We start from the raw sequence: 72089 nt of genomic DNA on the forward strand, positions 1-72089 counted from the left end.
ATGACAGGGGGGTGATCAATGACAGGGGGGTGATCAGGGAGTCTATATGGGGTGATCACCACAGTCATTGATCACGCCCCTGTAAGGCTTCATTCAGACGTCCGGATGCGTTTTGCGGATCCGATCCATCTATCAGTGCATCCGTAAAAATCATGCGGACATCTGAATGGAGCTTTACAGGGGGGTGATCAGGGAGTCTATATGGGGTGATCACCACAGTCATTGATCATGCCCCTGTAAGGCTTCATTCAGACGTCCGGATGCGTTTTGCGGATCCGATCCATCTATCAGTGGATCCGTAAAAATCATGCGGACGTCTGAATGGAGCTTTACAGGGGGGTAATCAATGACAGGGGGGTAATCAATGACAGGGGGGTGATCAGGGAGTCTATATGGGGTGATCACCACAGTCATTGATCACGCCCCTGTAAGGCTTCATTCAGACGTCCGGATGCGTTTTGCGGATCCGATCCATCTATCAGTGGATCCGTAAAAATCATGCGGACGTCTGAATGGAGCTTTACAGGGGGGTAATCAATGACAGGGGGGTAATCAATGACAGGGGGGTGATCAGGGAGTCTATATGGGGTGATCACCACAGTCATTGATCATGCCCCTGTAAGGCTTCATTCAGACGTCCGGATGCGTTTTGCGGATCCGATCCATCTATCAGTGGATCCGTAAAAATCATGCGGACGTCTGAATGGAGCTTTACAGGGGGGTGATCAATGACAGGGTGGTAATCAATGACAGGGGGGTGATCAGGGAGTCTATATGGGGTGATCAGGGGCTAATAAGGGGTTAATAAGTGACGGGGGGGGGGGGGTGTAGTGTAGTGTAGTGGTGCTTGGTGGTACTTTACTGAGCTACCTGTGTCCTCTGGTGGTCGATCCAAACAAAGGGGACCACCAGAGGACCAGGTAGCAGGTATATTAGACGCTGTTATCAAAACAGCGTCTAATATACCTGTTAGGGGTTAAAAAAAACACATCTCCAGCCTGCCAGCGAACGATCGCCGCTGGCAGGCTGGAGATCAACTCTCTTACCTTCCGTTCCTGTGAGCGCGCGCGCCTGTGTGCGCGCGTTCACAGGAAATCTCGGCTCACGCGAGATGACGCCTATTGGCGTTAGCGTAGCCTGGGGGAGCCGCCGCAATGACGCCTTTCGGCGTTACAGTTGCGGGAAGTGGTTAATTAAAAGCTGCAATAATATCATCTACTTTACTACTGACCAAGAAAAATACCTGCGGTCGCAACTAGGAGAAACTGAGGAGCTCGTCCTACAAAGGCTGAATGTCATGTCTCCTGAATAGGAAGCGTTTTGTGCAATAAGTCCACAATAGGGAATGAATCAGCTAATATAACACTAGGGGCTGCACAGGGACAGTGTATACACAGTGTATACAGGACTATACACTGTGTATACAGGACTATACACTGTGTATACAGGACTATACACTGTCCCTACACTAGGGGCTGCACAGGGACACTGTATACAGGACTATACACTGCGTATACAGGACTATACACTGCGTATACAGGACTATACACTGTCCCTACACTAGGGGCTGCCCAGAGACAGTGTATACAGGACTATACACTGCGTATACAGGACTATACACTGTCCCTACACTGTGTATACAGGACTATACACTGTCCCTACACTAGGGGCTGCACAGGGACAGTGTATACAGGACAGTGTATACAGGACTATACACTGTGTATACAGGACTATACACTGTCCCTACACTAGGGGCTGCACAGGGACACTGTATACAGGACTATACACTGCGTATACAGGACTATACACTGCGTATACAGGACTATACACTGTCCCTACACTAGGGGCTGCCCAGGGACAGTGTATACAGGACTATACACTGCGTATACAGGACTATACACTGTCCCTACACTAGGGGCTGCCCAGGGACAGTGTATACAGGACTATACACTGCGTATACAGGACTATACACTGTCCCTACACTGTGTATACAGGACTATACACTGTGTATACAGGACTATACACTGTCCCTACACTAGGGGCTGCACAGGGACAGTGTATACAGGACAGTGTATACAGGACTAATCATACAAATAGTCCCTGCACTGAGGACCGGCTTCCTGTAGAACGTTCTGTATCACTTGTATGCCCCGCCCCCTCAGTGATGTCACTTGCCGGCTCCCGCTCTCTGCTGCCCCCAGTGGCCGTCTCTAACGCACATACACCGGGATGGTGGCACTGGGCACATACAGATTACCGGCTTAAGAGGATACCGGGGCCGCCATGGGCTACGATGACCGGGAAGTTAGTGAAGAGGGGCCGGAGGCCATAGACCTGGAGGGACTCAACCGAATTCCCCCTCCAGATGAAAATGATTGCCTGCAGAAATCCTCGTGGGACGGTGACGAGCAGTGTACTGTCTGTGCAGAGGGGGACAGTGCAGATCCAGGTGACAGCCCCTTCTCCGCTGGATGTCCCCCGGGAGGGGACACAAAGGACAAGCAGCCCTGCTGTCCCTGCACCTCCTGTGTCTGCCTGCTGGTGACAGATGAGGAGACTGGTGAGAGGCTCTTCTATCAGTACATTCATATGACTTCAGTGTACAGTATCCGGGGGTATACGTCTGTACAGATGAGTATACAGTGTATATGCCTGTAGAGATGAGTATACAGTGTATATGTCTGTAGAGATGAGTATACAGTGTATATGCCTGTAGAGATGAGTATACAGGGGTATATGTCTGTAGAGATGAGTATACAGTGTATATGTCTGTAGAGATGAGTATACAGTGTATACGTCTGTAGAGATGAGTATACAGTGTATATGCCTGTAGAGATGAGTATACAGGGGTATATGCCTGTAGAGATGAGTATACAGTGTATATGTCTGTAGAGATGAGTATACAGTGTATATGCCTGTAGAGATGAGTATACAGGGGTATATGCCTGTAGAGATGAGTATACAGGGGTATATGCCTGTAGAGATGAGTATACAGTGTATATGTCTGTAGAGATGAGTATACAGTGTATATGCCTGTAGAGATGAGTATACAGTGTATATGTCTGTAGAGATGAGTATACAGCGTATATGTCTGTAGAGATGAGTATACAGTGTATATGTCTGTAGAGATGAGTATACAGTGTATATGTCTGTAGAGATGAGTATACAGTGTATATGTCTGTAGAGATGAGTATACAGTGTATATACCTGAAGAGATGAGTATACAGCGTATATGCCTGTACAGATGAGTATACAGTGTATATACCTGTAGAGATGAGTATACAGTGTATATGTACAGATGAGTATACAGTGTATATGTACAGATGAGTATACAGTATATATTTCTGTAGAGATGAGTATACAGTGTATATGTACAGATGAGTATACAGCGTATATGCCCGTAGAGATGAGTATACAGTGTATATGCCTGTAGAGATGAGTATACAGTGTATATGCCTGTAGAGATGAGTATACAGTGTATATGCCTGTAGAGATGAGTATACAGTGTATATGTCTGTAGAGATGAGTATACAGTGTATATGTCTGTAGAGATGAGTATACAGTGTATATGTCTGTAGAGATGAGTATACAGTGTATATGTCTAGAGATGAGTATACAGTGTATATGTACAGATGAGTATGCAGTATATATGTTTGTTGAGATGAGTATACAGTGTATATGCCTGTAGAGATGAGTATACAGGGGTATATGTCTGTAGAGATGAGTATATAGAGGTATATGCCTGTAGATATGAGTATACAGTGTATATGCCTGTAGATATGAGTATACAGTGTATATGCCTGTAGAGATGAGTATACAGGGGTATATGCCTGTAGAGATGAGTATACAGTGTATATGTCTGTAGAGATGAGTATACAGTGTATATGCCTGTAGAGATGAGTATACAGGGGTATATGTCTGTAGAGATGAGTATACAGTGTATATGTCTGTAGAGATGAGTATACAGTGTATATGTCTGTAGAGATGAGTATCCAGTGTATATGTCTGTAGAGATGAGTATACAGGGGTATATGTCTGTAGAGATGAGTATACAGTGTATATGTCTATACAGATGAGTATACAGCGTTTATACCTGTAGAGATGAGTATACAGTGTATATGCTGGTGGAGATGAGTATACAGGGTATATAGCTGTAAAGATGAGTATACAGGGGTATATGCATGTAAAGAAGAGTATCTACTGATATGTGTCTGTAAAGATGTGTATGCAATGGTATATGGCTGTAAAGAATAGTATACAGGGGTATATGCCTATAAAGATGAGTAAACAGTTGTATAGTATTGTTCAATATTTGGGTATCTGACTAATATAAAAATATATACATCTTACATGGCCTATACTTACATTATATGTGTACTTGGGGTAAAGCACTGTAACAATGAGTATACAGGATATGTGAGTTTGTAAAGTATCCAGGGTAAACTGACTGCAAATATAAGGGCACCTAACGTATGACTGTGAGGTAAATATACAGAGTGTATGACTGTAAGGTAAATAATATACAGAGTGTGTGACTGTGAGGTAAATATACAGAGGGTATGACTGTGAGGTAAATATACAGAGGGTATGACTGTGAGGTAAATATACAGAGTGTATGACTGTGAGGTAAAATATACAGAGTGTGTGACTGTGAGGTAAATATACAGAGTGTATGACTGTAAGGTAAATAATATACAGAGTGTGTGACTGTGAGGTAAATATACAGAGGGTATGACTGTGAGGTAAATATACAGAGTGTGTGACTGTGAGGTAAATATACAGAGTGTATGACTGTGAGGTAAATATACAGAGTGTGTGACTGTGAGGTAAATATACAGAGTGTGTGACTGTGAGGTAAATATACAGAGTGTGTGACTGTGAGGTAAATATACAGAGTGTGTGACTGTGAGGTAAATATACAGAGTGTGTGACTGTGAGGTAAATATACAGAGTGTGTGACTGTGAGGTAAATATACAGAGTGTGTGACTGTGAGGTAAATATACAGAGTGTGTGACTGTGAGGTAAATATACAGAGTGTGTGACTGTGAGGTAAATATACAGAGTGTATGACTGTGAGGTAAAATATACAGAGTGTGTGACTGTGAGGTAAATATACAGAGTGTGTGACTGTGAGGTAAATATACAGAGGGTATGACTGTGACGTAAAATATACAGAGTGTATGACTGTGAGGTAAATATACAGAGTGTATGACTGTGACGTAAAATATACAGAGTGTATGACTGTGAGGTAAATATACAGAGTGTATGACTGTGAGGTAAATATACAGAGTGTGTGACTGTGAGGTAAATATACAGAGTGTGTGACTGTGAGGTAAATATACAGAGTGTGTGACTGTGAGGTAAATATACAGAGTGTGTGACTGTGAGGTAAATATACAGAGTGTGTGACTGTGAGGTAGAGTACAGGGCCATTTGATGTAATATACAGATGCATACTATACGGTATAACTACATTGTAGTTATGGGTACACACAGTATGATGGAACTTACATGCCCAACAACGCAATTAAATGCCCCCTTATGTGCCCCAAACACATTATAATGCCCCCTTATGTGCCCAAACACAGAATAACGCTTTCTTATGTGCTCCCGAACACATCATGGTGCCCCCTTATGTGCCCCCAACACAATATTGTGCCCTTTATGTGACCCCAGTACAGTATGGTGCCTCTTTACGGAGTGTATATTCACCTTGCCTGGATCACACATTGAACCTAGTAGATCTCTCACTGCAGATCAGCCCTATTCTGCCTGGTGGCTGGGCAGGCGCAATGGCATCACTTCACTGTGCACTGCCCATCATAGGGTGAATGGTAAAGCATGGAACGGCTACCTCCCTGCTTCACTATTGTATTCAGCTGTATGCAGTTAAAATAGGTGCCTCTGCCAGGGGGAAGCAGGGGGCTCACCAATCTCTGGGGCCCCATGGGAAGGTGTGGTTGGCGTAGTGGCCCGTATTGTGGCCCGTAAACAGCAGGTCCGCAATATACAGGCACTGTGTACCATATCAAGTGAATGGGTCCGTGTCCGCAGACGGCGGGCACATGGTCGGTGCCCTGCATTGCGGACTGCAATTTTCGGTCCACGGCACAGGCACGGAGTTCACAAAGTCGTGTGCATGAGGCCTTTGTTTTTCTGTCCGGTTTTCACTACTTTATATATAACTTTTTAGCTTTACTATTGAATAAACAGTCTCTGTTGTGCGGCGCAATTTTATACGTGTATTGTCATTGATGACCTCATGACAGTGTATCGTCATTGATGACCTCATAGCAGTGTATCATCATTGATGACCTCATGACAGTGTATCGTCATTGATGACCTCATAGCAGTGTATCTGTCATTGATGACCTCATGACAGTGTATCGTCATTGATGACCTCATGACAGTGTATCGTCATTGATGACCTCCTGACAGTGTATCGTTATTGATGACCTCATAGCAGTGTATATTTCATTGATGACCTCATGACAGTGTATCGGACCTCATAGCAGTGTATCGTCATTGATGACCTCATAGCAGTGTATAGTCATTGATGACCTCATGACAGTGTATCGTCATTGATGACCTCATGACAGTGTATCGTCATTGATGACCTCATAGCAGTGTATCGTCATTGATGACCTCATAGCAGTGTATCGTCATTGATGACCTCATGACAGTGTATCGTCATTGATGACCTCATGACAGTGTATCATCATTGATGACCTCATGACAGTGTATCGTCATTGATGACCTCATAGCAGTGCATGTCGTTGATGACTTCATAGCAGTGTATAGTTATTGATGACCTCATGACAGTGTATCGTCATTGATGACCTCATGACAGTGTATCGTCATTGATGACCTCATAGCAGTGTATCGTCATTGATGACCTCATAGCAGTGTATCTGTCATTGATGACCTCATGACAGTGTATCGTCATTGATGACCTCATGACAGAGTATCGTCATTGATGACCTCATGACAGTGTATCGTCATTGATGACCTCATAGCAGTGTATCTGTCATTGATGATCTCATAGCAGTGTATAGTTATTGATGACCTCATGACAGTGTATCGTCATTGATGACCTCATGACAGTGTATCGTCATTGATGACCTCATGACAGTGTATCGTCATTGATGACCTCATAGCAGTGTATAGTCATTGATGACCTCATGACAGTGTATCGTCATTGATGACCTCATAGCAGTGTATCGTCATTGATGACCTCATGACAGTGTATCATCATTGATGACCTCATGACAGTGTATCTGTCATTGATGACCTCATAGCAGTGCATGTCGTTGATGACTTCATAGCAGGGAATATGTAATTGGTGACCTCACAACTATGTACCCACCACAGACGCCCTGCGCCTACTGTGTCACAGCTCTTTTTTTAGTGTATATATTGGGATGAGTTTAACATCAATAGGGCCCCATTCAACCAATGGAGGCCAAAAGATTAACCTTTTGTCCTCTGTCAGGTCGGCATACAGTACCTTTTATTTTACCTGTATAGAAAAGTGCAGCATACTGTCCTTTCCTAAACAGAGGACCAATAATGAAAACATGTGCTGTCTATAGTCTATGGAAACTCCTCTGTATCCAGTGACATAGGCTAGAGCCTTCTGTTGGAGATATACCTCCCAATGTATATGGTCACTGAAAAGTGCTGGAACCTCATAGATCACTACTGACACCGGCATATTATTTAGGGACACGTCCTGTTGACAAGGAGAACGTTTACTTGCCGATTTATTCATATTTATTTCTAGGGAGAATTACAGAGCAATGGCAGAATGCAGAGCTCTAAGAAAAGATGCTGTAGAGATGTTATTCATGGGAAATCGAAGTATTTACTAACCAGAGCCGTGTCACAGAGGTGACTCCGCAGCTTCACTCTAGGCCTCATCTACACGACCGTTTCGTTTTTTGCGGTCCGCAAACCGGTCGTGTGCATGAGGCCTAAGGTTAAGAATCCACTGTGACTCTGTGACGCCCACTAGATGCAAAACATTGGTAAACATACACTACTCACAAAAAGTTAAGGATATTCGGGTGAAATTTATGGAAAACGTAAAAAGTTCACTCTACAGTTATATTATATCATGAAAGTAGGGCATTTAAGGCTACTTTCACATTAGCGTTTTTTGCGGATCCATCACGGATCTGCAAAAACGCTTCCGTTACCATAATACAACCGCCTGCATCCGTCATGAACGGATCCGGTTGTATTATGTCGGCAATAGTCACGACTATTGAAGACATAATACAACCGGATCCGTTCATGACGGATGCAGGCGGTTGTATTATGGTGTCAGAGAAAATGGATCCGTCCCCATTGACTTACATTGTGTGCTCTTGCTCTACACCACATTGCGGACAGGAAAACGCTGCTTGCAGCGTTATTCTGTCCGCAATGGGAGCGCAACCAAACGGAAAGGAATGCATTTTGGTGCATTCCGTTTCGTTCAGTTCAGTTTTGTCCCCATTGACAATGAATGGGGACAAAACTGAAGCGTTTTCTTCCGCTATTAAGATCCTATGACGGATTTCAATAGCGGAATTGAAAACGCTAATGTGAAAGTAGCCTAAGAGTCCATTCACACGTCCGCAGAATGGGTCCGCATCCGTTCCGCAAATTGCGGAACGGGTGTGGACCCATTCATTCTCAAGAGGGCAGAAAAAGATGCGGACAGCACACAATGTGCTGTCCGCATCCACATTTCCGGAGCGCGCCCCCGATCTTCTGCTCCACAGCTCCGGAAAAAAACAGAACATGTCCTATTCTTGTCCCCAATTGCGGACAAGAATAGGCAGTTCTATGGGGGTGCCGGCCGGGTGTATTGCGCATCCGCAATACACTACGGACGTGTGAATGGACCCTAAGACCTCATGCACACAATCGTATTTTCTTTCTGTGTCCGTTCAGTTTTTTTTGCGGACCGTATATGGAACCATTCATTTCAATGGGTCCACAAAAAAAACTGAAGTTACTCCGTGTGCATTCCATTTCCGTATTTCCGTTCTGCAAAAACAATAGAACATGTCCTATTATTGTCCGCATTGTGGACAAGGATAGGACTGTTCTATTAGGGGCCAGCTGTTCCGTTCTGCAAAATATGGAATGCACATTGAGGTCCTTCGTATTTTTTGCGGATCCGTTTTTTGCAGACCGCAAAATACATACGATCATGTGCATGAGGCCTAAGTAGAAGCATGCAGTGGTGATCTCAAATAAGTCTGCAGCTATCGACTATTTTTGTAATTGAGTATTCTATCGATTAATCCAATGATTAATTGAGTACTCTAATAACAAAAAAGTAATTAAAATAAAGTTTTTCTTTATAAAAACTCATCAGCCCCCCCGTGCCATCAGCAGCCCCCCGTGCATCAGGCTCCCCCCTAGCGCCATCAGCTGCCCTCTCAGTGCCATCATATGCCCCCCCAGTGCCATCAGCTTCCCCCCCAGTGCCATCAGCTTCCCCCCCAGTGCCATCATCTCCCCCCCCCAGTGCCACCAGCTGTCCCCCCAGTGTCATCAGCTGCCCCGCCAGTGCCACAAGCTGCCCCCTCAGTGCCATCTGTCCCCCCCCCAGTGCCATCAGCTGTCACCCAGTGCCATCAGCTGTCCCCTTCAGTGCCATCAGCTGTCCCCCCCAGTGCCATCAGCTGTCCCCTTCAGTGCCATCAGCTGTCCCCCCACTGCCATCGGCTGTCCCCCCCAGTGCCATCAGCTGTCCCCCCCAGTGCCATCAGCTGTCCCCCCCAGTGCCATCAGCTGTCCCCCGCAGTGCCATCAGCTGTCCCCCGCAGTGCCATCAGCTGTCTGCCATCAGCTGTCCCCCAGTGCCATCAGCAGTCCCCCAGTGCCACCAGCTTGCCCCCCAGTGCCATCAGGTGCTCCCCAGTGCCACCAGTTTCCCCCCCCCCAGTGCCACCAGCTGTCCCCCAGTGCCATCAGCTGTCCCCCAGTGCCATCTGCTGCCCCCAGTACCATCAGCTTGCCCCCCAGTGCCACCATCTGCTCCTCAGTGCCACCAGCTGCCCCCCTAGTGCCATCAGCTGTCTCCCCCAGTGCCTTTATCTTGCCCCCCAGTCCCACCAGCTGCCCCCCAGTGCCACCAGCTTGCCCCCCAGTGCCACCAGCTTGCCCCCCAGTGCCACCAGCTTACCCCTCAGTGCCACCAGATTGCTCCCCAGTGCCACTAGGTGCCCCCCAGTGCCACCAGCTGCCCCTCCTAGCCATGTCCCCAGCGCCAGTGAAATAAAATACTTACCTCTTCTGTAGGGGCGCCGCCCCACAGCTCATCCATCTTCTTCTCCGTCATCCTGACGTCAGACAGCGTCGGGTCATAGTGTGCGCTTACTAGCACTATGTCCTGATGATGTGTCAGGAAGAAAGTGCAGCTTGGTGCGGCCCAGCGGGAACCACAGAGCGGTGAGTAATAGCAAGCACTTCACTCCTGCTCCGAGGTCACATGGCATAAACGAATCCTTAATGCAAAAAATTTGCATTGAGGATTTTTTGTATCGAATTACTCGATTCAATTGAGTAATCGTTTCAGCCCTAAATCACAAACAATTTATAGAAACAAAATCCAACAAAAATGTCAGTGTCTCAATAACTTGTGGCCTTGAGCATCAATTACAGCTTGACAACGACGTCTCCTGCTGTTCACAAGTCGTTATTGTCTGCTGAGGCATGGCACCCCATTCTTCTTGAAGGGCGGCCCTCAGGTCATTGAGGTTCTGGGGTACAAAGTTACGAGCCTCTACACGGCGAATCAGCTGATCCTATAGGTTTTCAATGGGATTCTGGTCTAGAGGAAGTTGAGGTACCCCAGTCTCCAGCAATGATGTGACCTTGATGAGCTGGCACATTGTCATCCATGAAGATGAAATTAGGCCTGTGTTGTTCACGCAGAGACACAATGACCGGATTAATGATGTTATTCAAGTAGTATGGGCTTGTCACTGTACCATTCACAAAGTGTAGGGCAGTTCTGTATTGACTAGACACACCTGTCCACACTGTAACACCACCACCAAAGGCTCCTCTGGGGACAACAGTTAGTGCTCTCCTTGACGCAGGGGCGGATTGGGAACTCCAAATGGCCCTAAAAAAAAAGAAGAAGAGGCCCCATGTTTTTGGTGGGGCCTAACTGGTAAAAGATGTGGCCAAACCAAGTAGACCGGGTCACTTTATATGTTGTAAATTTTGTGACCTTCATTTTGCAGCAAAAGTGACATAACTTTGCTCTCCAGGTCAGTACGAGTAAAACCACACCAAATACATATTTTAAGTTTTACTACTTTTACACTATAAAAAAACTTTTAATTTTTTTGTGTTTTTGCTTCGCCGCATCTGACGACTTATAACTTTTTTTTATTTTTCTCTCTACGGAGCTGTGTGAGGGTTTGATTATTTTTGTGGGACAAGAGAATTTTTTTTTTAAACATTTCGGCGTACATATTTGGTGGAAGATAAGAACAAAACGGCAAATCTGGCACATGGTCACTTGACACCAACCTGAAGGAGCATTCACACCTTAAACATTTAAATGATATCCAGAGAATGTAAACAGCCGATACCTAAGGGTCCCAGAGGTGGACCACCTTTTGGGACAATGAGGTCCTGTGACTCCCATTCATGCCGACCTCTAGTACATAGCCCTCTCCACTGAAGTCTTTGGCAACTATTAAAGACCCTTTTCTTTTATAAATGCCATTTGTATTGGGCCTATGGTATTATGGAGGTAAACCTTACAGAGCATGACCTTTTCATGCATAATATCATAGACAACATGACCTGAGAAGTCTCAGTGACAAATAACAACTGTCTTCATGCCTCTATTTCTGTATATTGGCAAGATGGTAGAAGTTTTTCTGCTGTGATCTCACCCCTCATTAAAGGTCCAGCTACACGGCGACACTGGTCGTTCGACAATTGTCGTGGCCAGAATCGCAGAATAGCAATGATCCCCTAGAAATGTATGGGATTGCAGCAAGAATCACAAAAAAATCCAGTTATGTTGAGTTTTTTGCAACTCACGCTGCAATCCCATTCATTTCTCTGCGGAGATCCGTGTCGTGACAGCTGTCCCGTGACCAGTGGTCTAAATAGAGAAGTAAGGGCCCCATAGCAAGGATCAAACCAGGCCCCCCACACAGGACAGAAGGGTTTCTGTCTAAACCCTTTTCAATGACTCTTGGGCCATTTCTCCACTGCCTCATTTGCTAAAAGTTGTTCCTTTAGAGGGTAAAGTTCTGACCAAGTTTTCACCTCCAGTAGAAGAGGAGATCATCCCAACTAAGACTGGGCCCCCTCTTGCCCTGGGCCCCATAGCAGTCGCATGGTCTGCCGCTATGGTAGTTATGCCCCTACCCGTGACCAGTGCCTCCGTGTAGTCTTACCCTAACATAAAGAAACCATCCACAAAGCAAAGAAAAGGCTCTGTAATGCAGATGTCAAAATCAAGGACCTGACTGGTAGTAGTAAATGACCCCAAGTCATGGCCATCATGTCCCCACTGTTGTAACACTTGTTTTGTTGTGTTAAAGGGGTTGGCCAGTTTCCTATATTGATGATCTATCCTCAAGATGGGTCATCAATACCAGATTTTGGGGGTCTGACGTGTAATACACACATGTCTGATGTAGCAGAGCTGAGCATAGCTAATCAAACTGCTGGTAAACTTATCCTCACTCACAACCCAAATGGCAAACTCAGCTTTACTATATTAGGTAGATAAAGAAAGTAATGTGTGCCCCGAGCCAGCAGCGATCACTCCCTGGTGCCAGGTTGCCTTGGCTTCTGGCTGAGCCTACCCTTTTTCATCAGGAGTATCTTCTACGAGAATTTTGCTTTTGTTCAGATTCGACATGGTCCAGGGACAATACAATTCCACCGACAGTCAGCACTTTACAGGGCACAGCAGTAACTCCATATAAACCCTAAGCACGTGCTCTGCTTCTTATCATCCAAAGGAGGAGGGGAGAGGATGGCAGGGAGACAAGACACGCGGCGGTATATGTCAGGAACAATGAAGGGGGAGGCGGGATATCACGGTCAGGGGATCCGCAAACTTGAAGTCAGCACTTCCTCCAGCTGCTGTGTCATTTCTACCTCACTAGTGCTGGGGACATGGCGTCTGTGCGAGATTGCAATCTGTAATGAGAGCATGTAAACAGCATCTGTCTAAAAGGCATTCATGAACAAGGTCACTGGCCCACTGCCTTGTAAAAGGCAATCGGCCCACCGAGAAGTTTCCCGGTGGAGTACATTGCCAATCCGCCCCTGCCTTGACGTCGCCAGCATAGTTGGCAGCCATCATTTCTGCTCAGCGTGAATCGACTTTCATCAGTGAACAGCACTGAGGCCCACTGGGCCCTCGTCCAGCGTAGATGCTCCCTGCCCATGAAAGACATTGAAACCTGTGCCTGGTGGTGTGGTCAGGTCATCTAGCACACAGACCTCCTCTCAGGATGCAGGACCTTACCTCCTTTAAATGTGCCAGGAGTTGTGTGTCATTCATCATCCGGTTCCACAGGGCATTGTTCTGAATGAAGCAGTAATCAGTGTGGGATGTGGCCAAAGGATGCCCACTTCTATGCCTTTCTGTGACTCTTCAAGTCTCTGTAGCAACCTGCTGATGACTCTGTGACACTCTAAGCTCAGTGGCCACTTCCATCTGAGAACATCCTGCTTGAAGCATCGCAATGGCGAGGTACTGTTGATCAATTGTTAGGTGTCGTCTTGGTCTCATGATGTCTAAATGTGAACAGCATGATGAGGAGGACTGTTTAAATAACAATTCTAATTGAACCAGGAAATGTATTGGGCGATTCATGGATCAAACACCTGTTGTGAATTTTGCCGCTAAGCTACTTGTTAAGAACAGCAAGTTGTGCAAAAAGTACTGAAACACTGGACAGTTGGACACGTGCATTCAAAAGTTTAGAGTAGGTCACATTAAGTTCACCTGTAAAGGTTAGAGGGCATTTTAGGTTCATTCTGAAATTTCACCCACAGGCCAAATATCCCTAACTTTTTGTGAGCAGTGCTAGGGAATTTCAGAAATAGTAATTCTCTAATATGATAATATAGAAATCACTTCATATACTGAACAGACTGGGGGCATATTGATAATATACTCAGAGAGTTAAATGGGTGTTCCTGGACAAATAATTTATTTTACTCACCTCCGCTAATCCATTGCTCTCCACTTTCTATTGCTGCTTGATGCGCCAGAAAAGGCTCGCTCAGCCGATCACTGAGGCGGGTCACAACTGCGGCCTGTGAATGGCTAGCTAAGCATTCCAAGCCATTTCCTGAGGGTGAAACAGGGAAGTATAGACCAGCGGGACTGAATCTGAATACTTTTATAATTGCATGTAATTTAAAATGTAGTGCAGCCACCGAGCTATTCAATAAAATGGATCTCTATAGCAGATACATTGGTCAGGATAAGTCGTCATTATCAGATCGGCGGGGGTACGAGTCCAGGCACCCCTGCCGATCAGCTGTTTCACGGAGCTGCCGCGATCCCCTAATATGGCACAGAGGCTGTGCTTGGTATTGCAGCTCAGCCCCATTCACTTGAATGGGTCAGAACTGCAACTAGTCCATGTGACCGATGTAATCGTCGGGCGTCCAAGGATAGGTGATCAATCCATATTAGCAGATACCCCCTTTTTGTGATAACTCCCATTTCAGTAGGAGGCCCCGTTTGGAACTTCTTCCTGCATGAAAAGTTCTCCACTAAAAAAATCCTTCTCCCTAACGGAAACCGAACAGATTGTGTTATAGTCAATGGGATCTCTTTGGATCCATTCATATCAGTTATGTGATGTCACTTCTGTTATTTTTGTTTATTTTTATTTATTTATTTATTTTTATAAATGGAAATTTATAACGTTGGTGTGATAGAGCCCTTAAGGCTAAATACACACGATCAGGATTGCATGCGGATTTTCAGCGCGGATTTGCGCGCGGAAAATCCACACCGTAGGTCATGTACATTGTATTCTATGAGAATTTGAAATTCTCAATGCACACGATGCAGATTTTTTCCGCGTGGATCTTGACCTGTTGTGCGTATTTTAAAATCCGCAGCATGTCAATTTATAAAATTTTTCCTGACCGGATTTTCTTTCATTCACTTAGTAAAATCCGCATGTGGAAAATCCGCACCAAATCTACACCAAATCCGCACCAACTGATGCGGATTAACCGCATTGCATTTGCCTGCGAACACCTGCGGATTTGAGTGCGGATTCTCCGCACATGAATCCTGAACGTGTGCATGTACCCTAAATGTGGCCACATAATTCAGCGCAGGTATTGTCTCATTAAGCCTCATGTGCTTGACCTGAAATGCCTTTGTACTGGGGAGATAGACGACTGTAGGCAGCAGCGAGAAATGGAAAGATGAGCATCAGAATGACTGTGCATGAAACTATACTTGCATAATAATACAGTAATTCATGTGGAAGGTGCATTGCCAAAGCTTGTCTATTCTTCCCTTGTACAATGACCTCTGCACAGGTCAGGAACAGCTCAGGGAAGATGGCCGCCCACATAATCACGTTCGGGAAATAGAATAATTAAATCTACAGTGAGAAAATAAAAACAGATTAGAAAAAAGGAAATGTGCTGCTCTCTGGTTTTAAATAGCAGATACAAATTTTTAGTGACGCATTTCCTTTAAAGGGCCCCTAAACTTTCAGCTGACATGACTATACAGTGTTCCTGGGGTTTCTCAGAACTCAAGGCTCTCACTGATGAGATTTTTCTGGACTTCTGCCATCCCGTTGAAGGACATTACAATCAGCCGCTGCCCAGCCTGACATTTCTCACTGCTGATAACAGTAAAATTGCAATTATCTGCTCAAGAAAATGAAGGCGGCCATGCACATTACACAAGCGTTTATTGATGGCTGAACTGCAATTGAACAGGTGACCATCTGGTGAATGATAGATTCGCAGACATGGCCATACACAGCTTAGGCTACCTTCACACTAGCGTTTTAGTTTTCCGGTATTGAGATCCGTCATAGGGGCTCAATACCGGAAAAAAAAACGCTTCCGTTTTGTCCCCATTCATTGTCAATGCAGACAAACCTGAACTGAACGGAATGCTCTAAAATGCATTCTGTTCCGTTTAGTTGCGTTCCCATAACGGTGAGCAAACCGCAACATGTTGTAGTTTTCCTTCCGTCCTGGAATGCGGAGCAAGACGGATCCGGCATGACCCCCAATACAAGTCAATGGGGACGGATCAGTTTTCTCTGCCACAATCTGCCACAATAGAAAACGGATCCGTCCTCCATTGATTTTCAATGGTGTTTATGACGGATCCGTCTTGGCTATGTTAAAGATAATACAACCGGATCCGTTCATAACGGATGCAGACGGTTGTATTATCAGTAACGGAAGCGTTTTTGCTGAACCCTGCCTGATCCAGCAAAAACCCTAGTATGAAAGTAGCCTTAGTCCATAATGCCTGTTACGTATTTTTTTATTTATTTTTTATACATTTATATAGTGCTACTATAGCATCGGGGTGTCCCCAATGAGGCTCACAATCTAAGTTGAAACTCGCCATATGCAGTGGCCGAGTCAGGTGGATAATATATCCTGTATTTTGTCGTGACGCCAATTGCATTGTGCGCAGGGTACTATCCCAGGGCCCTTCCAAGGTGTTATAACGCACGTCCCAGACTAGGAATGCCAGAGAGGTGTAATGGCCTATAATGTCTCTGTAGGATAATTGTGTCATGGTGTCTCCTACCTGGGTACGGCCGTACTCCTGGCTCACTTGCAGTAATAGAGGACTCACTTCAGCAAATGGCATTTATCATGTAGACAAAGTTAATACAAGGCACTTACTAATGTATTGTAATTGTCCATATTGCCTCCTTTGCTGGCTTGATTCATTTTCCATCACATTATACACGAGTGGCCATACACTTTTGATTAAAGGGGTTGTCTTCTGTTTTTATATTGATGACCTATCCTCACAATAGGTCATCAATATCAGATCAGTGAAGGTCCAACTCCAGGCACCCCCATCGATCAGCTGTTTGAAGAGTAGGCCTTCTCTGCTCTGTTTACCTGCTCGCCGCAGCAATTGCAATGGTCGGCAGGTGTAATTACAAGTATGGCGTCCCCATTAACTTCTATGGGATGGCTCTGTAGTATTCACTTGAACAGACAGACCCATTCAATAGAAGTGAATGGGCTCGCCATACTTGTAATAAACCTGCTCACCATTGCAATTGCTGCGGCGAGCAGGTAAACAGAGCAGAGAAGGCCTACTCTTCAAACAGCTGATCGACGGGGGTGCCTGGAGTTGGACCTCCACTGATCTGATATTGATGACCTATTGTGAGGATAGGTCATCAATATAAAAACAGAGGACAACCCCTTTAATCGAATGTGTATGGCCACTCGTATATAATGTGATGGAAAATGAAGCAAGCCAGCAAAGGAGGCAATATGGACAATTACAATACATTAGTAAGTGCCTTATATTAACTTTGTCTACATGATAAATACCATTTGCTGAAGTGAGACAAACCCTTTAATCTGGAATCCAGATGTCTGAAAATTTCGACAAAAGGTATTTTGAGAAGGCACCGGTGCTCCTTCTCTCAGCTCACCAAGCACAGCGCCATACATTGTATGGTGGCCGTACTTGGTACTGTACTCAGCCCTATTCACTTTAATAGGGCTTAGCTGTTCCTAGGCCACATGACACATGAAGGTGTTGTCACTGGCCTAGGAAAAGCAGAGAGAAGGCTGCAGCACTCACAGGAGCTAATCAGCGGGGATCCAGGCGATAACTCATCAGTTAGAAACTCTTGGAAAACCCCTTTAAAGGGAACCTGTCATCAACGTTATGCTGCCCATACTAACAGCAGTATAAAGTAGAGACAGGTGAGTTGATTTCAGCGGTCTGTCACTTAAAAGTAAGTGGTTGCTGAGAACCAACATCACAATCCTTTCAGACTGGGCCTGGAAAAGAGTCACGGCCGCCTGAGAAGAGTCCTGGTTATTCATGAATTCCCGCTCTCCCTGCCCACCTGCTGATGACTGACAGTCTAAGGCCGAATGCACGCGGTCCGTGGTATGCCGGGCTGGATTCCTGTTCAGAGCAGGAGCGCACGGCGTCATTGGTTGCTATGACGCCGTGCGCTTCATGCCGCTGCTGCTGTACAGTAATACACTCGTGTAGATCATACGAGTGTATTACTGTAGTGCAGCGGCAGCATGAAACGCACGGCGTCATAGCAACCAATGACGCCGTGCGCTCCTGCACTGAACAGGAATCCAGCCTGGCATACCGCGGAACACGGCCGTGTGCATTCGGCCTAATACCGAGTTTTCTCCCTTCCAGAGATGAGCGAACTTCTGTTTTAAGTTCGGCGTCTAAAGTTCGGCTTCCGGTTAGCGGAGGATCCCGATATGGATTCCGAATTCCGTTGTGGTCCGTGGTAGCGGAATCAATAATAACCATTATTGATTCTGCTACCACGGACCACAACGGAATTCGGAATCCATATCGGGATCCTCCGCTAACCGGAAGCCGAACTTTAGACGCCGAACTTAAAACAGAAGTTCGCTCATCTCTACTCCCTTCCTCTCTAGGAGAGAACTGCCAATCATCAGCAGATGGACGGGAGAGCAGGAGATTAGGAATAACCAGGACTCTTCTCAGGTGGATTTGACTCTTTTCTAGGCCTGGGCTGCAATGATTAATGATGTTGGTTCTTAGCAACCACTTACTTTTAGCTGATGAGTGACACACCGCTGAGATCAGCATTTCTGTCACTATTTTATGCTGCCCTCAGTGGTGAGATCAGCAAATAGTGACAGGTTCCCTTTAAGGCCTTATGCACACGACCGTTGTTGTGTTCCGTGTCCGTTGTTCCGTTTTCCATGATTTTCTGCCGACCCATTGTCTTTCAATGGGTCCGTTGAAAACTCAGATAATGCACCGTTTGTCATCCGCGTCCGTGTTTCCAGTCCGTCAAAAAAATATGTCCTGTCCTATTTTTTTGACGGACAACGGTTCGCGGACCCATTCAAGTCAATGGGTCCGTGAAAAAACACGGAGGCACACAAAATTGTCGTCCGCGTCCGTTTTTTTCCTATAATTTGCAAGGCAAACTTGATTTTTTTCTCACTTTTCATGTCTGGTGATCCTCCAAAAATCAAGGAAGACACACGGAATCAAAAACGGAAACGGATCACGGAACAACGGAACAGCTTTTTGCGGACCGCAAAAAAATACTCAGATTGCCTATCTTATTTCACAGTATATAGTGAGTCATTATGACAATTGATATCACCAACTTCCTAGTACAGGGCTGTAATCAGGACCTGTAACAAAGTCCACACGAAGGTAATTTCTTTGAAAGGAGAACGACCACACGCAGCAGACTGTACTGTAATCAGAAAACCCGGTTACCCGCTGCCTTAAAGTGATATTCCTGGCAAAAACTTCCCATAATCACAATCCGCCTGACAGTCTGCACAGGAATTTCCTTTCTGTGTGGAATGTCAGTTTAATTTCACAATTTTTGGCTTTCACGGATACTGGGTTCCAGGTACTCCTCCTCACTGCACCGACCCTTCTTGGAATACCTGGAATATGCTTTCTGCACAATCTAATGTTCAACCTGGAGACAAGGGCTACGTAATGACCACTTTTAGGGGAAAATGTAACATAATTATAGTTACAGGCCACAATGTCCTATGAAATGTCATATATACCCGCCCCCCTCTATTGTATTATTTTCATTGGTGGCACAGTGTGCGGCCCCCCCGCCCCCCTCCCTCTATTGTATTATCATTGGTGGCCAGTGTGCGCCCCCCCCGGCCCCCCCTCTATTGTATTAATATCATTGGTGGCCAGTGTGCGCCCTCCCCCCCCCCCCCCCCCCATCATTGGTACCCTGTTTCCCCGAAAATAAGACAGTGTCTTATATTAATTTTTTCTCCCAAAGATGCGCTAGGTCTTATTTTCAGGGGATGTCTTATTTTTCCATGACACAGGGGGATCAGAGGGGAGAATCAAAATGACACAGGAGAATCTGAGGGAAGATTACAATTTTAGTACCCTTTCTTATCCTCCTGTGTCATTTTGATTCCCCCCTCTGATCCCCCTGTGTCATTTTAAGTGATCCCCCTCCCCTGTGCCAGCGGACAGTGGATTATTTAGTCTCTCCCCCCTCCCACCTTCACCAGACATCCCCCACCACTTTATCAGACATTCCCCCCCCCTCCATACCTCAGTCACCCCTGTATGTCCGTGCCGGCCAGATTCCACACAATGTGCCCGATTCCTGCCCTGCGCAACTCACTCACATTTAGACAGTGAGTCAGCCAGACTCCGTCAGGGCAGACCGAGCAGCAGGCGGCAGCTTGTCCTGGCAGTGGCGCGGGCTCTCTGATTTAAAGAGACCTCGCACCGCCTGAACAGCTCTGGCTGTGCTGCGGCCAATCAGTGAGCTGCTACGATCGGGAGGAGTCAGATGCCTTGCAGTAACTTCTGGGACCTTATATTCCGGGGGGCCTTATTATCGGGGAGGCCTTATTTTCGGGGGGATGCCTTATATTTCAGCAAGAGGCAAAACTAGAGGTAGGTCTTATTTTCGGGGGATGTCTTATTTTCGGGGAAAGACGGTAGCAGAGAGTTCCGATCGGATTCCCAGTTTAATCGCTGGGGCTCCGATCGGTAACCATGGCAACCAGGACGCTATTGCAGACCTGGTTGCCATGGTTACTTAGCAATATTAGAAGCATCATACTTACCTGCTGCGCTGTCTGTGACCGGCTGGGAGCTCCTCCTACTGGTAAGTGACAGATCATTAAGCAATGCGCCGCACAGACCTGTCACTTACCAGTAGGAGGAGCTCCCGGCCGGTCACAGACAGCGCAGCAGGTAAGTATGATGCTTCTAATATTGCTAAGTAACCATGGCAACCAGGTCTGCAATAGCGTCCTGGTTGCCATGGTTACCGATCGGAGCCCCAGCAATTAAACTGGGACTCCGATCGGAACTCTCTGCTACCAATGATAGGGGGGGGGGAGAGGGGAGGGGAGGCCGCACACTGGCCACCAATGATATTAATACAATAGAGGGGGGGCCGGGGGGCGCACACTGGCCACCAATGATAATACAATGGAGGGAGGGGGCGGGGGGGCCGCACACTGTGCCACCAATGAAAATAATACAATAGAGGGAGGAAGCGGGGGGGGCCACACTGGCCACCAATGAAATTAAAACTGGGGAGGGAGGGGGGTCTGCCCCCTGCTGCCTGGCAGCCCCTGATCTCTTATAGGGGGCTATGATATGCACAATTAACCCCTTCAGGTGCAGCACCTGAGGGGTTAATTGTGCGGATCACAGCCCCCTGTAAGAGATCGGGTGCTGCCAGGCAGCAGGGGGCAGTCATGTACACAGTTCTCAGTATATTCTAACTTGAAGTGTCCCCATCACCATGGGAACGCCTCTGTGTTAGAATATACTGTCGGATCTGAGTTTCACGATCTAACTCAAATCCGATGGTATATTCTAACATAGAGGTGTTCCCATGGTGATGGGGACGCTTCAAGTTAAAATATACCATCTGATTGGAGAAAACTCAGATCCTCTGGTATATTAACTCCTGACTTTACATTGAAAGTCAATGGGGGACGGATCCGTTTGAAATTACACCATATTGTGTCAACATCAAACGGATCCGTCCCCATTGACTTGCATTGTAATTCAGGACGGATCCGTTTGGCTCCGCACGGCCAGGCGGACACCAAAACGACTTTTTTTCATGTCCGTGGATCCTCCAAAAATCAAGGAAGACCCACGGACGAAAAAACGGTCATGGATCACGGACCAACGGAACCCCGTTTTGCGGACCGTGAAAAAATACGGTCGTGTGCATGAGGCCTTAAAGTGCTGTTCTCACATCAGCAAGTGGCATTTATCACGTAGACAAAGTTAATACAAGCCATATTGTCCATATTGCTTCCTTGGCTGGCTGGATTCATTTTTCCATCGCATTATACACTGATCGTTTCCAGGGGTTACGACCACCCTGCAATCCATCAGTGGTGGTCGTGATTGAACACTATATGAAAAAGCAGCGGCCTATGCACACGAGAGAGGCCATTGCCTTTTCCTATAGTGTTCAAGCACGGCCACCACTGCTGGATTGCAGGGTGGTCATCATAACTAGGGATGGGCGAATCGACTTCGGATGAAATATCCGAAGTCGATTTGCATAAAACTTTGTTTCAATACTGTGCGGAGTGAGCGCTCCGTACAGTATTAGAATTAAGTGTTGGCAATTGTCATTGATAGAAGGTGACAGGTGGATTGTTGTGACATAAACAAGAGATGACGGGGACAGGATTGTTGTCACTTTCTACAGGTAAACGGTCTTTTCTGTATTGAGCTTTACCAGTGATAAATTGCCTTGGGAGACTGAGGAAATCGCTGACCAGTCAGTTTAGAGGTGATAAAATAAATGGAAAAATAATACAAGGAATGTATGAGATTTCACTGTGCACTGACTGTAGGTGCTCCTGGCATATACTGTCGATGGCCGCAGTGTTGTGCGGTCCGCAAATTGCGGATCCACAAAACACGGATACAGGCCCATGTGTGTTCCACATTTTGTGGACCGGACATGTCCGGCACCATGATAGAAAATGTCTATCCTTGTCCGCAATTATGGAAAAGAATAGGACATGCTCTATCTTTTTTGCGGGGCTGCGGAATGGAACTACGGATGGGAACAGCATGCGGTTTGCTGTCTGCATCTTTTGCATTCCCATTGAAATGAATGGGTCCGCACCCGTTCCACAAAATTGCGAAACAGATGCGGACCCATTCACACTGTCGTCTTAATAAGCCCTAAGAAGCATGTTCATTTGTCCCTGCACTAAGTCTATGCAGAAATAACCGACAACACTGTATATATCAGGTTATGTAAAAGTATAAAAAAAAAGACATTTTTAAATATCTGTAGTGCCCTGGAGCAGGAGTTCTTTGAAGTCTGGACATTTGTGGACATCTGTCCCTGTTTCCCCTATGCAAAGTCATCAACTCCTTACATAATTTCACTTTAAAGAGTTAACTTGCATTGACTTATACTATGTGATATATAGTCTGTTCATTTGCACTAAGTTTGCATGGCACTGTGGGAAGGGTTAATGAATGCTGAGAGCCTTTTGCAGCTTTGAATGAGAAGCTGGTCATTTTCCACAGCTGCCATAAGGTTTAAAGAAGAGCATGTTTTGGAGGGGGAAAAAAGCCAGACCTGTTTACCACCAAAACCAGACAGACTGACCTTTTGGATGTCTGATTTAGCTCTGTTGTTATGTCTGAAAACCTGTTTTGTCTGGAAAAACTGATGTCCCATTGCCATTGAGTATCATTGAAGCTCTAATGCAAATCTATGACAGACGGGAGTTGTAACATTGTATTTGTTTGTGCTGAGTTTCTCCACTCCTCCCATTAGAAGGTTCCTGTCTAGCTAGAAACTGTATATAAGGAGAGCAGTCAGAGCCCCTAGTGTTCTGCAGTGAGGGAACAGTGCTTAGAAGAGGAGACTCTGCCAGACTACTGAGTGACCAGAAGAAGACGCTGAGACGAGGATACTCTGCCACAGAACCTGGATCACCAGCCTTGGACAAGGATACTAGCCTTCTGAGAGCGAGAGAGAGAGAGAGAGACAGCTAGCTCAGGCATTTACTCAGCAACAAACCCAATGCCTCGCCCTGGTTTACTGCAGACCCTGACTCTCTGGACTTATTTTCTATTGGGGTGCACTACGCCTTACCATCCCTTCCGGAGAGCAGCAACATGTGGTGGCACCATAACGGTGTCCGGGGGTCCCAGCATAACGCTGGGGCCACCCCAAACCCGGCCACCGCATATCCTTTAACAGCATTTCAAGTCCCTCATTGTGGACCTGCAGAGTAAGCAAGCAGAATGGGGCAAATTTGCCACAAATATTACTATTCCTCAAATGAATTACTCTTCCAGGACATGTTAGTAAGGGATAATAAAACCTTAGGCTGTCCCTATAAGTGTGGTAAAATAACGAAAAAATCAATTCTCTCTCCTTCTTCCTGTGCTGCACCGAAAGTTGTGGAGCAACGGTTTAAAAAGCTGCAGCAAGAATGGACATGTTCCTTTCTGGCGCTGCCGCAATTCTCAGCTTTACCTCCCATTAATGAGCCTCTAGGAGCAACAGGGGCGTTGCTGTTACACCTAGAGGCTCTGCTCTCTCTGCAACTGCTGAACCCTCTGCATTCTGATTGAGAGGGCCAGGCAGGGAAAACATCATCATACCTGCCCCTGACTTGTCCTAAAGTCAATCAAAGTGCACAGGGCGCGGCAGAGACTTTAAGTGTAACGACAACGCCCCTGTTGCTCCTAGAGGCTCATTTGCATATATTGCGGGCACATATAAACATGGGACCGAGAAAAAGGCGTTTTCAGCTGCCAAGTGCATATGTAACAGGTCAGCCAGTTTCATAGGTACAAATCTGCTGACAGATGCCCTTTTTGGCTTCATGCACACGGCTGTAGTTATGGTCCGCATCCGAGCCAACAGTTTTTGCGGCTCGGGTGCAGACCAATTCACTTCAGTGGGGCCACAAAAGATGCGGACAGCACTCCGTGTGCTGTCCGCATCCGTTGCTTCGTTTCGAGGCCTCGCAAAAAAATATAACATGTCCTATTCTTATCCGTTTTGCGGACAAGAATAGGCGTGTCTACAATAGGCCGCCCATTCCGTTCCGCAAATTGCGGAAGGCACACGGGCGGCTTCCGTTTTTTGCGGATCCGCGGTTTGGGGACCTCAAAAAACGGCACGGTCGTGTGCATGTAGCCTAAGTGTGACTTTTTTTTAACGTTCTCTCTTTACTTTGTGTGTAGCATGGATTGAATAATCTGACGTTCATCAAGCAAATACATAGATTCATACAGTAGATTGTAAGCTCTTGCAACCGGGGCCCTCATTCCTCTTGTTTTAATTGTTGACCTGTTTGCTGCTATGTTATTTATGACTCTGTACTTGAACCCCCTGATTGTAAAGAGCTGCGGAACATGTTGGCGCTATACATGTGATAAACCTGACTATAAGGTATAGATGGAAAGAATGAATACGTATACTGCATAAAATGTTGCTGGTAGGTTTAATCTTCGGAGGACATCGGACATTGTATTTACACTGTAGCTTTAGTAAATGAAGGTGAGGTTAATGACATTATAGAGAAATGCTGAACTAGGGAAAGTCACTGGTTTATGGTTTATAAGTCATGCATTCTGCCAAGTAGGAGATCTATTGGTCAGTACAGAACCTCCTGCCTTATCAGCGGTATAAATAACTAGCAGAAGGATCCGGCTTCACACGGGTATATTTCATCTATTTCATTTTATGTTTCCGAGGGTCGTAAAAAGATATTGACAGTTTCCCCCAAAACAGTGACCTCTACAGTACCTGCCCCTTTAACAATGACCTCCACAGTGCCCGCCCCTTTAACATTGACCTCCACTGTGGCCGCCCCTTTAACATTGACTTCCACAGTGCCCGCCCCTTTAACAATGACCTTCAACAGTGCCCGCCCCTTTAACAGTGCCTGCCCCTTTAACAGTGTCCTCCACAGTGCCCGCCCCTTTAACAGTGACTGTCCCTTTAGCATTGACCACCCCTTTAACAATGACCTTCATAGAGGCTGCCCCTTTAACAGTGACCTTCACAGTGCCTGCCCCTTTAACAGTGACTTCCACAGTGCCCGCCCCTTTAACAAAGACCTCCACAGTGCCCGCCCCTTTAACCACTTAAGGACCACAGGTTTATACCCCCCTAAAGACCAGGCCCTTTTTTACAAATCGGCACTACACTACTTTCACCGTTTATTGCTCGGTCATGCAACTTACCACCCAAATGAATTTTACCTCCTTTTCTTCTCACTAATAGAGCTTTCATTTGGTGGTATTTCATTGCTGCTGACATTTTTACTTTTTTTGTTATTAATCGAAATTTAACGATTTTTTTGCAAAAAAATGACATTTTTCACTTTCAGTTGTAAAATTTTGCAAAAAAAACGAGATCCATATAGAAATTTTGCTCTAAATTTATAGTTCTACATGTCTTTGATAAAAAAAAAATGTTTGGGTAAAAAAAAAATGGTTTGGGTAAAAGTTATAGCGTTTACAAACTATGGTACAAAAATGTGAATTTCCGCTTTTTGAAGCAGCTCTGACTTTCTGAGCACCTGTCATGTTTCCTGAGGTTCTACAATGGCCAGACAGTACAAACACCCCACAAATGACCCCATTTCGGAAAGTACACACCCTAAGGTATTCGCTGATGGGCATAGTGAGTTCATAGAACTTTTTATTTTTTGTCACAAGTTAGCGGAAAATGATGATTTTTTTTTTTTTTTTTTCTTACAAAGTCTCATATTCCACTAACTTGTGACAAAAAATAAAAACTTCTATGAACTCACTATGCCCATCACGAAATACCTTGGGGTCTCTTCTTTCCAAAATGGGGTCACTTGTGGGGTAGTTATACTGCCCTGGCATTCTAGGGGCCCAAATGTGTGGTAAGGAGTTTGAAATCAAATTCTGTAAAAAATGACCTGTGAAATCCGAAAGGTGCTCTTTGGAATATGGGCCCCTTTGCCCACCTAGGCTGCAAAAAAGTGTCACACATCTGGTATCTCTGTATTCAGGAGAAGTTGAGGAATGTGTTTTGGGGTGTCTTTTTACATATACCCATGCTGGGTGGGATAAATATCTTGGTCAAATGCCAACTTTGTATAAAAAAAATGGGAAAAGTTGTCTTTTGCCAAGATATTTCTCTCACCCAGCATGGGAATATGTAAAATGACACCCCAAAACACATTCCCCAACTTCTCCTGAGTACGGAGATACCAGATGTGTGACACTTTTTTGCAGCCTAGGTGGGCAAAGGGGCCCATATTCCAAAGAGCACCTTTCGGATTTCACCGGTCATTTGTTACAGAATTTGATTTCAAACTCCTTACCACACATTCGGGCCCCTAGAATGCCAGGGCAGTATAACTACCCCACAAGTGACCCCATTTTGGAAAGAAGACACCCCAAGGTATTCCGTGAGGGGCATGGCAAGTTCCTAGAATTTTTTATTTTTTGTCACAAGTTAGTGGAAAATGATGATTTTTTTTTTTTTTTCATACAAAGTCTCATATTCCACTAACTTGTGACAAAAAATAAAAACTTCCATGAACTCACTATGCCCATCAGCGAATACCTTGGGGTCTCTTCTTTCCAAAATGGGGTCACTTGTGGGGTAGTTATACTGCCCTGGCATTCTAGGGGCCCGAATGTGTGGTAAGGAGTTTGAAATCAAATTCTGCAAAAAATGACCAGTGAAATCCGAAAGGTGCTCTTTGGAATATGGGCCCCTTTGCCCACCTAGGCTGCAAAAACGTGTCACACATCTGGTATCTCTGTATTCAGGAGAAGTTGAGGAATGTGTTTTGGGGTATCTTTTTACATATACCCATGCTGGGTGAGATAAATATCTTGGTCAAATGCCAACTTTGTATAAAAAAAATGGGAAAAGTTGTCTTTTGCCAAGATATTTCTCTCACCCAGCATGGGTATATGTAAAATGACACCCCAAAACACATTCCCCACCTTCTCCTGAGTACGGGGATACCAGATGTGTGACACGTTTTTGCAGCCTAGGTGGGCAAAGGGGCCCATATTCCAAAGAGCACCTTTCGGATTTCACAGGTCATTTTTTACAGAATTTGATTTCAAACTCCTTACCACACATTTGGGCCCCTAGAATGCCAGGGCAGTATAACTACCCCACAAGTGACCCCATTTTGGAAAGAAGAGACCCAAAGGTATTCGCTGATGGGCATAGTGAGTTCATGGAAGTTTTTATTTTTTGTCACAAGTTAGTGGAATATGAGACTTTGTATGAAAAAAAAAAAAAAAAAAAATAAAAAATTTTCCACTAACTTGTGACAAAAAATAAAAAATTCTAGGAACTCGCCATGCCCCTCACGGAATACCTTGGGGTGTCTTCTTTCCAAAATGGGGTCACTTGTTGGGTAGTTATACTGCCCTGGCATTTTCCAGGGGCCCTAATGTGTGGTAAGTAGGTAAATGACCTGTGAAATCCTAAAGGTGCTCTTTGGAATGTGGGCCCCTTTGCCCACCTAGGCTGCAAAAAAGTGTCACACATCTGGTATCTCCGTATTCAGGAGAAGTTGGGGAATGTGTTTTGGGGTGTCATTTTACATATACCCATGCTGGGTGAGAGAAATATCTTGGCAAAAGACAACTTTTCCCATTTTTTTTATACAAAGTTGGCATTTGACCAAGATATTTCTCTCACCCAGCATGGGTATATGTAAAATGACACCCCAAAACACATTCCCCAACTTCTCCTGAGTACGGCGATACCAGATGTGTGACACTTTTTTGCAGCCTAGATGCGCAAAGGTGCCCAAATTCCTTTTAGGAGGGCATTTTTAGACATTTGGATACCAGACTTCTTCTCACGCTTTGGGGCCCCTAGAATGCCAGGGCAGTATAAATACCCCACATGTGACCCCATTTTGGAAAGAAGACACCCCAAGGTATTCAATGAGGGGCATGGCGAGTTCATAGAAATTTTTTTTTTTTGGCACAAGTTAGCGGAAATTGATATTTTTAATTTTTTTCTCACAAAGTCTCCCGTTCCGCTAACTTGGGACAAAAATTTCAATCTTTCATGGACTCAATATGCCCCTCACGGAATACCTGGGGGTGTCTTCTTTCCGAAATGGGGTCACATGTGGGGTATTTATACTGCCCTGGCATTCTAGGGGCCCTAAAGCGTGAGAAGAAGTCTGGAATATAAATGTCTAAAAATTTTTACGCATTTGGTTTCCGTGAGGGGTATGGTGAGTTCATGTGAGATTTTATTTTTTGACACAAGTTAGTGGAATATGAGACTTTGTAAGAAAAAAATAATAATAATTCCGCTAACTTGGGCCAAAAAAATGTCTGAATGGAGCCTTACAGGGGGATGATCAATGACAGGGGGGTGATCAATGACAGGGGGGGTGATCAATGACAGGGGGGTGATCAATGACAGGGGGGGTGATCAATGACAGGGGGGTGATCAGGGAGTCTATATGGGGTGATCACCACAGTCATTGATCACGCCCCTGTAAGGCTTCATTCAGACGTCCGGATGCGTTTTGCGGATCCGATCCATCTATCAGTGCATCCGTAAAAATCATGCGGACATCTGAATGGAGCTTTACAGGGGGGTAATCAATGACAGGGGTGTAATCAATGACAGGGGGGTGATCAGGGAGTCTATATGGGGTGATCACCACAGTCATTGATCACGCCCCTGTAAGGCTTCATTCAGACGTCCGGATGCGTTTTGCGGATCCGATCCATCTATCAGTGGATCCGTAAAAATCATGCGGACATCTGAATGGAGCTTTACAGGGGGGTAATCAATGACAGGGGGGGTGATCAATGACAGGGGGGTAATCAATGACAGGGGGGTGATCAGGGAGTCTATATGGGGTGATCACCACAGTCATTGATCACGCCCCTGTAAGGCTTCATTCAGACGTCCGGATGCGTTTTGCGGATCGGATCCATCTATCAGTGCATCCGTAAAAATCATGCGGACATCTGAATGGAGCTTTACAGGGGGGTAATCACCACAGTCATTGATCATGCCCCTGTAAGGCTTCATTCAGACGTCCGGATGCGTTTTGCGGATCCGATCCATCTATCAGTGCATCCGTAAAAATCATGCGGACATCTGAATGGAGCTTTACAGGGGGGTGATCAGGGAGTCTATATGGGGTGATCACCACAGTCATTGATCACGCCCCTGTAAGGCTTCATTCAGACGTCCGGATGCGTTTTGCGGATCCGATCCATCTATCAGTGGATCCGTAAAAATCATGCGGACGTCTGAATGGAGCTTTACAGGGGGGTAATCAATGACAGGGGGGTAATCAATGACAGGGGGGTAATCAGGGAGTCTATATGGGGTGATCAGGGGCTAATAAGGGGTTAATAAGTGACGGGGGGGGGGTGTAGTGTAGTGTAGTGGTGCTTGGTGCTACTTTACTGAGCTACCTGTGTCCTCTGGTGGTCGATCCAAACAAAGGGGACCACCAGAGGACCAGGTAGCAGGTATATTAGACGCTGTTATCAAAACAGCGTCTAATATACCTGTTAGGGGTTAAAAAAAACACATCTCCAGCCTGCCAGCGAACGATCGCCGCTGGCAGGCTGGAGATCAACTCTCTTACCTTCCGTTCCTGTGTGCGCGCGTTCACAGGAAATCTCGGCTCACGCGAGATGACGCCTATTGGCGTTAGTGTGACCTGGGAGCGCCGCAGAAATGACGCCTTTCGGCGTTAGCGTGGCGGGAAGTGGTTAAAAGTGACTTTCACAATGACCGCCCCTTAAACAGTGACTTTTACAGTGACCGCCTCTTTAACAGTGACTTTTACAGACCCGCCCTTTTAACAGTGACCGCCCCTTTAACAGTGACTTTCACAGTGACCGCCCCTTTAACCCCTTAAGGACCGGGCTCATTTTCACCTTAAGGACCAGGCCATTTTTTGCAAATCTGACCAGTGTAATTTTATGTGGTGATAACTTTAAAACGCTTTGACTTATCCAAGCCATTCTGTCATCAGTATCTGATTGGTGGGGTCTGGCCCTCGAAACCCCCGCCGGTCGGCTATTTGAGAAAGATCTGGTGCTCGCAGTAGCGCCTCGGCCTTCTCGCAGCTCACTAAGCACAGTGCTGGCCCGTACATTGTATAGCGGCTATGCTTGGTATCGTAGTTCAGCCCCATTCAGTCGGGCTAAGTGTGATACCAAGCCTTCTCAAACAGCTGATTGGCGGCGGTACCGGGTGTCTGACCCCCACCGATCAGATACTGATGACCTATCATAGGTTATCAGTATCAAAACCTCTGAAAACCCCTTTAAATGTAGGAGCAAGTAACCTTAAAATTCACAGCTTATACCTTTTTTCAGGGCTTCCTTTACACATTGTTTTTTGTGGCTTTTTTGACTTGTAAAATAAAAGCAATCTTTTTATGCCTATTTTACAAGTGTTTTTTGGGTGCCTTTATATACAAATTTTTTATTTTTTTATGTTTTTTTTCTCCAGTTCTATAGACAAGCCTGTGTGAAAACACATTTAAAAAAAGCTACATAGCACATACTGCATTTTATAAATTGCACTGACCTGCAAAATAAAGGTATAAATTGTCATTTCTACTGCACAGTGAATTCTGTAAAAACGAAACCCATAAAACAGTGATGTCATTGCGTTTTTCCAATTCCACTCCAATAATAATTTTATTTCTAGCTACAATAATGATTTTATTTTTATTTCTAGCTACAATACAATGTATGGAAAATTAAATGTTGCCACTACAAGTACAACTTGTTCCACAAGTACAACACCCAACTTACCCTCATACGGCTTGTGAATGGAAAAATAAAAAAAGTTATGGCTTTTGGAAGGCAGGGAGTAAAAATTTTTTAGACCGTTTTAAAGCTTCCATTTAAGGAGGACCTCGAGTCTCACCTCTCCTAACATTGTGTTTTAGTAACTATTTGCATTCCCCATGTAATAATTCTGGAGCATCTTTTAATACATTGTGCTATTCCTCTGCTATTCCTGCTAGAAGTTGAATGAATTGCCAACTGAGCTTTACCAGTTGGGGGGGGGGGGGGTCCCTACACGGTCGGACTTTGCGCTATCACAATGCTCTGCCCTTTTTCAGCCTTCTTAGGATAGAGGCTTTAGCAGCTGATTGGCTGATCATGTCACCTGACATACTCCGCTGAATCTGTTTGGTCAGAGCCTTCACTGTAGCTCCAGACTTTAGACTCCTTTAAACACAAGCCATCCCTCTAGACTCATCTCCTTGAAAGTGAAAATTAGTGAAAATGGAACAAAGAGACATTAATAAAGTAACAGATGTAAGTGAATGTGAACAAGGAAACAGATCACCAACGAACACTGGTTACACCCCAATATTGGGTGACAGTTACACTTCTGCAGGACCATTGATGGCTGTACTTGTAGGCTAAAACCAGAAATCTGTGAACACCTTCAGAATGGTGACTGAACAGAGGACTTGGCGGCCTCCATGACCAGGCCGGGGTATGTGTCCTTCCTATCACCTTCCTCAGACAGCAACTTTGCCGCTGTCTACCTGATGTGTGTAGTAATCTTACGGTTTGGAGAGTAGCATGTGACATGTACAGCCGGGTATACTCCATAATCAGCTGCTATCTGTAGATATAAAAATGTGGGACAAAGTAACGCAGCATACCCAGTGGTTCCCCTGCAGCGGAGTCCAGATTGATTTATAGGTAATAAAAGGTGAAGACCAGGGGGCTGCCAGGATAACACTCTCTTAGGAGGAGCGCAATGGAGATCAATTCAGTGGCACAGTGGATCCACATCTATGGATCTGTTGAGTCAGGGGCTCTGTGGTCATAGGTTACTGAGTCAGTGGCACTATAGTTGTAGGTTACTGATTCAGTGGTGCAATGGTCATGTGAGTCAGGGGAGCTGTGGTCGTAGGTTACTGAGTCAGTGGCACTATGGTCGTAGGTTACTGAGTCAGTGGCACTATGGTCGTAGGTTACTGAGTCAGTGGAGCAATGGTCATAGGTTACTGAGTCAGTGGCGCAATGGTCATAGGTTACTGAGTCAGGGGAGCTATGGTCGTAGGTTACTGAGTCAGTGGCACTATGGTCGTAGGTTACTGAGTCAGTGGCACTATGGTCGTAGGTTACTTAGTCAGTGGCACTATGGTCGTAGATTACTGAGTCAGTGGCACAATTGTCATAGGTTACTGAGTCAGTGGCACTATAGTCGTAGGTTACTGAGTCAGTGGCACTATGGTCGTAGGTTACTGAGTCAGTGGCTCTATAGTCGTAGGTTACTGAGTCAGTGGCACTATGGTCGTAGAATACTGAGTCAGTGGCACAATGGTCATAGGTTACTGAGTCAGTGGCACTATGGTCATAGGTTACTGAGTCAGTGGCACTATGGTCATAGGTTACTGAGTCAGTGGCTCTATAGTCGTAGGTTACTGAGTCAGTGGCACTATGGTCGTAGGTTACTGAGTCAGTGGCACTATGGTCGTAGAATACTGAGTCAGTGGCTCTATAGTCGTAGGTTACTGAGTCAGTGGCGCAATGGTCATAGGTTACTGAGTCAGTGGCGCAATGGTCATAGGTTACTGAGTCAGTGGCGCAATGGTCATAGGTTACTGAGTCAGTGGCACTATGGTCATAGGTTACTGAGTCGGGAGATATGGTCGTAGGTTACTGAGTCAGTTGCTCTATAGTCGTAGGTTACTGAGTCAGTGGCACTATGGTCGTAGGGAGCTGTGGTCGTAGATTACTGAGTCAGGGAAGCTATAGTCGTGTAGAACTCAGTGGTATCCCCTTTAAAGGCGTATTCTTGTTGTGACGAGTTGTCCCCTATGCACAGGATAGGTGATTAATAATGGATTTTTGGGGGTCCTGTTGCAGGGATCCCCACCTATTACAAGAACTGGGAACCTGTAACTCTTGGGACCCCATGAAATGAACAGAGCGACAGGTCTCCTTGCCTTCCATTCATCTCTATGGAAGTTCCAGAGACAGCTGAGTACGGTGCTTGGATATTTGCAGTGTGCGTGCCCGACTTGCTGCTCGTTTTATTTCTGAGGGGTATGGAGTCATCTTTCTTAGGGATATTTTTCTGTTAGTTCTTATTCCAATGCCATTTAAATTCCTGGTTAATCATGAATGATTGCTTGGCTCTCTGTCTGTATTGACAATTACTTGCTTATTTTTTACATCCCTAAATCATCTTTAGTTTTAAATCTGTTATATCATTTCAGCTTATTGTCCGCTCCAGTCTCATTGTGTTTATGCTGGTTACGGTTCTTACTGTTTACTGGAAACAACTGCAGACAACCGCCAATTCAAACTGACCTCAAAATAGGATAAGGACATTAAAGGGCATCTGTCAGCAGATTTGTACCTATGACACCGGCTGACCTGTTACATGTGCACTTGGCAGCAGAAAGGATCTGTGTTGGTCCCATGTTCATATGTGTCCGCATTGCTGGGAAAAATGATGTTTTAATATATGCAAATGATCCTCTAAGAGCAACGGGGGCGTTGCTGTTACACCTAAAGGCTCCTCTCTCTCTTCAACTGCTGCGCCCCCTCTGCACTCTCATTGACCGGGCAAGGTGTGATCACGTTTTTACTGCCTGGCTCCGCAATGAAAATGCAGAAGACATGGCAGTTGCAGAGAGAGTAGAGCTTTTAGGTGTAACGGCAACGCCCCCGTTGCTCTTAGAGGATCATTTGCATATAATAAAACGTAATTTTTCTCAGCAATGCAGGCAGATATGAACATGGGACCAACACAGACGCCTTCAGCTGCCAAGTGCACATGTAACAGGTCAGACAGTGTCATAGGTACAAAACTGCTGACAGATGCCCTTTAAGGAGACTGGGTGATAACCCATTGAGACCTGTAATAGCGGCAGTAACTGGTATTACTAATTCGATATTTTTGTAAGTTGATAGGACCACAGGATGACTAAAGCTGGCCATACACCTTCCGTAGCCACCTGCTATTCATCCCGACTCTTCCGTACACATGAACACTGAGTTTATCCCGAGATACCTGTTTTCTAAATGGGGGGAGTACTATCTCTCCTTGGGGAGAGAGCACCTCAATCAGCGTAATCCCTTTCTTCTACATGGAGAGAAGGAAATAAGCAGTTACCAGACAGAATTGGTGGCAGCTTACCTCCCACGTGAACAAGGGCTCGGACATGTTGAGATTCAGCATGTCTCCTTCTCTTTTCCTCTGAGATCTCCTGCTGGCACCCAAAATCGACTTTGCTGTTATGTGTATAACCCCCTTTATACAGGGTGGCCCTTGAAAAAGTAGCCCACCTCCAGCGATAGTGTGACAAGATGAACGAGCAAGTGGATTGTTTTTTTTTTTAATTTTTATTTTAATTACCCACCAGTCACAGAAGATGCTGAAAGTGGTCCCCGTTCAGGTCTCTGCACCTTTGGGCAGGTCGGATTGTGTTTACTGCTTGTGATGCTGCGGATGGTGTGTGTGATGTTTTCCTTGAGTTCCTCCAGGGGATGTGGATTGTTAGCGGACACTTTCTGGTTTAAATGTCCCCACAGATAAAAATCGCACGTGGACAAGTCTGGGGAACGTGGTGGCCATAACCCCTTTGCTCACAGTTCGCTCCTCTGTAAACAGTTCATGAACCCGTCCAGTAAGTCCCGTGAGGTGCGGCATGTCGTCCCATCTTGTTGGAAAAAGCAGGACGTTTTTTTCTTCTGCTCCTTCTTCTCGTCATACTATCGCTAGAGGCGGGATACGTTTTTCGTGGGCTACCCAGTATTTACTGGAGAGTGACCGATTTTAGGGGACGCTCTCCCAGTTGCTATGAGTGCACCTCTATTCTCTTACCTTTCTCACAAGTATTCTTTTTGTCTTTACAGGGAAAAAGAAATGTAAGTGCCCGGGTCTTGGGATCTACTACACCATTTTGTCCGCTCTGTTCTTCTCCTTAAGCTCCTTGTTGGTTAAGAAGATTGAAGATATGCATTCTGTGGAAATTAGCGCCATTCGCTGTGTTTTTCAGATGATTTTTGTGCTTCCGGGTTTAATTTATTACAAGTAAGTCACAGGATAACATATGAAATCTGATACGTAAAATTGTGATTACACTGAGTAGTGACAGGGCAGGGAACATATTAGATATCAATTCCTTAAAGAGGCTGTCCAGTCTTTTTTTAAATGATGGCATATCCTCTGGATGGACTATCACTGGCTGGTGGGGGTCCGGCAGTCCACGTCCCCGCTGATCAGCTGTTCAGTGTAGCTCTGTCACTGGAAGTCGGCACTGCAGTTACGATGCGATGTTAACATTGTAGTGGACAGTGCTTGTCACTGCAGCGCTGCTCACTGTTGTTAAGACGAATTATGATGTGGGCCTGATAATCGGAATAAAGCTTCATCTCTGGAAAAGAACCGAGGATTGCTGCCATCATCATTCAGCATTTTTCATCATAATTCGTCTTAACAATACTCAAATTGATCACTTAAAAAAAGCTGGACGACCACACTGAAGGAGTAGCCGTCCCCTCTCCTGACACGTCTGTTTTTATAATATTTATAATTACTTGCATACCCCATATAATAACGATTCTGGAGCATCTATTCTTATGGCTCTATGTTGTGACATTCCTCTATTATTGCTACTAGAAGTTTATGAATGAAACGCCAGCTGTCTGCAATAAAGGCCCAATTGGATGTTACCAGTTGGGGGGGGGGGGGGGGAGAACGGGTCCCCGCACAGTCTGATATTATCCAATCAGTGCAGCCAGTGTCAGACTGTGCAGGGACACTCCCTAGTTGGCAATTCATTTTTAAACTTCTAGCAGGAATAACAGAGGAATGGCACAGGCTATGTACCCATCTGTGTGGGAGTCTCCATTACAGGTTCCATCATATTTGACATAAAAAATAGTGCTGAATGCAGTGCTTTCCCTCCATTATAAGTCAGCGGGGTCTGCTGGGTGCCGTTACATCACACGATAGATCCACCGAAATATGAATACTGCCTTTTTAGGATACTCCTGAAAGTGGACCTGTCACCGCTCCTGACATGTCTGTTTGATAAAGGTTGTATTCATCAAGAAATAACAATTCTGAAGCATCTTTTCTCATAAGTGTTATTCCTCCTGAATATTTTTGAATAAATTGACCCCTGGGTGTTAACATTCCCTCTTGTGAAAGGGGTGCATCCCTAAATACTGCCAGCACTGTTTGGACAGGGTCAGACTGGGTCACACCCCCAACTGATAACATCCAGTTGTCATTTCTGCATGTATTTTATAGGAGGAATAAAAGGGGAACTGTAAAATGCAGAGTTATAAGAAAAAATGTCCCAGAATTATTATCACATGGGGAATACAAGTAGTTACTAAAACAGACATGTCAGGAGCCATCGTCCAGTTATCGCTCAGTGGTCTGCTCTACGTAGCGGAGCCATCGTCCAGTTATTGCTCAGCGGTCTGCTCTACGTAGCAGAGCCATCGTCCAGTTATCGCTCAGCGGTCTGCTCTACGTAGCGGAGCCATCGTCCAGTTATCGCTCAGCGGTCTGCTCTACGTAGCGGAGCCATCGTCCAGTTATCGCTCAGCGGTCTGCTCTACGTAGCGGAGCCATCGTCCAGTTATCGCTCAGCGGTCTGCTCTACGTAGCAGAGCCATCGTCCAGTTATCGCTCAGCGGTCTGCTCTACGTAGCGGAGCCATCGTCCAGTTATCGCTCAGCGGTCTGCTCTACGTAGCGGAGCCATCGTCCAGTTATCGCTCAGCGGTCTGCTCTACGTAGCGGAGCCATCGTCCAGTTATCGCTCAGCGGTCTGCTCTACGTAGCGGAGCCATCGTCCAGTTATCGCTCAGCGGTCTGCTCTACGTAGCGGAGCCATCGTCCAGTTATCGCTCAGCGGTCTGCTCTACGTAGCGGAGCCATCGTCCAGTTATCGCTCAGCGGTCTGCTCTACGTAGCGGAGCCATCGTCCAGTTATCGCTCAGCGGTCTGCTCTACGTAGCGGAGCCATCGTCCAGTTATCGCTCAGCGGTCTGCTCTACGTAGCGGAGCCATCGTCCAGTTATCGCTCAGCGGTCTGCTCTACGTAGCGGAGCCATCGTCCAGTTATCGCTCAGCGGTCTGCTCTACGTAGCGGAGCCATCGTCCAGTTATCGCTCAGCGGTCTGCTCTACATAGTGGAGCCATCGTCCAGTTATCGCTCAGCGGTCTGCTCTACGCAGCGGAGCCATCGTCCAGTTATCTCTCAGCGGTCTGCTCTACGTAGAGGAGCCATCGTCCAGTTATCGTTCAGTGGTCTGCTCTACGTAGCGGAGCCATCGTCCAGTTATCGCTCAGTGGTATGCTCTACGTAGCGGAGACATCGTCCAGTTATCTCTCAGTGGTCTGCTCTACGTAGCGGAGCCATCGTCCAGTTATCGCTCAGTGGTATGCTCTACGTAGCGGAGACATCGTCCAGTTATCGCTCAGCGGTCTGCTCTATGTAGCGGAGCCATCGTCCAGTTATCGCTCAGCGGTCTGCTCTAAGTAGCGGAGCCATCTTCCAGTTATTGCTCAGCGGTCTGCTCTACGTAGCGGAGCCATCGTCCAGTTATCGCTCAGCGGTCTGCTCTAAGTAGCGGAGCCATCTTCCAGTTATTGCTCAGCGGTCTGCTCTACGTAGCGGAACCATCGTCCAGTTATTGCTCAGCGGTCTGCTCTACGTAGCGGAGCCATCGTCCAGTTATCGCTCAGCGGTCTGCTCTAAGTAGCGGAGCCATCTTCCAGTTATCGCTCAGCGGTCTGCTCTACGTAGCGGAGCCATCATCCAGTTATCGCTCAGTGGTCTGCTCTTGATGAAGCATCGTTCAAATTTTGTATTTTTGTGGCTAATCATTTCTCTTTTATTATTTACAGGACTGGGTTTTTAGGACCCAAGGATCAAAGGATTTTCCTTTGCCTCAGAGGGCTCCTTGGCTCCACGGCCATGATACTGCTATATTATGCCGTCCAGTCCATGCCCTTGGCAGACGCCACTGTTATCACCTTCAGCAGCCCAGCCTTTACTTGCATATTTGCCTGTATATGCCTCAAGGAGAAGTGCACCGTCTGGGACATTGTGTTCATGCTCTTCACCATCACTGGAGTCGTTCTCGTAGCTCGACCTCCATTTTTGTTTGGACCCAACAATGACAGCCTTGAGGATGATTATTCCAACCACATGAACGGAACTATCGCCGCCGTGTTTTGTGCGATCGGTGCTTCATTAACTTTTGTGCTGCTGAGAAAAATGGGCAAGTCCGTGCATTACCTGCTGTCCATCTGGTACTATGCTGTCATTGGCCTCATTGAGTGTGTCATTGTCCTGTTTGTCATAGGTGCCTGGACCCTGCCTTACTGTGGGCTAAACAGATGGCTTCTGGTACTTATTGGTCTCCTGGGCCTGGGAGGCCAAATCTTTCTGGTTAAAGCTTTACAGATTGAGAAAGCCGGGCCGGTGTCTGTCATGAGGACCATGGACGTGGTTTTTGCTTTTATTTTTCAGACCCTTTTCCTCCACCACATTCCCACATGGCTGACAATCGGCGGGGCTCTATGCATTGTCGCCAGCACGGCTGGTACTGCCATCCTCAAGTGGTACACGAGCTCAAGGAAAGCGAAGCAGATCGAATTGTAAATCATACATGGGAAAGAGTGTCTAAGGGGTCATGCACACGGCCGTGGCCCCATTGAGTCCTGCATACGGCGGGTCCGCAATACACGGGCACTGGCCGTGTGCATCACAGATTGCGGACCCATTCACTTCAATGGGTCCGCAATCTGGGAGATGCAGAACGGAGGCACGGATCAGAAGCCCATGGAAGCACTACGGAGTGCTTCCATGGGTTTACTGTACGTGCCTCCGCACCACAAAAAAATAGTGCATGCACTACTTTTTTGCGGTGCAGACTCGATTCAAGTGAATGGGTCCGCGATCCGCATGCGGCTGCCCCACGGTCGGTTCCCGTGCGTTGCGGACCGCAATTTGCAGTCCACAGCACGGGCACGGAGCCCTTACAGTCGTGGGCATGAGCCCTAAATCTGGGCTGAAGTAATACTACTGTAAGGTTACATGCACACGAAAAATGGACATGTGATGGACGTCTTTTTAACGGCCATTTACACGTCCGTTTTAAGACCAATGATAGTCTATGGGGTTATTCACACAGCACTTATTTTGACGGCCAGTGAATAATGGACTTCAAAAAATAAAACATGTTCTATCTTGTCCGTTTTTCCGACAGCTCCCATACAATTGAATGGGTGCGTTTTAACGTCCATTTCTCAGAAAGGCATCAATGAAAAAAACGTCCTTTAAAAATGGACAGTTTATCCGTTTTTAACTGACGTTTTTTTTTCGCTGTCATGTGCATGTAGCCTAAGACCGTATGTGTTTTGCGGTCTGCAAATTGCGGATCCGCAAACAAAAAAAGCAGATGACATCCGTATGCCATCCGTTTTTTTTGCGGATCCATTGTAACAATGCCCAAGAATAGGACACGTTCTATATTTTCTTGCAGGGCTACGGAACGGACATACTGATGCGGCTAGCACACAGTGTGCTGTCTACATTTTTTGAGGACCCATTGAAATGAATGGGTCCGCATCCTATCCGCAAAAAAAACGGACACAAAAACAAAATACGTTCGTGTGCATGAGGCCTAACACTGCAAAGAAAATGTGTGCTATAGACTCAAAAAACAATACAGTTTCAAAAAAATGTAAGTGAACCCTTTGGCATTGCCAGGATTTCTGCTCTGATTACTATTAAAATGTGATCTTGTTGTTATTTAAGTCACAATAATGGACAAACATAATCTAACTAAACAACGAGCACACCGCGGTTGTACCGGTCACATGTTTTATGAAATGTATTGAGTAAAATCCACAGTGCAGGGACAAAAAGTAAGAGAACCCTTGAATTCAATACCTTTAGATCCTTCTTTAGCAGCAATCACTCCCTCCAAACATCAGCTGTAGCTGCAAAGAAGATTTAGACTAATGTTGGGGAGGAATTTTGGACTATTCTTCCCTGTAAATGTGTTTTTCAGTTTTAGTATTTCTGGGACGTCTAGCATGCACAATATCTCGATAGGGTTAAGACCAGGATTATGACTTCTTATTTAAAGGGGTTATCCAAAGTCTACAACATGCCCCTCATATAGATTATACTTACGACGGGACCCGCGTCGCTCCTCAACCCCGCACAGCAGCCGCTGCATCTCCCTGTCACGCGGATCAAAACATCTGGCGACGGGGGGAGGTGCCAATAGCAGGCCACAACGGGGACGTCACCTGAGATTCTAGGGAGGCTCGTCCCCGTCACGGCCTGCTCTTGGCTGCTCCACCCAATGCCAGATGATTTGAACACTGTGATGGGGAGATGCAGCGGTGACCGTGCAGGGATCAGAAGCGATGCGGGTGCTGGGGATGGGGGTAAGTATAATGTATATGAGTGGCCCGGGCATTGGGGGGGGGGTGGCATATTTTAGACTTTGGATAACCCCTTTAAAATTGCCCATAATGCTCCTGGAGTGAACTTACAGTGACATTAACCCATAGAGAGAGTAGTCTTGATATGTAGAACATTTTTTAAACTGGATTGATGTATACTCAGCTCTTTAGCTATGCTTTTCCAGCCTCCTTTGGCTCTATAACATGTCTTCTGAGTGTTATGTTCATCAAGGCATGGTTGGCACTGCGGCTCCGGATCTCCCAACCGGGCTCTACTTCCCCCGCTGCAGTGATGACCAGTGATGGTCAGTTCGCGAGTGTTCGCTGCTATCTTTAGTAAGGTAGACTCACCCGTCCGGCGATGCACAGGTAAGCCCTTACCTGTGCCTGTGCCGCGAGCCGGTCTGAAATCAAATGCGGTCACCGGGAGCAGGCAATTCCGAGAACAGCCCGATGAAGGCCCCCGGTGGCTGTTCTCGGAACTGCCGGCTCCCGCTGACCGCATTGGATTTCAGACTGGCTCGCGGCACAGGCACAGGTAAGGGCTTACCTGTGCATCGCCGGACGGGTGAGTCAAGATGGCAGCCCGCATGTGTTCGCTGCGAACTGGCCATCACTGGTGGGGACATCATGTTGACAACTTGTGATCGTTGCAGCTAATCACTAGCCTTAGTGGTGCGCCACTGGGGCCAGTGATTGCCTGCAGCGGTCACATGCTTTTAATGTGACGTCACCATTGCAGCCGGGTAAACAGAGCTTGGCTGGGAGAACTGGAGCGAAGGCACGGGATCTGCTAGGTAAGTGATCATCTATTCTTTATTGCAGACACATGTCAAGGGCTTTAATAATTATCCCTCACCATGTTCAATAACATGACTGGTACTTGTGTTTGTGTGTTTTCGTTTAGTTACATTGTATTTGTCTATAATTGTGACTTGTGTAGTAATCAGACCACATTTTACTAGGATCAATGCATGGATCCAGGTCGGCGTCGGACCACCCCACCAGAGGATCCTACGTTGAGTCCAGGCTCTGATACCATAATGGGCCCCAAAGGTCCAAGAGAAACTACTAGCGTCTATTAATTTGAGTCAAAATCTATTAGACTTTATTGATGGTATGAGGGTTGGGTCCTGAGAACAATTTCCTCTGGTGGGCACAAGGAACCCCGGTCTGACCTTGACGATTCCTTAATTTTTCTTGAAATTGTATTTAAGCTGTGATGAAGCGGAGTTCAGATGTGTCTATACGGGGATTTATAGTACATAAGCCAGGGGATATTTTTTACGCACTTATATATCTCTACTGTATTCCACAGCACTTTACAGACATTACCATCAAGCTGTCCTGAGTGGCGCTCACAATCTAAGTTCCCTATCAGTATGTCTTTGGAGTGCGGGAGGAAACCTGGGGAGAACATACAAACTCCATGCAGATGTTGTCCTTGGTCAGATTCAAACCCAGGACCCCAGCGCTGTAAGGCACCAGTGCTAACCACTGAGCCACCATGCTGCCCTTCTACATAACTGCAAACATTCAGTTGTGTAACCTGCAATTAGGAAAGTGCCATTGGCTTTCATCTAAGATATATATATATTCATAATAACATCTTCACTTTCTGATATAATTCACAGGAAGGGAGTAGGTTATTCCTTTTGATACACACACTTCAAGTGATAGTGATACACCAGACTTAGGCCTCATGCACACAATCGTATGTATTTTGCGGTCCGCAAAAAACAGATCCGCAATAAATACAGACGACGTCTCTGTGCATTCCGCATTTTGCAGAATGGAACAGCTGGTCCCTAATAGAACAGTCCTATCCTTGTCCGTGCGGACAAAATTAGGACATGTTCTATTTTGTTGCCGAACGGAAATACGGAAACGGAATGTGCACGGAGTAACTTCTTTTTTTTTTTTAAATGAATGGTTCCGTATATGGTGCGCAAAAGGAACGGACACAGAAATAAAATATGTTCGTGTGCATGAGGCCTTAATCAAATGGAAGCATCTAAACCAGGGGTGCACAACCTGCGGCCCGGGGGCCACATGAAGCCCTTGATAATATTCTGTGCGGCCCCCAACCATCTGGTAACAGACATGTATGTCTCTGTCTTGTGGCTGCTCACATATATTTTTCATGTATTCTCCCATTAGATGGGAGTCCTGCACCTGTAACTAGACATTATGGTATTGGTATACGCTGTATGTTCAATATGCCATAAATACAGTATGGCAGTTGTTAATACACCTTTAAATTTTTATTTTTGGCCCTTGATGTTGTTTCAGTTTGACAATGTGGCCCCCACTTGGAAAACGTTGTGCACCCCTGATCTAAACCATAATAGCCTGCAGTTACATCAGGAATAGACAGATTTACATCCAAAGCTATGTTTATACGAAGACTAATGCCTTGTGGGTGCTCCGTTGACTGGGCGAAGCTATTAGGTCTCACGTCCTTTTGAATGGAGAAGCTACCTGATTTCAGACTCTTGCCATGGCTGACATTGTCCGCTTGTTCTGGACCCATTTTAAAATGAATAACGATGGATCCCTGAATATTTTTAGAGATGACTGTTTTAGTCTCATATTGTTTTTGTTAAAAAAAAATTATATAATTTATTTCCTAAAATATTTGTGGCTGTCGAAATGAGAATCTATTTTTTGTGAAAGCAGATATCAACAAATCATTAGTGTAGGACCCCGATATATACATTTCCATAAATATTCAGAGTGTGGTTGGCTCTTACCATTGCTGTAGTGAAACGTCTCCAGAAGACCACCTCTTAGAGAAGACCACCCCCATCTGGACTGGATTTGTCTCTATTTTGTAGCCTGCTGTTTGAGAAGGCCACCACCTCCCTTGAAGATCATTTTCACTGTAATTAATGATTTAGTTATTATTCATTGGGTTCTTAGATAAAACACGCTGCGGCAACTCGAAGGAATCGGCTGCCCCAGAGGTTTGAAGGGTCCTTCTGCGACAGCTGAGGCCAGTGACTGGACGCTGCGGTCACTGGACCCCGCTGCTTCCTGGTCCTGCGGAGATGGGAAGCAGCTGGGAACAGAGCAAAAGCAGGACCTAGGACAGGTGGGTGGCATTTTTTACTTTCAGGGGGCAGGGGAGGACACAATGGGTTGTCTACTCCAAAGCTGGACAAACCCTTTAAACTAAAACTCGCTATAGATGTCTCAATACTTCAGCTACATTAGTAGAGAACTACAACCCCCTCCTAGAACCCTTGCCGAGTGTCCCTTCTCTACCCCTAAGGAAGATTCAAGGGAAAGAAGGATCTGGCATGTTGGATTTCAACATGTACAATCTGAGGCCTAGCTAAAGGCTCATGGGCCCTGGTGCAAGAGTTCAGCTTGGGCCCCCCTTCGCTTCGTAATGAATTACTTCGTCACGAAGCACATTTCTTTGTAAGTAGTGGGTGCAATGACAGGGAGCAGCGATTGCTAATCATTAATATTAAGGTCTATAATAATAATAATAAAATCATGCTCGCCTCATCCATTTGATCGCAAAGAGCCCGCCGCCACCATCTTGATTGAAGATCCAGCGCAAAATCTCGTGCGGCGTGTGATGCCATCATCACGTCAGCCGGCGTGGTTACATCATACCTCAACGCGCGCAAGATTTTGCGCGGGATCTTCCAAGATGGCGGCGGCTGGCTCTTTGCGCTAAAACAGATGAGGTGAGTATTTATTTTTTACCCCATTACAGGGAAAATTGATTCGTCACCGCGAAGCACAAGGAAATTCGGCTTTGCGGCGAATCGAATTTTTCCTGAAATTCAGATCGAAGTCCACTTTGGACAGTTCGCTCAACACGAGTCACAATGATTGAGGTATAGTCAGAGGTCCACATTAAAGCTCCTGGGACCCAACCCGTGGTCTGTACCAGGCTCCTCAGTTGTCATTCATAGCAGAAAGTCATTTGGGTCTTGGAGACCCGACCCAGAGTCGTCTCAGCCTTTGGCACCACTTACAGCCATACCACTCGACCTGGGAAATCTGTAATAGATATTTGAATTTTTTGACTTGGAGTTTGATTTGAAGGGCTCCTGATACTTGTAGTTCAACCCATGGAGCCTAGTAGTGAATGGTGATCACATTGTAGTCACATGTGGGTTTTTTATCTGAACAATATATGGACTTGCACCCACTGTTACAGTATGGTGTCTACATTGTAGCAACCATGCCTGTTCGTTTCAGACTTCAGCTCCTATGTTCTTGTAGGTGGCTACTCAAAGTTGTGTGACTACTAAGCACCTCAGCAGCGTTGAAGAACCCCCCTAAAACTAAAAAAACTGGGTATAGATAGATTTTTCATTGTGTGCTTTGTCTTCGTTGCAGGGGTTCTCAATGCTATGAGTGGAGCTCTCCTTTAATATTTATTTTAATGATTGGACAGGAGATGATTTGTGGTATATGATGTCACAACCTAGACTCTAAAGATATGACCACTGTGTAGCGCTATATACATGATGCAAATCGTCGACTATCATGACTGGAGGGGGATGTCGCCATACCCTGACTCCTCCGCCAGGCACCTTTCCTCAACACTACATTCTAGTTCCCGCTGTAGTGTACCAGCTGGCCTGTACTACACACATTAGATTCTTCCTAGGAAAACTCTACATTTTCTCTCTATGAGAGTAAATTTTGTTGCTTTTTATGCAATTGACTCTCCTATTGTATACTTTATTAGGCTATTTTTTTGAACCAGAACACTATTTCTTCATTTCATTTAAACAGATGTTTATTTAAGAAAATGAAACGGTTCATTGTTGTATTTTGCTTTATGTTTTTGTGTTTCCTTTATATTGTAATGCATAAATTACTATATTTTTTTTCTAATTACTATTCTCTTATCAGATCTGTTACTAGTTATAATAAAATAAAAAAAAAGTTCAAACCTGCTCCAGCTTCATTAGTGATTATTGGCCACTTGATATGACGGTAATGTCCAGTTTTGTGGGGTTGATCCTGGTCTGTATGTATGAGGGTGAACGAGTTAGCTGAAGATTGCACTGTCATGACAATTTAAAGGGGTTGTCCAGGAATTAGAAAAACATGGTTGCTTTCTTTAAAAACAACATCTCCCCTGTCCAAGGGTTTGTAGCCTGGTATGGCAGCTCATCTCCATTGGAATCAGTGGGGTGGAGCTTGCAGTACTGCACATTACCTATGGACAGGAGTGGTGCTGTTTTTGGAGAAAGCAGCCATTTTCTTTCTAATTCGGGACAACCCCTTTAAGGCTCCAGTTCACACATCCGCAATTCCAATTTGCAGAACGGAATTGCGGACCCATACATTTCCATGGGCCGCACGTCGTGCGGCCCCGATCCGGAATTGCGGACCCGCACTTACGGGTCCGCTATTCCGATCCTGAAAAAAATAGAACATGACCTATTCTTGTCCGCAATAGAGGTTTAAGAGTAGGCATATTCTCTTAGTGCCGGTAATGTGCGGTCCGCAAAATGCGGAACACACATTGCCGCTGTCCATGTATTTGCGGATCCGCAAAACACACACGGATGTGTGAATGGACCCTAAGGCTGTGATCACAGTTGTACTTTTTTTATTTATTTTTTATTCTGAGTTTTTGTACTGTAAGTAGTCTAAGCATTTAAAACCAAAGACAAAATTGCTATCAGTTTGCATCATTTTTCCAGTTTGTCAGCTGATGACCTCAAAGATGAAAAAAAACAGCACAGACAACCCATTGAACTGTGTTTTTTTTTTTGCTTTGTTTTGCATACAATAGTGACCTCTTCAGGAAATCAGGTGGTACTACAACTAGGAGCGTTACAAATGTGGTGCACAGTTTACAGAATCTCAAAATTGCATATTATTGCACAAGAACTGTAAATAACTCCATAAATGAATTACATTTTTACAGTCACACTTTTTTGATTTTTATCTCTATGATCTAATCCGGTATATAGATCTTTGACTTCCTACCCTACCCCTCTAGAAAAATCACATTGAAAGAATTCAAATAGTATTAAGAGCAATTGGGGAATTTATCATTCCTTTGTGCCATCATTTGTATGGGAAAAATTGCAACTTTTTGTCTTTTTAACTTTGGAAAAGTTTGTGGGAAATCGGCCGTGGTTAGCTGGGCGAGTAGCCACACACTAGCTATTTTTTAAAGTTACGAAAAAAATGGCACAATCTCACTGCAGTAAGGGGTGTCGAAAAATGTGGAATAACATCTCTAGAAAAAAGTTTTTGTACCAATGTGCGACATTTGATCAATTTGGCACAAATTACAGCAACGCAGACTCAAGCAAAACTGACTTCAAATTGTCTCCTCATGATAAGGCTTGGGGCTACACGACCGTACTTCCAATGTTTTAGTTGATAAATTTGGGCCATCTAGGCCCTGTTCGAATTCGGCTTACGTCTGAATAAACTCTTAAAGACATTTTTTTTTAATAAAAACAATAGAGCAGGGTACAGAGTTGACTGAAGATAAAACTTGGATCTCATCATTACTAAAATCATGTATTGGTTATAAATAGGGTTGAGCGTAACCCGAACAGTAAAGTTCGAGTTCGTACCGAACTTTAGGATTTTTGGACCCCGGACCCAAACCCGAACATTTCCGTAAAAGTTCGGGTTCGGTGTTCGGTCTCTTTCTGGCGCTTTTTGAAAGGCTGCAGAGCGGCCAATCAACAAGCGGTTAACTGTCTGACCTTAGAAGCCATCACAGCCATGCCTACTAATGGCATGGCTGTGATAGGCCAGAGCAGCATGTGACCCCAGCCTCTATTTAGCTTGGGTCACGTAGCGCTGCACGTCACTCCTGCAGTTACAAGTGTAAGGGAGAGGATGCAGCTGGACTTTGTGATTTCAGGGGAGAGAATAGGAGAGAATCTAACACGCGATCTACAGAGAAATAGTTGTGTGGGTGCAGGACACTATCGTTTTATATAACCCTGCCCTGAGCCCATTGACAAAAATATTTTTTTTTTATAATTCTGTCAGTTAGGTGGTGGTGGCGGGCGGCCATTTTATGCAAGCTCAGTGCACCAGCACAGCATCTGAGCTTTTGTGACATTGCAAATCACAATTTTATTTGGTCAAACTACAACATCTTTGATTAGTCAGTGTGCAATTTAAGCTATAAATACACCCATCATTTTCTGGCTTTTGAAAAACACACTTTTTTTTTCTTCAAAAAACAGTATTTTCCAGATCTGCAAGTGTTAAATTCAAGTTTAATATATACAGCTTTCATATTCTGTTACCAAAAAAACACTTTTTGGCGATCTGCAACATCTTGATTAGTCAGGTGTGCAATTATAAGCTAGAAATACACCCATCATTTTCTGGGGTTTGAAAAACACACTTTTTGACAAAAAAAAACACTATTTTCAGGCCTTGCAGCATCAGCACGTGTGAAATTACAGGCTTATATACTGCTGTCAAATTCAGTTGTTAAACAAACACTCGTTTGGGCACAAAAAATTTAGTTGGCAGCCTTTGATGCAGATGTCATTGTGAGATACACCATTAATACATTTGGGTTACATTCAGAGATTTAAATACCGCCATTGGTGCACCAATATTGAATTCAGGCCTACACTGGTTCAGGCCGTGTGAGATACACCCTCTACATACAGGGGTTTAATTCAGGCATTTGAAATACAGCCATATTTAATTTAGGGCCTACACTGGTCCATGCCCTGTGAGATACTCCTCTACATACAGGGGTTTGATTCAGGCATTTGAAATACCGCCATTTGGTGCACCAATATTGAATTCAGGCCTAGTCTGGTTCAGGCCGTGTGAGATACACCCTCTACATACAGGGGTTGGATTCAGGCATTTGAAATACAGCCATTGAAATACAGCCATTTTGTGCAAAGAAATATTTAATTTAGGCCTACACTGGTTCAGGCCCTGTGAGAGACGAGATTTTTCAAGATGAGTACGAGAGGACCATCGCAGCACGTCTCGGATGATGACGAAACACAGGTGCCAACTGCTGGGGCTTTTGAAAGTGTGCAGACCGACAAGGAAGGCAGGGGTGAAGACTGGGTGGAAGATGATGTGGAGGACGATGAGGTCCTCGACCCCACATGGAATCAAGGTCATGCGAGTGACTTATGTAGTTCGGAGGAAGTGGTCGCACAGAGCCACCACACAGCACAAGAGGGAGCAGGGTGCAAAAGTGGAGCGGCCGTCCTCTAGACAGTAGCCTCCTACTGCCCACCGCAGCAAGGGACCGAGCACACCAAAGCCAGCTCCAAGGAGTTCCCTGGCGTGGCAGTTCTTCAGACAATGTGCTGACGACAAGACACAAGTGGTTTGCACGCTGTGCAATCAGAGCCTGAAGCGAGGCATAAACGTTTTCAACCTGAGCACAACCTGCATGACCAGCATCTAAGTGCAAAGCACGAGCTGCAGTGGAGTAGACACCTCAAAAACCAAGAAAGGTCTCTGGCTCCTCCTGCTTCTTCTGCTGCAGTCTCAGCCTCTTCATCCACCTCTGGAGTGACAGTGCCACCTGGCACCCCGCAAACAGAGGATCTGCAGCAACACCAACACCTGGGTCACCAAGCATCTCCACAATGTCCCACGGAAGCGTTCAGCTCTCCATCTCCCAAATGCTGGAGAGGAAGAGGAAGTACCCCTCTACCCACTCCGCGATCCCTAGCCCTGAATGCCAGCATTTCTAAATTGAAATGCTTGTCATTCCGTCTGGTGGAGACGGATAGTTTTAAAGGCCTTATAGCGGTGGCTGTCCCACAGTACGACTTGCCCAGCCGCCACTACTTTTTAAGGCAAGCCATCCCTTCCCTGCACAACCAGTAGGGGACAAAATCAGTGTTCACTGCGCAACGCCATCTGTGGCAAGGTGCACCAGACTACGGATACGTGGACCATAAGCACGGTCAGGCCGTTATAATCTCCAAAACAGCACACTGTGTAAATGCACTGGGCCTGAGGGCGGATAGCATTTTGGCACATGTCCTTCCACCACCCGAAGATTGCAGGGCGCTTCAGTTGGCCTCCTATTGCTTCCCCTCCTCCTACTCCGCTTCCTCATCCTCTACCAGCTCCTCATCCGGTCAGCGTAACACCTTCACCACCAACTTCAGCACAGCCAGGGGTAAACGACAGCAGGCAGTTTAAAACTTATCTGTTGGGGACAAACCCCACACCGCGCAGGAGCTGTGGACGGGCCTTGAACAACAGACCAATTGAGTGTTTGTGCCAATCAGCCTCAAGCCCGGCCTGTGTGTGCGATAATGGGCAAAATCTCTGTAGCTGCTCTGGGACTTGCCGGTTTGACGCACATCCCTTGCCTGCGCATGTGCTGAATTTGGTGGTGCAGAGATTCCTTAAAAATTACCCCGATATGTCAGAGCTGCTACATAAAGTGCGGGCCGTCTGTCCGCGCTTTCGGCTTTTCTCGACCCTGCTGCTGCTCGCCTGTCAGCGCTGCAGCGTAACATCGGCCTTCCCGCTCACTTCGCCTCATATGCGACGTGCCCACAAGTGGACCACCACCTTGCACATGCTGGCCAGACTGTGCGAACAGCATCAGGCGATAGTGGAGTTTCAGCTGCAGCACGAACGGGTGAGTCGCTCGGCGGAACAGCACCACTTCACCACCAATGACTGGCTCCATGCGAGACCTGTATTCCTTGTTGCGCTGTTTCGAGTACTCCACCAACATGGCCAGTGCCGATAACGCCGTTCTCAGCGTTCTATGCCACTTCTATGCCTCCTTGAAAAAATGCTCCTGTCGATGATGAAAGAGGATGTGGCACAGGAGGAGGAGGAAGAGGAAGAGGGATCATTTCGTAGGGTTCCGACAGTCATTCCCAAGTGGTTCCGAGGGTGGTTCCTGCAACCCACAAACCCAAGGTACACAATTGTCCAGCCAGGGCACAGTTCTGAGGATGAGGAGGAGGAGATGCAGAGGAGGAACCATTTTCACAGCAGGGTTGCACCCAGACCAGCTCATGGCCATCACTGGTGGCGTGGATGGGGGTATACAGAGGATACAGACGATACACCTCCCACAGAGGACAGCTTTTCGTTGCCTCTGGGCAGCCTGGCACACATGAGCGATTACATTATGCAGTGTCCTCCATAACGACCGCCGAGTTGCCACATTCTAACTTATGCTGATTACTGGGGTGGCCACGCTGCAGGATCCCCGTTACAAGGACAACGTACCGTCCTTAAATCCGTCACTGGAGCGTGATTCGTAAGAATGTACAAACGCATGCTGGTAGACGCGCCGCTGGTGGCATTCCCACCTGACAGCGGGGCATAGTGGAAGCACAAGGCGAAGGCAGAGGACGAGGTCGCCAACGCAGCTGGGCACCGCCAGCACCTCAGAAGGCAGGGTTAGCATGGCCGAAATGTGAAAAGCGTACTCAATGACGGTTCTGCCCCTTTTGACTTCTGGGTCACCAAATTGGGCACATGGCCTGAGCTTGCCGTTTATGCCTTGGAGGTGCTGGCCTGCCTGCAGCCAGTGTATTATCTGAACGTGTGTTTAGCACGGCAGGGGGCTTCATCACAGACAAGCGCAGCCGCCTGTCCACAGCCAATGTGGACAAGCTTACGTTCAACGCAGCTGGGGCAAAACCGCCAGCACTTTAAGAAGGCAGGGTTAGCATGGCCGAAATGTGGAAAAGCTTTGTCAGCACGCCACAACAACCAGAACCACCAGCTGATAAGGGAACGTCTAGCTGGAGGCAGCATTTTCACCAACATGGTGGAGCAGTATGTGTGCACACCCTACACGTACTGAATCACGGTTCTGCCCCCTTCAAATTCTGGGTCTACAAATTGGGACATGGCCTAAACTTGCCCTTTACGCCTTGGAGTTGCTGGCCTGCCCTGCAGCCATGTATTATCTGAACGTGTGTTTAGCACGGCAGGGGGCGTCATCACAGACAAGCGCAGCCGCCTGTCCACAGCCAATGTGGACAAGCTCACGTTCATTAAAATGAACCAGGCATGGATCCCTCAGGACTTATCCTTTACCTTGTGCAGAATAGACATGTATACCGCCACTAAGCAGCCATTGTTATACTGCAGCGCAATTGTATTTTGGATATTTCACACTCTTTTGGAGTGTACTTTAATTTTAAAAAATTAAATTAAAACCAAAAACCTGTGTTGGCTATCTCGTCCTCCTCCACCGCCGCTTCTACCTACTCCGCTACGTCCACCGCCTCCTCAAACTCCTACTCCATATGGAACTCCACCTCATAAATCAATTTTTTTTTTTGTACGTGTTTTATTTTATATAATTTCACTACTTTGTCATTTACATTTTCTGGTGAAATTCACCAATTTTTGCATGTATAGTACCACTGCTATACGGAGTAGGCCGGTTAAAAAAAAAAATTGTCATTAACATTTTCGGGTGAAATTAACCAATTTTTGGGTGTATAGTACCACTGCTATACCTAGTAGGCCGGTTAAAAAAATAAATTGTCATTAACATTTTCTGGTGAAATTCACCAATTTTTGGATGTATAGTACCACTGCTATACCTAGTAGGCCGGTTAAAAAAACAAATAAAAAATTGTCAGTTACATTTTCGGGTGAAATTAACCAATTTTTGGGTGTATAGTACCACTGCCATACCTAGTAGGCCGGTTAACAAAAAAAAATAAAAAATTGTCAGTTACATTTTCTGGTGAAATTCAGCAGTTTTTTGGTGTGATGTACCACTGCTATACCTAGTAGACCGGTAAAAAAAAAAAAAAACATTTGTCAGTTACATTTTATGGTCAAATTCACCAGTTTTTGGGTGTAATATACCTCTCCTCTACCTACTTGACAGCTTAATAAATTTCAATAATTTTTATTTTACATTTTCGGGAGACAATAAGCAATTGTTTTCTGTCATAGACCCCTGCTCTACCAAATAGACAGGTTAATTAATTTCTGTAATTTTTCTGTTACATTCTTGGGTTGACATTATACACTTTTAGACGTGAATAATCCCCTGCTCTGCATAGGTGACAGGGAATAAAATTTCTGAAATGCTTATTTAATTGATGTGCACCACCTCCTTTGATTCAATGCTTAAACTTAACCACCTCCCGACCGCCTAACGCAGGGATGCGTCCTGCGGGCGGCCGGGTTATTCCTTCTGGACGCATCGGCGCATCATCTCGCGAGTCGCGAGATTTCCTGTGAACGCGCGCACACAGGAGCGCGCGTTCAAAGGATCGGGAGGTAAACTAGTGGATCTACAGTCTGCCAGCGGCGATCATTCGCTGGCAGGCTGTAGATGCGATTTTTTAACCTCAAAAAGGTATATTAGACGCTGTATTGTTAACAGCGTCTAATATACCTGCTACCTGGTCCTCTGGTGGTCCCTTTTGCTTGGATCGACCACCAGAGGACACAGGCAGCTCTGTAAGTAGCACCAAACACCACTACACTACACCCCCCCTGTCACTTATTAACCCCTTATTAACCCCTGATCACCCCATATTAGACTCCCTGATCACCCCCCTGTCATTGATCACCCCCTGTAAGGCTCCATTCAGACGTCCGTATGTGTTTTGCAGATCCGCGGATCCGCAAAACACATACGGACATCTGAATGGAGCCTTACAGGGGGGTGATCACCCCATATAGACTCCCTTATCACCCCCCTGTCATTGATCACCCCCCTGTAAGGCTCCATTCAGACGTCCGTATGTGTTTTGCGCATCCACGGATCCACGGATCCGCAAAACACATACGGACGTCTGAATGGAGCCTTACAGGGGGGTGATAAATGACAGGGGGGTGATCACCCCATATAGACTCCTTGATCACCCCCCTGTCATTGGTCACCCCCCTGTCATTGATCACCCCCCTGTAAGGCTTCATTCAGACGTCCGCATGTGTTTTGCGGATCCGCGGATCCACAAAACACATACGGACGTCCGAATGGAGCCTTACAGGGGGGTGATCACCCCATATAGACTCCCTGATCACCCCCCTGTCATTGATCACCCCCCTGTAAGGCTCCATTCAGACGTCCGTATGTGTTTTGCGGATCCACGGATCCGCAGATCCGCAAAACACGGACACCGCGGATCCGCAAAAAACGGACACCGGCAATGTGCTTTCCGCATTTTGCGGATCCGCACATTGCCAGAACTATATAGAAAATGCCTTTTCTTGTCCGCAATTGCGGACAAGAATAGGACATGTTCTATAGGCTCTACAAAAAACGCAGTGCTCGCCCGATCAGGCCTGATCTTGTGCGCACTTGCGTTCAGTCCGCCCCACCGCAGTGACAAATTATATATTTTTTCTAATCACTACAAAAACACCGTAAAATCGCAGCGGCGCTATAAAGATCACTTTTGAGGGGTATGGTGAGTTCATGTGAGATTTTATTTTTTGACACAAGTTAGCGGAATTATTATTTTTTTTTTCTTACAAAGTCTCATATTCCACTAACTTGTGTCAAAAAAATAAAATCTCACATGAACTCACCATACCCCTCACGGAATCCAAATGCGTAAAAATTTTTAGACATTTATATTCCAGACTTCTTCTCACGCTTTAGGGCCCCTAAAATGCCAGGGCAGTATAAATACCCCACATGTCACCCCATTTTGGAAAGAAGACACCCCAAGGTATTTCGTGATGGGCATAGTGAGTTCATAGAATTTTTTATTTTTTGTCACAAGTTAGTGGAAAATGATGATTTTTTTTTTTTTTTTTTTTTCATACAAAGTTAGTGGAATATGAGACTTTGTAATAAAAAAATAAATAAAAAATAAATAAATAATTTTCCGCTAACTTGTGACAAAAAATAAAAACTTCCATGAACTCACTATGCCCATCAGCGAATACCTAAGGGTGTCTACTTTCCGAAATGGGATCATTTGTGGGGTGTTTCTACTGTCTGGGCATTGTAGAACCTCAGGAAACATGACAGGTGCTCAGAAAGTCAGAGCTGCTTCAAAATGCGGAAATTCACATTTTTGTACCATAGTTTGTAAATAACTTTTGCGCAAACCAATAAATATACACTTATTGCATTTTTTTATCAAAGACATGTAGAACAATAAATTTAGAGAAAAATTTATATAGAAATGTAGTTTTGTTTAAAAAAAATTACAACAGAAAGTGAAAAATTTCATTTTTTTGCAAAAAGTTCGGTCAATTTCAATTAATAACAAAAAAACTAAAAATGTCAGCAGCAATGAAATACCACCAAATGAAAGCTCTATTAGTGAGAAGAAAAGGAGGTAAAATTCATTTGGGTGGTAAGTTGTATGACTGAGCAATAAACCGTGAAAATAGTGTAGTGCAGAATTGTAAAAAGTGGTCTGGTCATTAAGGGTGTTTAAGCTAGGGGGGCTGAAGTGGTTAAACAAGTTGTACCACATTTAAGCTTCAATACTTTGTCCCACAATTCCGCTTGACTCTTTTGGCCCACATTTGGGCTTCTGTAATTTGTCCCACATTTGCGCCTCAATAGCTTTTCCCACATTTCTTCTCGATCCCAATTTTTTTAAAATATATTTATCTCCCTTAAATTTGGTCTCTTTTTCTCACACTCCCTCTCCGGCCTGGAACCCTGATTCCCCGCCACCCGTAATCACAATGGTAGGCGCATAAAAGAACATCGAAAGTTGATAGAGCAGATATCAAATTGGATCTTGAACATCACGGGGACGTGCGACATGGTGGGGCAGTAAGTATGCACACGCCTACACAAACTAACTGACAGGCATCAGCCCCTGCAACTCCTGGGTCTCCAAATTGGGCATACGGCCTGAGCTTGCCCTTTACGTCTTGGAGGTGCTGGCCTGCCCTGCAGCCGGTGTATTGTCTGAATGTGTGTTTAGCACGACTGGAGGGTTATATTTCCCAATGTTTTGGGGTGTACCCTAATTTAATTTTTTTTAAAAAAAATATAAAACAAAAAGCAGTGTAGGCTACCTCCTCCACCGCCATTTCCACCTACACCGCCACATCCACCGCCTCTTCAACCTCCTACTCCATATGGGCCTGGTCCTCCTAGATTAAGATTATTATTTTTTATTTTTACGTATTTTATGTTTTTTAAAGTCATTTCCCTATCCACATTTGTTTGCAGGGCACTTGCCATGCTCTTAAACACATTTTGATGACATTTGCAGCCCTCTAGCCCTTTCCATGACATTTTTACAGCCATTTTAGTGCTCAAAAGTTCAGGTCCCCATTGACTTCAATTGGGTTCGGGTTCGTGGGTCAAGTTCGGATCAAGTTCGGCCAAACCCGAACATCCAGGTGTCCGCTCAACTCTAGTTATAAACTACAAAAGTTTGCTAAGCTAATGTAGGGCATTATTCTAACTAGTGGGCACTAATGGTAGCATTATTCTTCCTGGGGGGCACTAATGAGGGTATTATTGTTCCTGGGGGGCACAAATAGGGGCATTATTCTTCCTGGGGGGCACTAATGGGGCAGCATTAATTCTGGGGTGCACTAATGGGCCCATTACTCTTACTGTGGGGCATTAATTCTGGGGTGCACTAATGGGGGCATTAATATTATTGGGAGCCACAGTATGATAGCGACTTAGCACCCCGTGTTAAGCCACTTGGCCGGTATTTTTTGTTGGGAAAGGTGGCAATCCTACATGGAGGTGATTTGCCTGGTCACATGACCCTCCATCCGCAGCCATTTTATGGACAGCACAAAAGACTTGGTCTACAAGGGGCCATACCTTATGAAATATAGAAAATGGTGCAGAATGTCAACAAAGGCTATTAGTAATTGCCATATATAATCATCTTACATACGCAATGATCAACAGTAATCAGAAGGTGACAGAAAAAACTAAGATAAAAACATCCTGCACGATATGATATACAAATCTGCGGATGTCACTGGCCATATTATTGAAGAAAATCACAGAAATAAGATAATAATGCACTTAGTAAAGTAGATGCAAACATTATATATGGACAAAGTCCTCACTCTGATATGATAAAATCTGAGACACTTAGCCAATATATTTTGATCAAAACACATCTGAGCCCGCCTACCAAGCGCCAAGGTGGTCTCGGGTCAGGCGGGTCCTACGCTAAACCTACCTAAGCCATTGGGCTTCTATGTTCAGGAGCGCAGACGCCGCACATATGGTGTGCTGCTCCTAGTCACCTCCATGTGCGTCAAGCAACCAATGGGAGGAGGAGTCAGCACACCTATATGTACCACCTAATCAAGGCGCTCTATTGGATAGGAAGGGCAAAAGTGCAGAGGAATGCTACTCCCAAGATAAAATAGGTGCGCATTCACACTTGAAAAGTGCTATTCCCTCAAGCAAATACTACATAGACCAAAAAATCACAGAAAAAACTAAGATAAAAACATCCTGCACGGTATGATATACAAATCTGCGGATGTCACTGGCCATATTATTGAAGAAAATCACAGAAATAAGATAATAATGCCCATAGTAAAGTAGATGCAAACATTATATATGGACAAAGTCCTCACTCTGATATGATAAAATATATTGGCTAAGTGTCTCAGATATTATCATATCAGAGTGAGGACTTTGTCCATATATAATGTTTGCATCTACTTTACTAAGTGCATTATTATCTTATTTCTGTGATTTTCTTCAGTAATCAGAAGGTGGCCAACCCCTTTAATTACCTCATGTTATACTCCATCCCAAGAACACGGCACATCAAAATAATTCGCTAATAACCAAGCAATTTCTTTTACTCTTTGCTGAACTTTGAGGCAGAAATAGAAGATAGAGATACAAGATGTCTGACCGAGACAACATGGGGAATTCCGAAATAAAGCCTTTTATGTTTAACAGGCCCGTCCTGAGAATGCTTTGACCCGATTTGGATGGGGTTTACATTAGCCATTTTTGGCCCAGTATAGCCTGAATTTGCGGGGTCTCTGAAAATCAGGGACAGTTCCTGCAAAATCAGGACATTTGGCAACTAGGCAGGCTGCAGGGCCAGTTGCCAGACCAAAGATGGGCAGGACCGCTAACCCAGAATCACAGAAAAATCCAAGCAAAAGAAACATTGGTATGACTAATAATATAAATTGAGAAAAGCTCTACCAGCAAACTACTGGAGCCCAGCCTATCAGTTACCGACTGATAGAAAGACAAAATAATAATAATTTAGGCTGTCTCACAGTATTTTTGCGTACATAAATTTATTGCTCACTTAAAATACACTTCGTTTAGTGTCAACATATCAGCATGATTACATGTATAGATATAAACAGTGCGGAGCTCACGCACACACCCATACAGCTGGAGTGCTCCAAAAAATGGATAAGACCTTTAGCTAGTGATATTGGCGTTTCTCTGCAAACTTCAGATATATATTTAAAAAGTTTTGTACTGATGTACTGTTTTACCGGTTGTTGGAACCAAGGTGGTTCAAGGAATGTCCTTTCTGCGGTTGTTGATGTGGAAAACACTGTATTCAAATGTCGCCCGCTGGTGTTAATACCACCGTCTCCACCTGATGTTACTCCACCAACTCTCGTTGTGGAATGCGCTCCGAACTCGCTCTACACAGCGTCTCACGTGGCCTCCCGGATGGTAATTTGTTGGTCGATGGCGCAATTTGCCAGGGTCCAGTCGGGATGGCGGAAGCTGATGCAGCAGAGTTCTTTTGGTATGCGGTTCGATTTTGATCACAGAGTTAGTTACCTATGTTAGGCAAGTCGGCATAGGTCAATCCACTTTGCCGATGGTTTGTAGCTGAAACCGCTTGAAATTGATATCGGACCTGTTCCTTTTGAAAGGTGTATACCCCGGTAGTTTGAAGAAATCCTTTTTCTAGCAGATTTGAAAAAACGCACCAATAGCTAGGTCTGGTTCACACTAGATGCGTTTCGGAACTATGTACCTTTCAAAAGGAACAGGTCCGATATCAATTTTCAAGCGCTTTCAGCTACAAACCATCGGCAAAGTGGATTGACCTATGCCGACTTGCCTAACATAGGTAACTAACTCTGTGATCAAAATCGAACCGCATACCAAAAGAACTCTGCTGCATCAGCTTCCGCCATCCCGACTGGACCCTGGCAAATTGCGCCATCGACCAACAAATTACCATCCGGGAGGCCACGTGAGACGCTGTGTAGAGCGAGTTCGGAGCCCATTCCACAACGAGAGTTGGTGGAGTAACATCAGGTGGAGACGGTGGTATTAACACCAGCGGGCGACATTTGAATACAGTGTTTTCCTCATCAACAACCGCAGAAAGGACATTCCTTGAACCACCTTGGTTCCAACAACCGGTAAAACAGTACATCAGTACAAAACTTTTTAAATATATATCTGAAGTTTGCAGAGAAACGCCAATATCACTAGCTAAAGGTCTTATCCATTTTTTGGAGCACTCCAGCTGTATGGGTGTGTGCGTGAGCTCCGCACTGTTTATATCTATACATGTAATCATGCTGATATGTTGACACTAAACTAAGTGTATTTTAAGTGAGCAATAAATTTATGTACGCAAAAATACTGTGAGACAGCCTAAATTATTATTAAACATTGGTATGAGCCTGGTATTAAGTACCAAACCTCGTGCTGCCCTCACGGAAGGAGGAATGAGGAAAAAAACTAGGGAATTGAATCTGGTTCTTTGCTGCAGCAAAATAACAACTCCCAACATCCATAGTTTGGAGACCACTGATTTAAAAAAACTTGGTCAGAATAAATTTGATTCCTCCAACTTTATCCACAGTCTTACCATGTGAGGATTATAAGTGACCAATCAGGTTCCACCTTTTATTTTTCAGAGCTCCATTGGAAAATGAAAGGATCAATCTGATTAGTGGGCTGGATACAACTCTAACAAATTCTCAGCTGTCAGAAGCATTGGGTCTTTCAAGCCTCAGGATACAAGAATATTCCTTGAAACTGGTGAAGAATCAAAGCACAAAGTTCTTCACAACCCCTGATATAATAGTATGTCAGTGGGACATGATAGGTTATGGAGCATGATTATCAGCTGGTCGCGCTTCATATGTAGAAGGTGCAATACTGTGTAATACAGCTTGCCACAATGACTGGGATTGGAGCTGACTCCCATCTCTGTCATTTAACTTGTCTTCAATCAAAACAATAGCTGATCTTAGGGAGACCAGCTACAGAAAACACTGTGGAGCCTCATCTAAGAGTCTCGACACAGCAATCCAAAGTGCAAAGCTCCCTGGGAAACAGTAATATGCAAAATAACCGTGGAGCCCCAGCTATGAGTCTTCAACACAGTGAAAGCTAGATATCCCTCAAAGGAAGGAACGAGCAATCGCTTCCTTTGAGGGATATCTTTCACTGTGTTGAAGACCCATAGCTGGGGCTCCACGGTTATTTTGCATATTACTGTTATCCAGGGAGTTTTTCACTTTGGATTGCTGTGTCGAGACTCTTAGATGAGGCTCCATAGTGTTTTCTGTAGCTGGTCTCCCTAAGATCAGCTATTGTTTTGTTTGAGTAGTCTCCAAGGCATTGCTCCCGGTTAGCCAGAATCCTATTCCATACTGATGAGGGGCAACACCCCGAAACAGCTGTCTGTGGATGGATAACTGGCTTAGGTTTTCCCCCGTCATATCCTTAAAGCTTGTAAAAAGCGGGATCTTGACATAGGGGCCACTTAATATGGTGGATTTGGTGATCTCTGTAATGGGGACACCCCTTTGCTCAGTTTTCCTTCCTTTGAGGGATATCTGGCTTTCACTGTGTTGAAGACCCATAGCTGGGACTCCACAGTTATTTTGCATTTAACTTGTCTTAACTTACACTACTTTCTGTATATTCATTTGGAGGACAGGAAAGCAACACACAAAAGAATCAGTTCTTCTACCACCCTCTCCTCATGAATAATAAAGTGCACACAGTATATAATAAATCCTTAGATATAGTCAAGACTATATCTAAGAGAAGATGACCTACTCAACCCAAGTATTGTTAAAGGGGATTTCTGGGACTTAGATATTGATTGTCTTAGGGATAAATAAAATCAGTGCTAGAAACTATACAGTGGACAGCAGAAGACTCCATCCACTGTATAGTGGCCATGCCAGGGTACTGCATCTCAGCCCCCATTCAAGTAGTAAATGAGAAACTACACAGTGGACGGAACCTTGCATTCGTTTTATAGGTTCCTGTACTGGCAGCTGTTCAAGAAACCTGGCTGTGTGCCAGGTTTTGGATGTCCACCTTTCTGATATTAACCTATCCTGAAGATAGGGAAAACCCCTTTAAGCTTCCATGTTTCCTGAGGCTGAGAATCTAGATGTTCACACAATCCCTAAAGCCCATGAATCATTTGATATAAATAGTTGAGTTACATTATTATGACCACCAGCTAATAGCTAGAGTAACCGCCGTGTACAGCACAGACAGCAGCTAGATAGGCTGGGAGTGACTTAGTAAGGTCCTGGTAGGTTGTCACTATTGTTCGTCTCTGTACAATATTAGAATGTATGGGCTCCTTTGAGCCAAAGTGAGTTATTCACGAAGTTGACCGAGACTTTGTTAAATAATTTCAATAATTGATTATTAAAGTGTAAAACCACTTTAAAACTTGAAATCGAACTCGGCTTAGGTTTCGACTAGTACCTCGGAATCGAAGCCGAGTTCTGTTTCAAGTTTTAAAGTGGTTTTCCACTTTTAAAATCAATTACCAAAGTTATTCAACGAAGTCATGCACGACTTTGTGAATAACTCATTTCGGCTCATCAGAGCCCAAACATTCTAATACTGTACGGAGATGAATTTCCGTACAGTATTATTCCGAAATTTTGAATAAAGTGACTTTGGATGAAGCATCTGAAGTTCGCTTCTCTCAACGCTAGTTGTCACAAGTATCTGAAGCCATGATGACTGCAGTGCACCCCACAGCTGCTGGGCGGTGCATGGGGGAGCATCCATAGACAGAACACAATGATTGAGGTGGTTCCACAGATGCTCATTTGGGTTCAAGTCTTGGGAATTAGAGGGCCAGGGAGTACTTGGAAGCCTTGGTCATGCTCTTTCAACCAATGTTGGACATTTCTAGCCGTGTGACATGTCACATTGTCTTGCCTGAAGATGCTATCTGCCTTGACAATCAACATGTATGGGTTTATGTGATCTGCAAGGATAGATTTATACCTAAATCAGTTGAGGGTACCTTCCACATGAATGAATGGTCTCAGAGAATGCCACAAAAACATCCCTCAGACCATAACACTGCCACCACCAGCTTGTGTTCTTCCAGTAATGGTTGCAGGGTGTTTGTTTTCTGATGTTTCTTGCCTGACACACCAACGTCTTTACATCTAATGAAGCAGACTCAACGTGACTCATCGGAGAAGGCAACCCTTTGTTAATCAGCGGGGGTCTAATTCTGATATTGCCATGAAAATTGAAGCCTTTTCTGTTGATGCAACTTTGTTAGCAGAGGTGCAGTGACCGTTCATCTGTTTCAGAGCCCCATATGCAGTAGGGTTCACTGAAATGTTGTTTTAGAAACATGTCTTGTAGTTCCCTGGTTCATTTTGGTGGTGAGCTGCTCCACTGTTGCATCAGTCCACCCTCACACACTTTCGTAGCAGACATTCTCCTCTAACATTGATGGAAACATGGTGCTCCGCAGTTTCACAATGGTGCCATTTGTCCACTCACGATACACTAACACCACAGCAGCACGAGAACTGTTCGCAAACGTTTGGCAACTCTAATAAGTCACCCCTTTAGGAAATGTTCATAATAATGTGACTCACCTGTGTATATGGCTTTTGGCTAGAGGCATGCCAGAGAAGCCATAATATTTGAGGAATCACACTGGTAAATGGACCTAAAAGATATTAACTCACGCACACTCTCCGAGTTCCAGTTGATATGAAGATTTGTTACAATTTGATCTGTGATTTCCATGTAAAATGATTCTTTATTCCAGGTAAAGGAAGGACATAAAGTTGTTTGCAAAAATGATGTAGATCAAAGAAGATTTTCAGCTTCTAGACAAAAGCCTTACACATATACGAAAGGGCAAGCAAATTTATATCAACATGAGAAGGGATGCTTCCTGTCATGGCTGTCATGAAAAGGTCACCTAATAGAGTTGTATGTGTTTTGGAAGTGTCATATTAATTTACAATGCACTGTGCACACCTATCCTTTCTTTATACACTCCCTTTGTAGCCTTTCTTTCTATGATGTTAACATTTTTGGTTATTTTTTTAAGTTTTAATGGTAATTTAAAGTGTAATTGAACTCTGTAGGCCCCAATGCAAAATATGTAACAGTGGCCCTCACCTGCCATGTACCTTTTATATTAATATTATCTTCTTATGTGGCATAGGGGCCCTTGGGCACCACTACTCAACTGTAACTTCTTCCTCTTCACCCTCTATAGCAGGGGTCGGCAACCCCTGGCCTGCGTGCCACAGATGGCACGTAAGCCATATTTGACTGGCACACAGTCACACTGCATCGCAACGCACTGCACCTTTAATTTAAAAAAAATTCAGACTCGCTACACAGGGTCTGCTAGGCTCACCCCGCATACTTCCTGCAGTGCCAACCAGCTACCAGACTCTACTGCCTCCCGGTTGGTTGGCTGGCTGAATACTGATGCGCTACGCAGAACCCATCACCAAGTCCCGCCCCTTACACTTCCCACAGTGCCAGCCATCTTCAGACTCCACTACCTCATGGGCTGGCTGGCTGGCTGCTGTACCGCTAGTGTTCCTCGACTGCTGCTCTGCTGGCATAGCCGACAGCACAGAGATGGGATTAATGATACAGGTGACAGAGATGGGAGTAGTAGTGACACAAGTGACAGTTGAGGAGATGGGAGTAGTAGTGGCACAGGTCACAGCAGAGGGTAAGGAGTAGTAGTGGCATAGGTGACAGCAGGGGATGATGTGCTGGGGCAGTCTTATGGAAGGTTGATAGTGAGCTTGGGGAATAAGGGAAAGCTTTGTGACTAAATTGGGGATGGGTTTAGGATGATGAGCCTGCATGTGACTGCTGGGGGTTATTGGGGGGACAATGTGGGGCAAGCTTCTGACAACTTTAGGAGGTGTGGAGTGGATGTGACTGCCAGAGGGACCTTAAAGTCTCCTCATATGAACTAAAGCTGGATCGTCTTTGCAAAGAAAGTCAGTAACAAGGGTCACATTGAGTGGTAAGTTAAACTGATTATTTGTTTTTTCGTTACATACAGTTTGTGTTATATGACTTTTCTGTATTGCCCGGCACGCTGATCGCTTCAACTTTGATTTTGTTTTCTTAAATTGGCCGAAAAAGTTTGCCGACCCCTGCTCTATAGAGACACATGTGACAAAACAGTCATGTCATTTTTAGGAGCCAGCTCAAAGTCTTATGGGTTTTGACTAGAGATGAGAGAATTTCCGCTTATGAAATTCTTTTACACTTCGTTTGGTGGTAAAAGGCGAGGACTCTCCTGCATAACGGAAACGGGACGCATCCGTTTTGCAGCCATTAGACTTCTATTATGACGGAATGAATAACGGAATGCCTCTAAAGGCATTCCGTCACAGAATTGCATTATGGTCCATGCTAACGGAATCCATAACGCAATTCACCTTTTACCACCAAAAGAAGTGTGAGCGAATTTCAAAATATGAAATTCGCTCATCTCTAGTTTTCATATCTGTAAGTAGAAAGTAGCCAAGGGTAAGTAAGTAACCAAGGGTCCCCACTGCAAATCTTCACCACAACCAACTTCACCAGCAAGTAAGTTCAACCCAGGAAATGTTTTTGGTTATTTTGGTCTCCACTCTGTTTCTTTTCCAATTTCATGGATCTAGTAGTCATCTGCGGTCCATTTTTGACTTCTTTCCCTCTCCCCTTACATCATCTACACTTCCTGATTTCATCTTTTTGTGGACCTGGGCCACATTGGCTGCTGAATCCTATAACTGTTATGCCCCCTACCCCGATAGTTACCCCCACAAGAAGTACCCTATCTTTAATCTTTACTCTTGGACAAGTCACTTATTCACAAGTGTCTCTACTAGGGAAGGGCGAATTGACTTTGGCTGTTTCATCCGAAGTCGATTCGCATAAAACTTTGTTGTAATACTGTATGGAGCGGGAGTGAGGTGTTTAATAGAATTTAGAAGCACTTGGCAGTGAAAATGAAAAAATAAATTTTTTCCAATAAAATGTTGTTTTAACCCCATATTTTTTATTTGCACAAGGGGTAACAGGAAAAAAAGCACTTAACAAATTGGTAGGCATTTTCTCTTTCATATAGCAACACCTCATATGTGGTCATAAACTGATGTTTAGGCACACTGCAGGGTTCAGAAGAGAAAGAGCACCATGTGCATTTGAGGGTTTGTTAGGTGATTTATACAGCACTGGCTGCATAAGGCTCTGAGGTGACCCCATTTTAGAAACCACACCGATCACAGAATTTACCAAGGGGCGTAGTGAACATTTTGACCCCACATGTGTTTTTCAAAAACTAATTCACTGCAGATGGTGCAAAGTGAAAATTGCAATATTCACAAAGATATGCCATTTCAGTGCCAACATGTTTTGCCCAGCATATGCCAGTATGAAAAGTAAGCTCTCTTATTGTTATACTGTGCTTCCTGGGTTTAGAAACATCCTACAGGTGGCAATAATCTTTTGCTTAGACATACCACAGGGCTCAGGGGTGAAAGGGCACCATGCGCAACTGAGGCTCACTGGGGTGATTTATATCTTGTGCTGCCAACTGTAGAGGCACTGAGGTGAAATAATAAATGGAACCCACAAGAAGTGAAGCCATTTTCGAAACTCCACCCATCAAGGTAATAAGATGTAGAGGGAGGATTTTGACAGAATTTAGCAGAAATTATTGTGCAGTGAACTGTACAAAGTGAAAATTGCAAGTTTTCCACATATATGGAATTTCAATGCCTAATATTTTGTGCCCAATTGGTGCCATTTGAGACTCACACAACACTATTTGAATTGATAGGTGTGTTGTACTGGAAATGGAAATGCCTTAAAAGTGTTTATAAGCTTCTGTATGGGCACATGGCAGAGCTTAGAAGGGAAGAAGTGCCATTTGGCTTTTGGAGCAAGGATTTTGCAGGAATGGTTTTTGGGTGCTACATCACATTTGCAGAGACCCTGAGGTACCATTAAGTGGAAACCTCGTATAAGTGACCCCATTTTAGAAAGTACGCCCCTCAAATTATTAATCATGAGGTAGAGTGGACATTTTGACCACAAGTGTTTTACAGAAATTAATTTGCAGGGGACAGTGCAAAATTAGAATTTAAAGTTTTCCACAGATATGGCATTACAGTGCCCAATATATTGTCCCCAGCTTGTGCCATCTGAGATACACCATACCCTCGAAATTATTAGGTGGGTTTTACTGGGTATGTAAATTCCATTAATGTGGATGTAAACTGCTGTTTGGGTAGGCTGCAGGGTTCAAAAAAGAAAGAGGATCTCTTGACTTTTGCTATGCAGATGTTAATAGTCTGGGCACCATGTTGGTATTGAACATTGCCATTTTCTGAGAACTCTAAGTTTATTTTTCTCTCAATGGAACTGAGTGAGGGCTTATTTTTTGTGGGATGAGTTATCATTATCATTGGTCCTATTTTGAGGTACATACAACTTTTTGATCACTTATTTTTTTTTTTTTCCTTTGTGATTTAGATCGTGCAGAAAAATGACATGTCTTCTAAGGAGATTAAAAAAAACTACAATCACAATGTAATAATTCAACTATATAAATCAGTGGTAGGGCCAGTTCTTGAGGTTTGGGGTCCACATTCTAAAAAGGACACAGAAGACCTAGAAAAAGTTCAGAGATGGGCAACTAGAATTATTGGAAGGGATGGAACTTTGAAAAACGGGAATTTTATTAACATGTATAAATACATGTGTGGTCCATACAAAGTGGCACATGATTTATTCATTCCAAAGTCTTTACAAAGTACCAGGGACACACGATTCAGACATCAGTATGAGGCCTCATGCACACGATCGTTGTTTGCTTCCGCGTCCGTTCCGCCGATTTTAGCGTTTCAGGTGCGGACCCATTCATTTCTATGGAGCCAGTGCAAATGCGGATAGTGCACCGTTTGCCATCCGCATCCGTGGTTCCAGTCCATCAAAAAAATATAACCTGTCCTATTATTTCCGCGGAAAACTGTTCGCGGACCCATTCAAGTCAAAGGGACCGCAAAAAAATGCGGAGGCACACAAGATTGTCATCCGCGTCCGCGTCCGTTTTATTCCTATTATTTGCATGGCAAACCTGTAAGACTTTTTTTTACATTACTTTATGTCTGGTGGTCCTCCAAAAATAAAGGAAGACACACGGAAACAAAAACGGAAACGGATCACGGAACAACGGAACCCAATTTTGCGGAACGGAACACAACAACGGTCGTGTGCATGAGGCCTAAGAAAGGATTTTTTATAGTAACTGTGATCAAACTATGGAATGCCATACCCAAGAAGTAGTAATGGCAGATACCATATCAGCATTTAAAAAACAGCTAGATGTTTATCTAGTAGCAAACTGCATTGAGGGTTATAATTTATCTAAAATGTATTGTTGTATAGTTGACTGAAGGGTTGAACTTGATGGACCTTTGTCTTTTTCCACACTATGTAACTAGGTACAATGATGAAGCCTTCTTTAATAAAAAATAAAGTAAAACATAGGTTAGTACATACAATATAAAGCTGCATGAGCCAGTCACTTAATACATATGCATAGTTATAAATTGCATTAGGGTACAGGGATCACATTCTCCTGTTTCCTGTTCCTTTTGATGTAAAGAGGTATACAGCATAGCAGAATTCCAGAGTTTAACATACAAGGGGGAATTGGATGTCTGGTTTGCCACCCAGGACGGAAGGGTTTTGTTTCCCCTTCGTGTCTCTTTCAGCGCCCCTTGGGCCAATTCCCTTCCTGGATGTTTTCACACAATGCAGTTCCTTAAAACAACATGAGCGTGACCAACCAGGGCTGGTCACTTCTCTTCAAGGGCCCTGTAGCAGATACCTGGGTTGCCTTTATGGTACTTATATAAGAATTTGTATTTTTGATCTTTTTTTATCATCTTTGGCCTCATGCACACGACAGTATTTTTTCACAGTCTGCAAAACGGGGTTCCGTTGGTCCGTGACCGTTTTTTCGTCCGTGGGTCTTCCTTGATTTTTGGAGGATCCACGGACAGGAAAAAAAAGTCGTTTTGGTGTCCGCCTGGCCGTGCGGAGCCAAACAATGCAAGTCAATGTGAACGGATCCGTTTGACGTTGACACAATAGGGTGCAATTGCAAACAGATCCGTCCCCCATTGACTTTCAATGTAAAGTCAGGAGTTAATATACCATAGGATCGGAGTTTTCTCCAATCCGATGGTATATTTTAACTTGAAGCGTCCCCATCACCATGGAAATGCCTCTATGTTAGAATATACCATCGGATTTGAGTTAGATCGTGAAACTCATATCCGACAGTATATTCTAACACAGAGGCGTTCCAATAGTGATGGGGGCGCTTCAAGTTAGAATATCCTACGAACTGTGTACATGACTGCCCCCTGCTGCCTGGCAGCACCCGATCTCTTACAGGGGGCTGTGATCCGCACAATTAACCCCTCAGGTGCCGCACCTAAAGGCTTAATTGTGCGTATCATAGCCCCCTGTAAGAGATCGGGTGCTGCCAGGCAGGAGGGGGCAGACCCCCTCCCTCCCCAATATTATATTCATTGGTGGCCAGTGCAGCCTCCCCTCCCCCCCCCAGTTAAAATCACGTTCCGAATCCCCCATCATTGGTGGCCAGTGCGGCCTCACATCTCCCCTCCCCCCCCTAGTTAAAATCACGTTCCCCCATCATTGGTGGCAGTGGAGAGTTCCGATCGGAGTCCCAGTTTAATCGCTCCTGGTAAGTAAAAGGTCTGTGCGGCGCATTGCTTATAGCACAGACCTGTCACTTACCAGTAGGAGGAGCGCCCAGCCGGTCACAGACATCGCAGCTCGCAGGTAAGTATAATGCTTCTAAAAATTGCATAGTAACCATGGCAACCAGGACTGCAGTAGCGTCCTGGTTGCCATGGTTACCGATCGGAACTCTCCACTGGGACTCCGATCGGAACTCTCCACTGCCACCAATGATGGGGAACGTGATTTTAACTAGGGGGGGGGATGTGAGGTCGCACTGGCCACCAATGATGGGGGATTGGGAACGTGATTTTAACAAGGAGGGGGGGATGTGAGGCCGCACTGGCCACCAATGATGGGGGATTCGGAACGTGATTTTAACAAGGGGGGGGAGATGTGAGGCTGCACTGGCCACCAATGATGGGGGATTCGAAACGTGATTTTAACTGGGGGGGGGGGAGAGGGGAGACCGCACTGGCCGCTAATGAATATAATATTGGGGAGGGAGGGGGTCTGCCCCCTCCTGCCTGGCAGCACCTGATCTCTTACAGGGGGCAGTCATGTACACAGTTCTCAGTATAGTCTAACTTGAAGCGTCCCCATCACTATGGGAACGCCTCTGTGTTAGAATGCAGATGGATCTGCGATCCGTCTGTGTGAAAGTTGCCAACGGCTACGGATCACGGACGCGGATGCCAATCTTGTGTGCATCCGTGTTTTTTCACGGACCCATTGACTTGAATGGGTCCGTGAACCGTTGTCCGTCAAAAAAATAGGACAGGTCATATTTTTTTGACGGACAGGAAACACGGATTACGGGCGCAGATGAACAACGGTGCATTTTCCGAGTTTTCAACTGACCCATTGAAAGTCAATGGGTCCGCAGAAAATCACGGAAAACGGAACAACGGCCACGGATGCACACAACGGTCGTGTGCATGAGGCCTTATAGTACATTTCCAAAGATGTTCCTTTCTTTACAAAATTTCTTGTGGTTTTACCATTTTGGAAACACTTGTCCCAGTGCCATCATAAATACAATGATTGAATTCACACTCATGTTTGTGGATGGATGACTTCACTTCTTCGTGAAGGTCTGCTCATCATTATCCAATATCACAGAGATTCTGGTTACAGCTGCTTCTTAAGGTTACTGTCAATTAAGATAAAGATGTGGTAATATAAATCCAGTAACAAAACAGGAGTATACGAAAACGGGTGCAACAAAACCTATAGGATTACCCATCACAACCAATGCGAAAATAGCGCTTGTTGTTCTAGCTCCCCTATTCTTTGCACTTGTTTTATTGAGAAATTCCATCTCCTTTCTTTAGGCATTACTGGTTTTTATGGCAGTATGTCCAAACAAAGACAGGTGCGGTCTTACTAAACCCTCATACTGGTGTAAAATTGAGAGATTAGCCAACATATCCTGCTTGGAGGACATGTCTGAGCCCGAGCACCGCGCCAAGGTTTCTCAAGTAGCTCGGGACCTAACGCTAAACCTACCTGGGCCATATGGGCAATACCAGGAGCCAGTGGGCAAATTACAGGAGCGCAAGGTCCAACTCACAGCAATCTCCCAGTAACCTCCAGCATGTGACCATGCATACAGTGGGAGGAGGGAGAGAGCTCTGAGCCCCACCCAAGACTGGCTGATATAGCCCGGGCCTCACATGTGCACCGGAATACTGCCTGTGGATGGGAATAAAGGCACATTTAGACTAGGAGTTTCTACACCTCCAAAAAATTCAATATACAAACTACAGATTGGCGTGGTATTAAAAAGCAGGAAGTGCTAATGGCAGTCCCCAGCAAAAATGCATACAATGGAGGATGCGTGCAGCGGACCACAAGTACCCCAATGGACATCCTACACAGGATAGCAAATTTGTGGATGTGATAAACAGTAAAAATAATATAACAAAAACAAATACCACGCCATGCTTTTTAATACCACGCCAATCTGTAGTTTGTATATTATTTTTACTGTTTATCACATCCACACATTTGTTATCCTGTGTAGGATGTCCATTGTGGTACTTGTGGTCCGCTGCAGGCATCCTCCATTGTATGCATTTTTGCTGGGGATTGCCATTAGCAGCGGACCACAAGTGCAGGTCCACAAGTGCAGGATCTGCCCCCCCGGTATAGATGCGCCACTGCATATGGGGTTGAGCACTTCCTGCTTCTTAATACCACGCCAATCTGTAGTCAGTATATCCAAACTGCAACAAAATAAGCTTTAGTTTAGGGATCCATGGTGCCATTTAATGTTGTCAGCAAAATGATGTTGCATTTAGTCCCTAAAGGTATAATTTGCAGCCAACCTTGCCTCTATTACAAAATTTATTATACACTGATGTTGTGTCATGTGTAAGATTTTACTATGACATACAATACATATGGCAGTGTGCTGGCCGGGCCTGTGCTCCGGACCACAAATTGCGGTCCGCAATGCACGGGCACTGACCGTGGGGCAGCCGCATGCGGATCGCGAACCCATTCACTTGAATGGGGTCCGCAATCCGCATCCGACAGTCCGCACTGTAAAAAAAGTAGGAGGAGAGGAGAGAAGGAGGTCTTGTGAGGATCGGAGAGTGCGTGTGGGGATGTATCGGGAAAGTAGCTCAGAGATGTAGGGAGGGGACAGGTTATGGACGACCTTGTCTGTATTTGTGTCACGAGGGTGTCAAGAACCACGCCTGACTCCGTTATACCCGGGGTCAGGAAGTCGCAGCGGTTGGCTGCACGCTCTATGTAAGATAGGGCTGTTTCATTATGGTAGCTTTCTGGGTTTGCTTTGCAAACCCTTTTGGCTCACTCAGGGATCCGTAGCTCCTTCTCCTCAGCTGTTCCTTGTCCAGCACTCCCAACCTCCTTATATTCCCCTCTCACACTTCTCTGGTTGCCAGATATAGAGCTTCCTGCCTGGACATCTATTCTGACCCTCTGGAGCTGTG

General features: G+C 45.2%; 1 protein-coding gene across 1 annotated transcript; it reads left to right on the plus strand.

The window, feature by feature from the left end:
• Window positions 1–2230: 2230 nt before the first annotated feature.
• On the plus strand, window positions 2231–39530 carry SLC35G1 (solute carrier family 35 member G1). Its single transcript, XM_040437711.1, has 3 exons — window positions 2231–2560; window positions 35631–35808; window positions 38643–39530. Exons 1-3 carry the CDS (start codon window positions 2284–2286, stop codon window positions 39400–39402), a joined length of 1215 nt encoding a protein of 404 aa, XP_040293645.1. The 5' UTR covers window positions 2231–2283; the 3' UTR covers window positions 39403–39530.
• The last annotated feature ends 32559 nt before the right edge of the window (window positions 39531–72089 follow it).

The sequence above is a fragment of the Bufo bufo genome, chromosome 6 (assembly GCF_905171765.1).
Source record: "Bufo bufo chromosome 6, aBufBuf1.1, whole genome shotgun sequence".
NCBI lineage: Eukaryota > Metazoa > Chordata > Amphibia > Anura > Bufonidae > Bufo > Bufo bufo.

Bases quoted from the DNA above. Each gene is read 5' to 3' on its own strand.
- SLC35G1 (XM_040437711.1), top strand. From the start codon at position 2,284: ATGGGCTACGATGACCGGGAAGTTAGTGAAGAGGGGCCGGAGGCCATA. The intron at 2,561-35,630 runs GTGAGAGGCTCT...TTGTCTTTACAG, and splicing joins GGTGACAGATGAGGAGACTG to GGAAAAAGAAATGTAAGTGC. The intron at 35,809-38,642 runs GTAAGTCACAGG...TATTATTTACAG, and splicing joins CCGGGTTTAATTTATTACAA to GACTGGGTTTTTAGGACCCA.